Source organism: Pleurodeles waltl, chromosome 11 (assembly GCF_031143425.1).
Source record: "Pleurodeles waltl isolate 20211129_DDA chromosome 11, aPleWal1.hap1.20221129, whole genome shotgun sequence".
Classification (NCBI taxonomy): Eukaryota; Metazoa; Chordata; class Amphibia; order Caudata; family Salamandridae; genus Pleurodeles; species Pleurodeles waltl.
Genome location: NC_090450.1, coordinates 778,492,762 through 778,564,850, shown reverse-complemented (window position 1 = coordinate 778,564,850; position 72,089 = coordinate 778,492,762). Strand labels below are relative to the sequence as shown.

General features: G+C 45.3%; 1 protein-coding gene across 1 annotated transcript; it reads right to left on the bottom strand.

Annotated features, from left to right (window-relative positions):
* Nucleotides 1-33,909: 33,909 nt before the first annotated feature.
* LOC138265145 (taste receptor type 2 member 41-like) lies at nt 33,910-69,185 on the bottom strand. Its single transcript, XM_069212690.1, has 3 exons — nt 68,501-69,185; nt 34,866-34,944; nt 33,910-33,970 (listed from the first exon to the last, which is right to left on the bottom strand). The coding sequence occupies exons 1-3, from the start codon at nt 69,183-69,185 to the stop codon at nt 33,910-33,912; spliced, it is 825 nt and encodes a 274-aa protein (XP_069068791.1).
* Nucleotides 69,186-72,089: the final 2,904 nt, after the last annotated feature.

Genomic DNA, 72,089 nt, shown 5'->3' with positions numbered 1-72,089 from the left:
AGTTATATAAAAATAAACTGTATTGCATAAAACATCACTAGACCAAAACCAATATGTATCAGTAAGACCCTGCTACACAAGCACCTGTCAGATTATCACACAAGTTACTAGTACACTGCAAGAATAAGCAGCTGTCAGGTAAGCACATAGGCTGCAAATATTCTGCAACACAATCAGTAGTCAGGTAAGTATTATTAGTAAAATAAATGCCCATAGCAGGAACACATGCCTCTCTGCATATATCTTAAAACACACCCTACCAGTGCACACAAAGCAGATCCTGAGTATATTCACATTACCTAGGTGAGGCAAATATGACATATGATATTACATCAGGTCAGGAAATATAACACAAACACTGAGGCTGAAAGAACACAGTGGTGCAGCATAGAACAGAAGGTAGTCACCAACAACACCTTCTACATGAAGGCTGCAGCTCGCACCCGCGCTTCTCTCACAAGTTATACGGTAGAGGCAGCTCCACTACGGTCAGCATAGGAGTCTCTGTGCTCCTCTAAGGGTAACCATGGTGCCGAAGGTCTCAGCAGGAACAGGACCTCCATTGAGGATCCCATCCCAGCCCTGTGAGCTGTAATGCAGCTGCCCTCAATGAGATGCCACAAAAAGGAAGGGGAACTAACGCATGGTAAATAATGGAGGGGGAACCCTCCTGGGCTCCCCCCTGTGCAGAATTTCCAAGGGGGGCTTTCGGGGCAACTACAAGCTCCCCACCTTCTTGGGAGGTACAGTAAGAGTAAAGGAACCTCCTGGCTCAGGAAATAACCAGTTACCTTCCAGGAGCAGTCCCTCCACTGGAGGGATTGCCGATCTCCTTTGTACAGTCACTGCTCCTCCACAGCACCTGAGCAATGACTGCCCGGGTAGACAGAGGCGGCCGCCCGTGCCGTGGCCGGTTCCCACAAGGAGGCCTCCCTTGGTACTCCCCAGTGTCCTGCTGTGCAGCCCTGCAGGCACTCTCCTGCATCTCTGAAGGAGCCTGGTATCCTGGGTGGGGCTCACATATGGGCAGAGTGGGCCCACAGACAAGCCTGGTGGTGTGAGAGAGGCCGGTTCTGGGCTGGCGGGGCTTTGCACCTGCGGTGTAGCACTGAGGGAGAGGATGTCTCCTGCAACACTCTCACTCCCCGGGCCACCAAGAACGAAGAGGGGCTCTCAGCCCATGCTTCCTCCTGGTGATGGCCACTCAGCAACCCCTGGCTGAGTAACAACACGATATAGCCAATGACCGGACTCCCAGGTCCAACAGCTGGTTGGGGTGGGGTGGTGATCTCCTGATGAAGTCCTCGGGCAGCACACAGAAACCCCACTAGAACAGGGAGGGGGGCACGCCAACCTTCCCTAGAGGCACTGGGGAAGCACCTTGGAGATTAAGGTGAACAGTAGGTCAGCAGAGCACGTAGGCACAGGTCTAGCAGTCTAGATGGCAGTTATTTCCTGGTATTACAACAGTCCTCAGGTGCAACACATTCAGCCAGCAGCAGCTGGCTACAAAGTCCCACACAGTATCTAAAAAATGTGGGGGTACCTATACTCATTTTGCTCAGCTTCCACAAGGGTGAGGAGGGGTTTCCAATCAGCACTAAACAGTTCCAGAAATGTTTCCCATCTCCTCCAACAATGACTCCAGACATCAGTAGAGGATAATCAAGCCCTTTGTATGAGGCCAGGTCACAGCCTTTACAGGTGCATGTGTGCCCTGCCTCTGCCTCTCCCAGCACAGGGAAACCACTCAGTAGGCATATGAATTCCTAGTATATCACCACCCTCCCTGTGTGATGGCTGTCTGGAAAGTACGCACAAAGCCACACTGTCACTCTACCCCAGACATATATCGGAGTTAAGCTGCAAAAGCACCAGAGTTATAGGCTCTATCTAAAAGTGGCATTTTCACAATGGTAATAAAAAATCCACTTACAGAAGTAAGCAGTATTTCTCACCACCATTCCATCCATACCAAACATGCCTTTGCCACCCCTCATAGATCAGACAATACCACTTAGCCATTTGAAAGGGCATTTCCAAAGCAATCCTATGAGAGAGGCAGCACTCACACCAGGGAGAAACCAAATAGGCTGTTTGTCACTACCCAACACATGTCCTACCTTCTACCTACACAGTACCCTGCCCATAGGGCCACCTAGGGCTTACTGTAGGGGTAACCTACATGCAGTAAAAGGGAAATAAATGTAGATGCCAGGTTACTGATGCAGTAATCTGCGCATGCAGGCCCTGCGGTGGCAGGCCTGAGACAGGTTTGAAAGGGTATTTCTGTGGGTGGTGCAAGCAGTGCTATAGGCCCACGAGTTGCATTTAATTTACAGGCACTGTGTGTTAAGAGATACTACTGTACAAGAGAGTTACAGGTAAATTAAATAAGCCAATCAGGTGTAAGCCTATCATACCAAGTTTAGAAGGATAGGCACATGCACTTTAGTACTAACAAACAGTGATAAAGTGCCCAGAGTCCTAGAGCCAACAAAAAGAGGTCATAAAAATAGGAGGGGGAAGGCAAAAAGTTTGGGGATGACCCTGCCAAAAGGGCCGGGTCCAACAAACGTGTTAACAAAATCTGGTACCAGAGTGACGATTTTGCCCCATGAGGAGGTGTTGATTAGTGTTAAGTGTGACAAATGTGGTAGCAGAGTTGTTGTATGGCTAGTTTGAGAGGTTGATGAAATTCCAGCGTTGTGTTACAAGTGTATGGTGTGTGTTTAAGTAGAGATTTGCGTTTGCAGTTTCTTTAAATATAAATTGCGGTGAAGTGTGATTTTGTGAGGTGCTGTGGGATCGTTGTACTTGAAGGGATTGTGGTGCATTGTGCTTAAAAATGCCCATGGTTGTTGTAGATGGGTCCATCGAGGCCAAAGACCCCGGGGTAACGCAAAGTAGTTTTCTTTGAGTGAGTGTGAGTTGTTGGTTGGTATTAGGTGAATGCAGAGTGCACATGGAGGATCTGTATCAACCAGGGTGAGATTTGATGGTCAAGTTTCACTTGTGAAATTGTGGAAGCCAAAGTCGGAAGTGTAGCCCGTTCAGCTTCAAAGCGTTTGAGTCCTACCGACAGGATTTTGTTTTTTCTTCATGCTTGCTTTATTTCACATTTTGTGTGTTTGTGAGTAGTAATGTAAGAGAGAGTTGTGGTGGTTGCAGATGCTGAGTGAAGTGAGTATGACGTCAGTTGCCGAGATAGTTTGGTTGGTGAGAAAGCTGTGCACGTATTGGTGGAAAATACTGCGTTGTAATTGGTTAAGAACAATTTAAGAAAATAATTGTGGGATTGAATTTACTTCTTGGTTTCGCTGAAATTCGTATTTCTTTTTTCAATACATATTTTTAATTTTATTGTTTCAATATTAAGAACATTTATGAAACTTGAATAAACAGCAATTTCGTTGAAACTATGTTGCAAGACCATTACATACAGGTGGTATCCAAAGTTCTCGTTAAGCACCATGAGACAGCAAGACTTCTGACCTTTACAACAGTATCTCAACAACTTATCCACCATCTATTGTGTCTCCCAACCTTCACCTTCTGACCCATCTTCTAGGAGATAGTATGCCTTCCAAGGGCCCCAAATCTTGTGGAACTTTTTCAGGCAGCCCCTAGCCTTGTATGTGACTTTTTTGGCCATCATGTACAAGTCCATCCCAGTTTTCTATTCCCTAATGGTTGGTGGCTCTGGGATTCCCCAACACCTGGCCACATCCCACTAGAAGCCACAGGTTGGCTAGTAGGAGTTTAGAGCGTGGGAGGTCTACATCAGTGGGTATTCCTAGCAATACATATTTAGGGTCTAGTGGGATATGTTCTTCCAACACTGCCTCTAGCTCTTTCAGTATCTTTTCCCAAAACTCTTGAATTAGGGGGCACTCTCATAATGTGTGTATGAAGGAACCTGATGTTATCTTACATCTCAGGCAGTGGGGGGAAGAAGCCCTTCCAAACTTGGGCAGGCGGGACCTGTCATATTATATCCCATGGAGGATTTTAAATTGAATGAGTCTCAGTCTGGTTTTTATGGCCACCTCCCTGTGGTGCATCAGAGCCGCCTCCCACTCAGTGTCGGCCATTTCTTCCAGATCTCCCTCCCATCTCTCCTGTAAATGTTTTAAGAAATCAGGCATAGGCGGTCATTTTTACTTTCCCACTGGGCTGGCGGGCGACCGCCAAAAGGCCGCCCGCCCGCCCAGCGGGAAAGCCCCAGTAACGATGAAGCCGGCTCCGAATGGAGCCGGCGGAGTTGCTGGTGTGCGACGGGTGCCGTGGCACCCGTCGCGATTTTCAGTGTCTGCTTTGCAGACACTGAAAATCTTAATGGGGCCCTGTTAGGGGGCCCCTGCAGTGCCCATGCCAGTGGCATGGGCACTGCAGGGGCCACCAGGGGCCCCACGACACCCATTCCCGCCATCCTGTTCCTGGCGGTGTGGAGGATTCCCTGGGGCAGGGGAAAACCGGCGGGAAACCACTGGTTTCCCTTTTCTGACCGCGGCTTTACCCCCGCGGTCAGAATTGCCCCTGGAGCACCGCCAGCCTGTTGGCGGTGCTTGGTCTGTCCCCGGCCCTGGCGGTCCATGACCGCCAGGGTCGGAATGACCCCCATAGTCTTGTATGTTCATAAGAGTGCCTTCTCTGCAATCTCCCACATCAGTAATCCTCCCTCAAGTGGGGCATGTTCGTTCAGGAATATTCGCAGGATCAAGTTTCTCTGCTGTTCAGCCTCATATAGTTGTAGTGTTGGGTGCTCTTTAACTGGTATTCCCATTGCAGGGTTTATCAGGACTTAAGCTGTCCAGTGTCTGTCAGGTTTCCTACCTTAGAGATACCCAATTTGTCCTATGCCCTGAAGCCTCTCAGCTTCTCTAATTCCCCAAGCTGGTCCTCCTCCCAGATTTGTGTGGCACGTGTGATTTCCTTGGCCCACCCCATATGTTTCTTGGCAGCCCTCCAGGCCATTATAGTGAGTTTCGTGGCCATCAGTAATTTCTGCGCCCGTTTCCCTCCTTATAAATAGTGTAAATATGTATTGTCCTGAAATTTTCTTCTTTCTAATAAATATGTGGGGTGACCTCCCGGATCATGCCCCCAATCATTTTTCACAATGAGACCTGTTGCCCATTAAAATGCCTGGATATCTGGGAGGGCTAGCTCTCCGTTGTATTGGTTACATTGGAGTGTACGTAGTGCAATATGTGGGTGTTTCCCGTTCTAGAGTAGGTTTCAGATCTCCCCCTCAATCCTGAGAATGATGCCCTCTGGGTTCTGCACATACATGTTCTGTAGAGAGTATAAGAACTTTGGCAGAGCGACCATCTTAAACAGTGCCGCCCTGCCCATCAGCATTGAAAGAAGGATTTTCCATCCCTCCACATCCTCCCAAAAGTCCCTCAGAAGCCTACCACTGTTTCGAGTGAGGCTACGTTTTTTGCCTTGAGTTACAAAGATGTTCACATATTTGAATAGGTCTCTGGCTGTTGGTAAGTATTTTGGGAGTGTGAGTTGTACCAGGTGCCATGGTATAGACTGGATTTACTCCAGTTTATCACATAGACTCACCCTCTCCTCCCTTTCCCCCACCCTGAATCACATAACTGCCCCATTTTGTTGCACCTTACAGGTCATTGGCTCCAGCACAAGTGCGAAGAGCAATGAAGGGAGGGGGCATCCCTGCCGAGTCCCCCTTTCTAATGGGAAGTCTTCAGTTGTCACTACATTAACGTATACAGCTGCTGCGGGACTGCGGTAGAGCAAGTCTATCCATTGCATGACTTTTGGTCCAAATCTCAGAAGAACCATGTTCATGAAAGGCCAACGTATGGCTTGAAACACATTTTTGCTATCTAAGGTTAATAACATATGGGGGTCTACCCTTTATGGAATTTAACCAATTGAGTATTGAATCTTGTCGATCACTTGGGCATAAAGCCCATTTGGACCTTTTGGATCAACTAGGTTACGACTCCAATCAACCTAGTGGCAAGGATTGTGGCTAGTATTTTGATTTCAATATTAAAGAGGGAGATCGGGCGATATGAGCAACACTTCTCCCTGGGCTTGTCCATCTTAGGGAGTTCCACTTTTGTGGCCCTATGGAGGTCCAGTGGGAGGCATCCTTTATGCCTGGCCTTTGTGAACATGCATAATAGATGGGGGCTCAGGATATTTGCCAGTTTCTTAAAAAAATCAACAGTATGCCACTGGGGCCAGGTACTGCACCCGGTTAGATTTTGACTATTGCATTTCTTATCTCTATTTGAGTTATTTCTTCCTCAAGGCTATCACAATCTGTTTCTGTCAGGGTTGGAATGGTGGTTCCCACCAAGTATTCCTCTATCTGGGTTTCAGTGGCCAATGGCTTTTTTTATAGAATTCCCTATAATATCTGGCAAATTTCTTGGCTGTTTCCTGATCTGTGTCATAACATTAGTTCTTTGGGCCCTTTTTGCCTTTTATCCAATGTGCCTCCATTTCTCTCCTCCCCAACCATGCCAATAGCCTGCTCACCTTATCTCCGGCATCATACAGCTGTATTGCACGGCCTATGCCTGGGACGTTGCTGTTTTTTGTGCTAACAACAGGTATTCTTGATGTAGAGTTGCAATTGCCCGTATCACATTGGTGTCTGATGTAGCCCCTGGTTGGCATTCTAGGTCTAGGAGGTGATTTTCTATTACCTCTATCTCTCTGGTCTCTCTTTGCCTCTTGTGGGCTATTATATTCTGTACCCGGTCTCTAAGGACTGTTTTAAAGGCTTCCCATACCGTTATTGCAGATGTCATGGAGTCCCGATTTTCTTTAAAATAGATCTCTGTTTCCCCCCGTAGCTCCCAGTGATTTTTTCATCCTTTAGTTCCCAAGCATTTAATTTCCAATCCGATCTTGCACCCTATATCCTAGTCCCCACCTTGAGCCAGAAAGGGGAGCGATCAAACAGGACTCTGGCCAAGTATTCCACCTTCACAACTGCAGCCACTTCCCCGCTGGGGCGAACACATAATCTAAGCATGAAAACACCCTATATGCTCCTGAGAAAAATTAGTATTGGCAATTATTGGGATATTATGGGGCCCCTTGTGTCCATGAACCTTGCCAGGGGAGTCTCCCTCAAGGACAGCTTGGGGTATCCTGTTCTACTTTTGTCAGGTTGGAGGACATCATTGAAGTCACCAACTATGAGATGCAGAGAGGAAGAAGTTTCCAGTATTATCTCTACCACTCTATCTAGGGTGTGTTGTTGTAATTTCGGTGGTGTAATTTCGGTGGTGCATAAATGCTTGCAAAGTTACGTCTGTCCTTCCCTATGTTGCCTTAACCACCACATATGTGCCATATGTGTCTATTCATGTTTTTATAACCCAGAATGGGGTAGTCTTTCTTACTAGAATTGCCACGCCCCGTAACCTCATGGTATAGCCTGCATGTGCCAGTTTGCAATGGGTAACTCTCAAGTGTGTCTCTTTCAGGAAAACAATGTCTGGTTTGCACCATTTTATGTATGTAGCTACAAGGTCCATTTAATTTTGTTGCCCAACACATTTACGTTCCAAGTCAGGATGGAATGTTGGGTGCTTCTGCTGTAATTACTATCCTCCATTTCCTCCCCTTTAGTGAAGACTGGTCAGCTGAGTATATGACTGTGTGTCGGCTGTCTAGATCTCCCTGTATGTTTTCCTTGTCTTGTCTAACTAACGACAACTCCCCTGGAAATAAAACAGTGCTTCCCAACAGCCTCCCCTGGTCTCCTGTGAGTGTCCTGCAGTAAAAACATCACTGCAACTACTCAACAGAAGTTCCTGAGAGGTCTGTATCCCCCAAAGTTGCAAGAATTTAACAATTAATTCTGAGTAATTGAGGATTGTCACCAGGTGTCTGGCAGCCACTGAGTTCTCTTGTGTTTGGGGTACACTCTTGAATTCGAGCCCCCTTCCACCTGGGATGCGGTGGTGGAACATGGTGCCCCAGCACTGTCTATGCTCTCTGTGACATCTGTTCGACCACTACTTCTGGAGCCTGCTTTATTGAGGAGGAGGCTGCTGTTGTTGTCGGCTCTCTTTCAAGTTGTAGGATGGCTCTGCCAATGGGTGTGGTTCATCCAAATCTGTTGCAGGGTCCCGTTCAAACACTATGTTACTTGACGTCTCTTTGTGTTTCACCAACTTCTGCTCTTTGGAGGCTGTGTGCCTCTGTCCCTTGGAGTCTGAAATGTGGGCATTCTGTCATTGTCTGTTTATTTGACGCCATGGTGATGACAATCCCCTCTTCCGAATCTGCTGATCTTTTCTCTTGTATCTCCCTAAAGAGCATTGCTCATGGTCGTTACTGTTAGGGGTGCCTGTCCCCCTATTTCCAGTACCTTTCTGCTGAGGTCTTTTCTCCAGCCAGGCCCGCCTCTTCCAGGGTTTGAAAAAAGAATGCCTTGTCCTGAAATATTACTTTCAATTTTGCGGGAAATAGGAGCATGTATTGTATCTGAAGATTGTGCGTCTTTGGCGTTGGACCTCTCTTGTGTAATCCAGGTATATTTGTATCTTAGAGTTTTCGTAGCGGGTTTCGCCCTATTTCTGCACTTCAGTGATGATCCTGTCTCTGTCCTGGTAATTTAAAAATCGAACAATAACCGTTCTTGGAGGAGCCCCAGGTGGTGGTTTGCTGCCTAATGATCTGCATGCTCATTCAACCTCGACCACTTCTCCAAAAACGCTTGCATGTTTGACCCCTCCACACCCTCGGGGAATCCAACGAATCTTAGGTTGTTTCTTTTGGCTCGATTCTCTGCATCTTCCATCCACCACATTATGACCCTCATTATGATTTTGACGGTTAGCTGACTGCCACGCAAGCGATGGCGGTAGTACTGCCGCCAGGCCGGTGGTGAAGACCACCTTATTAGGACCACAGCAGTGATCCCTACCATGTACAGGCAATGCACCACCTGAACCGCCAGTTCGGACCGGCCACCGACCATTGGGGATGCCATCTTGAGCCCCGAGGAACACCATTTACCACCTACCACATTATAACATGGCAGACCGCCAGGATTTCCAGGGCAGGACCACAGCCATGAAAAGCCTGGCGGAAACAACCCATATAAAAGTAGACACTCACCTCCAGGGACACAGAGTCCAAGGCCACCATGGAACCCGAAATGGAAGTCTTGCTGATGCTCTACCACGTGATGGGAGTCCAGAAGCAGCGACGCCGATGACGACGGTGAGTAGATCTGCCTAGCACACAAGGGAGGGAGGGGAGAGTGACACTCCCATACGCACAACACACACCATACAGACATACAACACACATGGAGAACAATCACCTGAAAAGTACAACACTAATGTAAGCCAGAAAAAAAGAAAGCCAGGACAAATACCTGTGATTCAACCACAGTATTTTGGTGGGAATACCGACCACAAAATAAAACAGGAACTATATACAAAGGGCCATTGGCCAGCCCAATTGTCTATGGCAACCCACAGGGCAATGAAATAGGCCCAACTTGACTCCTGACAGCCCAAGTGACTCCACTGGGCAGGGACATCAATGTTGAAGGCAGGGGCCAGGGGGGCAAGTTGGGTTTCTTTGTGGAAGGTGGCCCTTTGGACTTTGGTTTGGGAAGGGGTGGGATTTTGGTACTCTGTTTAGGGGATGGGGGAGTGGGTCTGGAGCATGGGGTGGGAGTGGCTGCCCTGTGCTCTGTAGTGGGAGGTTTTTTATCGGGTAAGGACATTGGAAACACTAGGTGGACCATGAGAAGACTGAGAGCTAGATGGACTGGTCTGGTGAGCTGCACCGTACGTTTTGGGACAACACAGGGTGGGTCAGGAGAAGAGAAGAGGTCAATGCAGGAAAGGAAAGGTTTTTTAGGTACAGTGGGGTGGACTCTGAGAGGAGGTTTGAAGTGGAGGAAGAGGGAGTTGTAGGAGGTGTAGGTGTGCTGGACTGGGTTGTAGGTGCATGAAAAATGTTTGTGTGTGAGGTGGATGGCTGTTGAGTGTCTAAGTGGGAGTGTTTATGTGTTTTGAGAGGAGGGGGCCAGAGAGGGAAGGAGAGGACAAACAGGTAGTGTGCATGTATGCTGGGGTGGTGTCTGCAAGTGAAGTGGGTGTGCTGCATGTGGTTGTTGTGGTTCTGGTGGTGACTGTGCATGTAATGAATAGGGTGCTAGTCTGTGTGTCTGCTGTTGTGGTGACTGTGGGCAAGGCTGAACAGGGGGCAGGATCTGGGACTGAGGATGCAGTGCTTGCCAGTGCGAGTGCTGATGTGACTGTGAGGTAGGAGGTACAGGGGGAGACAGTGGAGGCTGTGGCTGTTGTGTGTGCTTCTGTGTGTTGGCTGTGGGTATGCTTGTGGTGTGATCTGTGGTGCTTGTGTATGTTTTTGCAAGTCCTTGCTGTTGTCTTGAGCGCATGCTCGTCTGATTGTGTGCTTGGGATGGGTGGTGGGAGAGGGCTCTGGGACTTGGTACAAGTAGTTGGAGGGGGGACGGAACAACTAGGGACACTGGCTTCCATCAAAGAGGAGGCTAGAGCCTGAAACGGTCTCTGTGTGGCAGCCAAGCCACCGTGAATGCTATCCAGGTAGGCATTGCACTGCTGCATCTGGGATTGACTGCCCTATAGAGATGGATCTCAGGAGGCCAATAGACTCCTCAATGAGGGCAGCAGGGCAGACTGGGGCAGGGGCTGAGGTACCTGCGGCAAAGGAGACTCCCACCCTCCTGGGTGAGTGGGCACAGGCAACTGGGTGGAGGGCTACTGGGAGGGCGGTGCTGGAACAGGGGGTGGCAGAAGATGCTGGGGTGATCCCAGAGGGGTCGGCCACCACCAGGGAACTCCCATCGGAGGAGGGATGTAAAAAAATAAAAATGTAAATTAGCACTTGTATAGCGCACTACTCACCCGTTAGGGTCTCAAGGCGCTGTACTCATACTGCTATGGAACCCCTCCTGGCTTTTCCCTGTGAGGTGCCCACTCCTGAGCACCCCCAGGGTGAAGCCAGGCATCCAAGCGCTGTTGTGGCTGTTGTGGAGATTAAGCAAGCTATTGCCCAGAGTTGCAGAGTGGGGCCCATGAATTAGATTAGGCACTGAGGCGAGAATTATCTGGTCAAGGGGAATTGAGCCCAAGACCTGCCGAAGCGGGACTTGAACCCTGGTCTTGAGCCAGATCTCTGCTCTAACCATTGAGCCACACTTCTGTGATCAGAGGGATCAGAGTCAGTTGTTGTAGCTCCTGTCACCCCCATGGTCTCCCCTCACCCTCCAACCCACTGGTCCCCTCGGTGTCGTTGGACACTGCCTACTGGATCCTATGGGCTGCAGCTCCCCCACTCGCCAGTGCACCTGCTCCTTCCCCAGATGATGCTAATGCACACAAGGACAGGAGAAGAAAAGGAGGGCGGTGGGGGAGAAAGAAAGGGAGCACAGGGTCAATTACAGAAATTACACCACATATTGCATTCATATCACAACCACTCGCTGGTAAGTACACTATGCAGTAACAACCACAATACCACACCATTGCCTGGGAACAACAGCTGAAATTAACTCTGCAGACACAACCATCTGCACACCTACTGAGACTCACAAATCCATATCTGCCTGTTGACATTAAACCCAGATCTGTGACTGGGGCTGAATGTTTTATTTGTTCTGCATTCTGTCCATCATCTGTTGTTTTTGCATTTGTCGCCCCAAGTGGAAGGGTATGCCCAGACATGGGTCCCGTGCTTGCTATGCCACCAGATTCAAGCTAGCCTGGCTGATGAAGGGTGATACCCTGAAACCGGTCCTAGGATGCTTGTTTCTGGTCCAGGGAAGACCTGGCCTGGCAGTTCAGGCTGGACTGTTCCCCTGGGGAATAGGCTCAAGACTGATTTGCATATGGCTGGGTCCAAAACTGGAATGGCATGGCAAGCAAAAACAATTATGGATTAAACCCAGATCTGTGACTGGGGTGAATGTTTGATTTGTTCTGCATTCCGTCCATCATCTGTTGTTTTTGCCTGTTGACATAGGCACAGCTACACTACTCCAACAAAGTGTTGCACAACATGCAATTGCCAGGTCACACGACGTAGGCTGTGGACATCAGAGCATCACTCCAAAACTGGTGTGTCAGGATGTAGGCCCTTACTGAAGCTGGAATACCAGCAAATGACCAATACCAATTGTACATACCACTGACCATAGCTGTGCAGAACTTGACAACATAACCTACAGGGGCATACTCAGGCATACACTGACATTATCATGCATCCAATGACAATGCCAGGCATCAGGAAAGATATTAACACAGTGTGTACTCATCCCCTTGTGGCTGCTGTGCTGCTCTTAAGCACCCATCCAACTCTGGGTTGGCCACCGCCAGTATGCGGGCCATTAGGGCGTCAGGGTCCGATGGGCACCCTCCCTTGTTGGGAGGGCGTCCTCAGCTGGCCCTCTGCGGTCTTCTGGGTCCAGCATCTTAGGTCCTCCCACCTCTTTCTGCAGTGGGTGCTCTGCCGGCTATGGACCCCCAGGGTCCGCACGTCGTTGGCGATGGCACGCCATAACCCTTTCTTCTGATGGGCACTGACCTGCACAGGAGACAGACAGAAGGACACCATCAACTAAACACTACATTCTGGCATAACAATGGACTACATACTGCATTGATCCCACATTCATCTTACACATCATTTGTACCTCTGTGTACATATTGCATGCAGCAAACAACACTCCCTAAAAGACACACTGCATGCACACACATTCATCTACATACAGCCATGTTGCATCCAAAATACCTAAAAGGTGCTCACCTGTTGATCTGGAGGCCCATACAACTGTCCATACAAGGGTAGGACCCCATCCACACACTTCTCCAGTTCTTCGGATGTGAAGGCTGGGGCCCTATCCCCTGTAGCACGGGCCATTGTGGGTTCCAGACACAGGACACAGAGCCCACGCAGTGGAGGTCTTGATAGGGTGAAAGTCAGGAGACAAGTGACATGGGCATCTGACAATGGCGGTCACGTCCGCACCGGTAATCACCGTCACTGACAGCGGTGATCATCATTGGCCCCTGTGCCCCATAGACTGCAATGTTAACCAATGAGGAGTTGTACTGCGGTTCGGACCACGTTCTGCCATGAAGACAAACGCTGGCGGAGTGAGGTCACTTCCACCTGTCCTCTGCATGCAGGGCAGGCGGGTGCCATTTCCTGATGATAGTACTCATGGTAGTCAATTAAATGTGCATCGTAGGTACAAATGGTACACACCAAGGCAATTCCAACGCGTCTAGGTTCCAGGTTTGGTGGGAGAATCTGGTTCTTTAATGAGAGCTCATACCAGTGCACTGCTTACAGTGGAGTAGTTGACAAAACATGTGAAATCTGATGATACAAATCACGTCTCACGCCTTCAACTACATCTGTGAGGCAGTATGGCAAATTACTTTGAATGTATGGTTTCAGAAGTCCATTTACACGTAGAGTACACCAGTGTAGATTTCAATCATTGGTGGACTGAAATGTATGCAACAGCTCTATTTACTGTGATGTTGTGTGTCTATCCTTCCTCCTGTCACACACTTGTGCTGTTTGGTTTGTTTAGATACCAACCACTGCGGAGGAGGAGGAGGAATGCACCTATGTACAGACACCGGGTCAACTTGGGTACACTGGAGGAATGCCATATTATTCTCACCTATCGTCTGGACAGGGCCACAATCATTTAACTGTGTGCAAAATTGGAGCCAGTTCTCATTCCTGCTCTTCGTAGTCCTACTGCAATACATCCTACAGTACAGGTGCTGTCAGTGCTCCACTTCCTGGCCAGTGGATCATTTCAGGTTACTGTGGGCTTGGCTGCAGATATGTCACAGCTAATGTTTTCTAATGTGCTGAGTAGAGTTTTGACTGCCTTGCTGAAACACATGAACAGCCATATCTCATTCCCCCAAAGTAATGATTTGCACTGCTTTCTACACAATGGGACACATTCCACATGTGATTGGGGCCATTGACGGGACCCATAGTGCTTTGGTCTGTCCCAGGATAAAATAGCACGTCTTCTGAAATAGGAAGAATTACCATTCTATAAATGTACAGCTGGTGTGCCTTGCTGAGCAGTATATTTCACATGTTACTGCCAAGTTTCCAGGATCTGTGCATGAGGCCTACGTAATGAGGAACATGATGGCACAACTACAGAGAAAGAGAGGCTGGCTAATTGGTGAGCAGATGTTACACCCAATGTATGTTACTGTATGTCACCTGGACATTGTCCCCTGTTACCCAAACCTATCCTGGCTGTTGACACCAGTGAGGACTCTGAGGACAGGGGCAGAGAATTGATAAAATGAGGCACATGAACGGACCAGAAGAGTCATCAAAAGAACATTTGGGCAACTGAAAGCCAGGTTCCGGTGCCTCCATATTTCAGGTGGATCCATACTCTACTCCCCTGGAAAGGTCTGGAAAGGTGGTGACCTGCTGCATGCTTCACAGTTTGGCCCTCAGATGGCATGTACCATTCCTGCAGGAGGAGGGGGGAGACAATGCACCTGTGGCAACTGAGGATGATGATGAAGATGGGGAGGAGGAAGATGTGCACAACAGGACACATCTGATACACCAGTACTTCCAATGACACACAGGTAAGATTCACACCACCATTTCAATGAAGAGCTGTGTGGCAGCTATGATGTACCAAGCACAAATGTGCTTGGTACACTGTTCATCTGTGGTCAGTCGTGCAGTGGTATGATAAATGGCAAAAAGCTTATTCTGCCTATGCAATATACACACTGTTTTGCAGTTTGAAATACATGTCCATGTGAAACTGTGTCCTCATTCAATGCAGTACTTTGCATTTGTTGCTTGGAATGTTATGTGAGTTAAAATGTGGTTACACAACCGCTCTGTGACTTCATTGTCCCTGACAGTTTGGCCTGGACTAGGTGGTCCAGAGGAGGGATTGGCATACTAACAAAATGGCGTAGCTAAAACTTCTCTGATGCCCTACATAAGTTGTTCCTCTTCCCTTTTGGTGTTTGGAGTTTATGGCAGTGCAAAGCTTTGAGTGGATGTGAGCAGATGAATGTAGGCTGTTATGTTTCAGGGGCTCATGTTGCTTTACGTCCTTTACCTTCTCATTTGAATGCCACTAATGGTGTTCCTTTTTACAGATGTTGGTGTGGTCACTACTGTGAACTCATGTAATGCCTTCAGACTGTTTTCACACAGTTTGATGGATGGTGACTTCTAGCATCCTCTTACACTAGTAATGTGTACCCTAAGCTGACTGTATGTTGGATGGATTCACACTTTACAATACAATTGCACAGGACGATAAAGGTCAAATCATTGCATGTTGTGTTTAAGTGTGTTTATTGAAATGACCAAAAGGAAGGGATAGTACAATAGAGTGGGGTGATGGTGGACGATATCAGTGTAGTGGCCCAGTTGGTTTGCAGCACAGGTCCAGTATCCATGGGGCCATAATAAAAAGGAGCAATGGCAGTCCATAGTAAACAAGGTGTCTCAGTGGCACACAAGGGAGACATGTAGGAGAGGCTCACTTCCTGGCAGTGGTTTGGGTCTTGGCTACAGTCTCTGGTGGATATCTGGGTCACAGGAAACATTTGTGGGGTGGTTCTTCTGCTGCAGAGAGAGGTTTGCTGGTGGTCTGTGAGTCCTGTGGAAGGTCCTCCCGTCTACTAGCTGCAGCAGATATGGAGAGCTGGTCAGTACACTGGCTAGTGAAAAGGGCCCGCTGGTGTGTTGTGTATTCACGCCTGATGGTAGCCATATCACTGAGTACCCCTGCAATGGAGACCATGGTGGCATTGAAGGCATGCAACTGCTGCATGACCTCCTGGTGGTGTTCCCCCAGCAGCCTCTGGTTCTCCTGCAAGATGGTAAGTACCTGGCCCATCCTGTCCTGGGATTTCTAGTATGTTCCCAGGACATGTGACAGTGCATCCTGGGCAGTCGGTTCCCTGGGTTGGCCCACCCCTTGATGCACAGATATCCTCCCACTAGCCCTGGCCCCCTGTGCCTGTGTCCCCTGAACTGTATGCCAACTCCCACTGACACCAGGACCTTCTTCCTCTTTCTTGTGAGGTGTTGACTCGGGTCCCTGTACAGATGGGCACACTGTTGATTGATGTGTCCTGGGGACTGAGGTTTGGAAACGTTGGGTGGCTTCTGTGGTAGTGGAGTCTGCTGTAGGGTGCTCTGGGGTGGAGTGGGTATTGCCTGTGGTGTCTGACTGATCAGTGGTACCGATGGGACAGGGAGATCTTCCAGATCCAGGCATCCTGAGTTTCTGTCATCACTGGGGCCTTATTCTGGTGGATGACTGGGTTGACGTATCACATGCTGCTGGCTGACATTGGCTGGGATACCTGTGGACATGTATATTTGTTAATTTAATTCTCAAAAACATATTCAGCATTAATTGGTTTCCCTACAGGATGTGTGTGTTTTTTCACCTTTGGTTTGTGTATGGTGATACTTTGTGGGATTGGTAGGGCTTAATGCTGACCATACATTACTAATGTGTGTGAATTAGGACCTTGGAGAGCTGTGCTCGAAGTGGGTAGGGCATGCAGGGGAAAATTGTTGAGGGTGGTTATGGGGGTGGTTCTCAGTTTGGGATGGAGTGGGTTGAAGGGAGATAGGGTGATGGGGAGACATGCCATGCAGGTGCTCGGGGTGGTGGAGAAGTAATAGTGACTTACCAGTGTCCAGCCCTCCAGTGATTCCAGTGAGGCCCTTGGGATGCAGGATAGCTAAGACTTTCTCCTCCCATGTTGTCAACTGTGGGGGAGGAGGTGGGGGTCCACCGTCGGTCTTCATTATGGTAATGTGCTCCCTGGATGGCATTGCACGCACCTTCCCATGTAGGTGGTTCCTCCTCTTTCTAATGTCTTCCCTTGTACAAGGAAAGGTTTCCACAGAGTTCACCTTGTCCACCATTCTCCGCCATAGCTCCATCTTCCTGGCAATGGATAGCTGCTGGACCTGTGCATCTACCATGACCCGCAACTCCTCATCAGTGAAACGGTGGTTCTTCTGTGGGGACATGACAATTGTGTAGTGGGTATAGTGTGCATGTTGTGCAGTGGGTGGAATGTTTGGTGGGAGTGCAGGTTGTATGACTATGTGGGATGCTGTGAAGTGGTAATTTTGTGCAGTGTTGTTGTGTGTGTTTGGTGTAGGGGTATGATATGTGGTGTGTGATGTGTGAAGGGTGTATAAGTGACTGTGGTTTGTGTGTGCAATTCTGGAGATGTGTGTGCTGGCAACGTGTAGCAGAATATTTGAATTTGCAAATAAGTGTTTCAGGTGGGGGTTTTTCAATCTGGCCAATGTTGTCTTCTGTTGTTGAGGAGTCTTAAAATTGAAGGCCGAGGTCTGCACTGCCTATGGGTAACCGCCATTGAGTGACTGCTGTGGTGATTCGTGGGTCATGATTTGGAGGGCGGTTTGTTGTAGTCGTGCCTGAGGGTGGTGGGACTGACTCTATCCTACCTTCATTTTCTCTGACGGCTTTCTGGCAGTTTTATGTTTGTGACTCATGATATGGTGAGCAGATTGCTGCCTCCGTGGCAGTCATTTGGCGGCCGTCACCATGGCGGTCTTCGGTAAAGGTCGCCAAAGTCATAATGAGGGCCTGTGTCTGTTGTGATGGTGTGACCTTCCGTTACCTCCTTACGCAAGGTCTGGACTGCATCTTTGAGTTCAGGGATCCTGTTCTCCGCCATGGACACTCTGTCTGCCATGTATCTCAGGTCCTGAAGAAGGAGGAAAACTTCCAACCGAACCTGTCTCATCTTCCCCTCTAGTATTTCACGCAATGCCGGGAATGCCTGCAGGATCGCTGTATTGACCGGGGCCTGAGGGGTGTCCTGTTCTGTCCTCCCAGCCGCAGAGGGCACCAACCTGGGGTATCTGTCAAGCTTCCCCTGTCTCGGGGTCCAGGGCTCTTTGTTACAGGTCATAGTCATCTCCAAAGTCTGTTGCTTCCTTAATATGGAAGGGGGATGGACTCGCTTCAGGTGTTCTCTCCCTGCGTGCCTCTGGCCCCGGCCCCCCTCCCAGCAGTGTCTCAGATCGTCCCTTATTGCAGCCTATCAGCTTCCAGTAGTCTCTGCTGAGAGTGTTATGTTTTTACCAGTGGTACATCTCCATATCCGCTTGTGCAGGGGTTTGGAAAAGGTCCCCGGGCCCGATGGCCTTTCATGGGGGCTACTACAGCACCCATCACCCCAGTCTCTCCTCTAAGTGCGAGGGACTTGTGAAGCCCCCACTGTCTATTGCGCTCTCCAGACGGGGACCCCAGCGCCCCCATTGGTTCCTGTACCCGGTGCCTTGTCCCGTCCTGTCCCTTCCTGCTGAGTGGGTGGGGGCGGGGGAAGTAGGCCCCCACCCATCCCAGGCAATCTTTTACTCATACCTGCGGGCCAGCTTCTATCAGCTGCCCGCCCGCAAGCAGGCCTCCTGTCTCTCCACCAACTCTTACTGGGGCCCCTCCTTCGGACTACCTTCATCTTCTCTCCTCGGGCCCTTCACCTGCTGAGTCTTATACGCTTTTGATTCCATCTCCATGAGGACCTCCTTTGGAGCCACAACCCCTCCATCTCTATAGCCCAGCGGCTCCACCTTCTTCTCCCCTTGTCTCTCCACTGGGTGGTTTGTATCTCAGCCCAGCATGGCTATAGCCGCTGGTGCTCCCGGAGTGGATCTGTTTCCATCACCCTGCCAGGTCGCTGGGCCTCTCCTCTGCCCTCCTCTTCTCCCCTCCACATGCGTCTTCACGAGGGGGATGCCTGCGTGGTCTTCTCTGCTGATGCCTCGTCTCTCCCCCTCACTTATCACTCTCTGACTCCCTGAACAGACAGTCGTCTGCCCCTCTTCTTTGGTGTGAGAATGTGATCTCAAATAGGGAATTTAATGGATGTATGTGGATTTTTTAAGGGGTCTAGGCGAGGAGCTCTTTAACGAGCGTCCGCCCTCGTCACCATCTTGGCTTCCCTACCAGAATTTTTTTTATTATTGATTGAAATTTTGTGGAAAAAATAAAATTTTCAAAGCTTTAAAAGGTGTGCTGAGAAAAGATGTGTTTATTCTAGTGAGGCAGGGTGAACAGACAGAACCTGAGGGAAGACCATCATATGAAGTGGCAAAGGCAAGAGGAGTTTCAGCATGCATATGGGTAAAACAGTGGTGTAAGATCACCAAGAAAGAAGGTTCATTGGCTTTTCATGGTACGGAACCTTTAATTTGAGGATTTTAGAAAATTTGAGGAGAATATTATGCAAATTAAATCCTCCCCCAAGACCCGCACAATTTGAAGCTCTAGCTATTTGGAAACTGGTTGCTAGGCAAAAAAGAAACAGCATAATTTGAGAATAGAATGAGGAGAGCAGATAATACACTAGTAGAAGTGAAATGGGATGAAGAACAGAAAAGGAAGAGAACAGAAATATTAAATGAGGTGGGAATGTTTCCTCTAATAACAGGCAAATGTGATGTACCAAACCTAAAATGAAAAAGAAGCAACAGAAAAGAAAGAGAAGACAGCAGGTGAGAGTAAAAAGACAGCTACACATAAGAGTGACTCAGAAGACGACTTAGTAAATCAGCTTTTACTGAATCGCCGCCCGCCATATCATTCAGTTGAGAGAGCAGTTCAGAATGTAGTGTGCCGATAGCTCCAATTTCACAAATTATGATTCAGTTACCCCCATGTACACCTGTCAGTTCATTGATACAGGTGCCCGTAATTTATCCACCAGTTCCTTTTGTTAGTACAACACAGCACTTTACAAGCCCAGCTGTGAATCAGGTAGTGCTAAGTAGAAAAATGATTCAGATGGAATCTACACCTAATATGACAGCACCCATGCAAAGTTTAATCAGAACCAGACCATGCCCATGAATACTCCAGTGCAGACAACCCCAAGTATCACCCTGAATCAATCAGGATAAACGTTTGGTACAGTATTAACAGGTCAAAGTGCTGGGACGTCAATTCCTCAGAGTCAGAAATATTTCATAGCACCTGATGTCCTGACGGTCCCTGTAACCAAAGGTCCAGTTGTTCCTCTTTATGCTTTAGGTAATTCTAGAAGTAACCTCCAGACTCTAAATACTGTACTTGCAGGGGTGTCACTGTGTGATATGCAGAAATTGGTATACTCAACCAATTTAGAAATGGAAAGATTATCTTCATTCATTCCAACTTTAACCCATAAACAAATGAAAATTCTAACCAGATGTTAAATCAAGCAGGACTGATAGTAGATGTGAGATGTCCACAGGGAACTCCAATTCCACACATGCCCACAACAGTTCAGATTTCCAGTATGTAGTGTAATACCCCACAAACTATGACACAGAGGAGTAATATTAGTTTGCAGGGATTTGCAGCACAACAGTTAAAAGAGTGGTTGGGCAGTCTGAATCAGAGAAGAGCAACAGGTACAGTAAACGGCAGTGTCAGGACAGAAGAGACCCTAGAAAGAGACAGGACAGTGAAAGGGCTCAGAATAAAATTAGATCTAAATTAATTAATGGAGGAAACACTTGACCAGAAACAATTGGATACATACAATGAAGACGAAGTGCGCTTCATGCGCAAAGTTGTTCCACACCATGCAGGATTGACATGATAAATTAGCAGAATTTGCTGAAAAATACAATGTGGATTTAGAAAAATCAAAGCCCTTACAAAAGAGTTACAGAATATAATTTAGTTCAAAAGACATTGATATCACCCGACATGAGAAGGCACCTTAAAGAATTAAATATGAACATTCAAGCATAGGGAGAATTAGATAAAGGGGAAGGAGGATGGGCAAAGAAAGGAGATCTTAAGAAAGCAAAGCAGGATTTGCCACCGGCTGGAGCAAACCAAGCTGATGACAGTGTCAAAATGTTGCCAATGAGAGAGATTCAGGTGGAAGTTATATACATGTCTGTGGAGCAGAAGTGACATTTTGTCATTCACAAATGATTACCTGAGATTGAGAGAGAAATCAGTGGAGTGGTATAAACAAACAGCGAGACAGAGAGGTTTCTGAAAATGACTGTGTGGAGATTTGAATACATTATTTGCATTGTGGTTCCAGTCGATTTATGGTTCGAGTGCAAGCGGAGTGTTGATTGGCAAGAGATCCAGTAACAGGTGTGCCGTCTGAAGATGGGATGAAAGGGTATTGCAAAGTGGTTGAGTTTCTGAAAAACAAAATTTCCCTAAAAGATTTTGATTGATAAAAGATAGACAGGACAGCACATGAAACAAAGGAATCGATTCATACTTATTATGAAAGATTGCTGCAAGCTTTCAAACAGCATAGCGGGTCTGAAAATATTGAGCCAAAAGACATGAGACATTTTGTGTTCAGATTTGTGTAAGGATTGAAACTGGAGATTAGCAACATGATGCAGCAGCACGTACTTTGTTGACAGAATAAACGGATTGAAGTTGAATTGCAGTATACTAGATACTGTAGTGATAAAATTGAAGTGAAATAGAAATATTTGAAGGAGGAATTGATGGTGATTGAAATTAAATCTGTCCAGGCAGGAACACAGAGTTCAACAAATGATGGTGAACACTAGTGGAATGCAAGGTGTGCAACAGCAGGTTAACAGCGTGCCTCAGTTTAGAGGTATAGGACATGGTGTTCAAATAGATCAGAGTGTTAATGTGGTTGATGTCATGCATGTAGCAGTTTTGGGCACTGGAAGCAGGAGTGTCCGTACAGTTTGGTGAATAATTTGGTGCAAAATGGTGGTGTTGCTCAGACTGTGGGCAACAGTCAAGTTAAAATGCAAAGAATCTAAAGACCCCGATTTCAAACTGTGACTGTTGTTACAGGATTACAACAGATGCAGGTCCCCTAACAAATTCAAGTCCTTCAGAAAATGCAGTGTCTTCAAGCCCCAGTGCAACAGTAGCAAGTGCTGGTTCCTCAGCAAAGCATGAATCAGAGAGTCAAACACAAATGTAAATCACTTGGTAACACAATACCCATTAATTGATTTTAGTGATGAGGAAGTTTCAGAAACATATAAAAGTAACAGGTCTGTTAAGGAGAAGGAATGCATGTTAGCTGCATCTTTAGAGGTGGATCAATGTGGCCCCTATGTAAATGGCAACATTATGGGACACAATATTTCATTCCTGGTCGACACTGGAGCAACGCGTTTCACTGTCAGAACCGCAGAAGTACCAAATGTGCCCATGTCAGGAAGAAAGGTTCAGGTTGTAGGAGTAGCAAATCAGCAGCTAACTAATCCCATTACAGAACATATCCTAGTCAAAATAGGGTCATTTGAGGACCAGCACCAATTTGAGGTTTGCCATTCAATCCTGTGAGCTTGTTAGGACATGATTTATTGTGCAAGCTAAACTGCTCCATTAGCTGAACCCACAAGGGAATAGCATTCTAGACCAATAGTAACGATGAGACATTCAGCACAATTGATGAAAAGTACCCTCTCATTTCCTTGTTCCCTATGATTTCAGGTACGAATTTGCCTTAGGAGTTGCAAGAGACAGTTATGGTAAACATTTGGGGTTTTCATAAGAAGGCTTGATCCAGGTAAAATCACGGTAAAGCCAAATACAGAGTTTCCAAGGATGCCGCCTTATGATATGGCTCCAGAAATAATTGCTGGAATTACACCCATAATTGAGAATTTTGTTGAATAAGTTGTCCTGAACAAGATCATGGGAAGTGCCTGTAATTCACCTATTCTGGGACCGCTGAAGCCCAAAGGAAAATACAGCATAGACCAGGATTTGAGAAAGGTGAACAAGATTGATGTTCCATGTTGTCCAGTGGTACTGAATCCTGCAGTGATTTTGTTCCAGATTTCTTGTGAGGCTGACTGGTTTTCTGTCATTGACCTGTGTCAAGCATTGTTTTCCATTCCACTTCATGAGGCTAGCCAATTCCTTTTCGCTTTTAAATTTGAAAGCCATGTTTATTCATTCTGTTGTACACCAGAAGGGTATGCGAAGTCACCATCCATTTTTAATCAGATCTTGAAAAATAATTTAGAGTCCCTGAACATGACATTTCATTCAGTCCTAGTTCAGTACATTGATGATTTGATGGTAGCACAAAACTCACGTGAAGCCAGTAGAAAAGATACCATTGCCCTGTTAAACCACCTATGAGAAAATGGTCATAAAGTGTTCTCTGCAAAATGACAGTATTGTCAAAGAGAGGTGAAATACTTAGGTCACCTCATAGAGAAAGGTGCAAGAAAGGTGCCTCAAGAGAGAATCTCAACAATCATGCAAATTAATCCACCTGTAACACAAAGAGATGGCAAAATGTTCCTGGGAGTGGTCAGCTACTGCTGCCAGTGAATTCAAAAATGTTCATTGTTGTCCAAACCTTTGTTGAAATTGAAACACAAGAAGGTGTCTGATCCGGTACCATTTCATGACACATGCATGAAAGCCTGAGAGAAAGCCTGTGCTAAGCCCCAGCTTTGGGAATGGTTGACTACAATAAAAAAAATAGTTTGCTTGATTGTGAAATAGATGGTTGTGCACTTTCTGTTTTTAAGCAATTACATGGAGGGGTCAACAGACAAGTGGCTATTTTCTGTCACACAGGACCCTGTAGCTGCTGCTTTACCCTTCCATTTAAAGTCAGTTGCAGCCGCCAGTGTCAGCATCGGGCAGTGTGAAAGCATTGTCACGGGCCACACCCTGAATGTTTTAGCAACCCATTCAGTTGACGTCCTTTTGACTGCAATGAAGATACAGCACCTTACCAATGTCAGTTTGACCTGTTATGAGCAGTTAATTCTAGGCTCATCAAATGTGAATATTGACCCATTATGTGCAGTTGATTCAAGGCTCAACAACTGTTTGTTGAATCCTGCAAGGTTTATGCCCAGTAATGTTGAAAATGTTAATGACATAGATGGAGTGGAACTTGATTGTTTCAATGTGACTGAACTTTGCACCAAACCAAGACCTGATATTCAAGATACTCCCTTATGCAGTTTGCACAATCTCAGGAGTGATAGAAGCTTCATGGCTTCAAGGATTCTTTTCTGCCCACGTAGCCGAATTGGTGGCTCTTACTAAAACATGCTGTGTTTCTGAACAGCTTAAAGTGATTATTTTCACAGATAGTCAATATGGGTTTGGTGTCATTCATGACTTCGGACAGTTAAGGTCTGTTAGAAATGGGATCTCTGGTTGGTAGTCAGTTTGCACTCTGTCCAAGCAGGGACCCTCACGCTAGTCAGGGCAAGGGAGATACTCACTTAAGATACTCACTTAAGATCACCTCTGCTCACCCCCTTAATAGCTTGGCACAAGCAGTCAGGCTTATATCAAAGGCAATGTTTAAAGTATTTGTACAAACACACACAGCAATATAGTGAAAACACTATAAAATGGACACCACACGAGTTTAGAAATATAGCCAATATTTATCTAAATCAAACAAGACCAAAACAGCAAAAATCCAACATACACAAGTAAAGGTATACTTTTTTAAGATAATAGAATCGTACGCCATAGAAAATAATGGAAATGTTGTTGTTACACAAATTTGTCAAGAAAATCCCCACTTTCTAAACGTGGCATTTTCAAACTTACAATCTAAAAATCAACTTTACCAAAAGGTGTATTTTTAAATTGGGAGTTCAGAGACTCCAAACACCAACTCTCAATCTGAACCCGAAGGGAAACTGCACTTAGAAGATATTTAAAGGCAGCCCTAATGTTAATATAAGAGAGAGATAGGCCTTGCAACAGTGAAAAACAAATTTGGCAGTATTTCACTGTCAGGGCATGAAAAACACATCAGTACACTGCACCCTGCCCATGGGGCTACCTAGGGCCTACCTTAGGGGTGCCTTACATGTACACAAAGGGAAGGTTTGGGCCTGGCAAGTGGTCACACTTGCCAGGTCAAATTTGCAGTTTAAAACTGCACACACAGACACTGCAGTGGCAGGCTTGAGCCATGTTTACAGGGCTACTCGTGTGGGTGGCACAACCAGTGCTACATTCCCACTAATAGCATTTGATTTACAGGCCCTGGGCACCTTTAGTGCACTTTACCAGGGACTTACTAGTAAATCAGATATGCCAATCATAGAAACACCAATTACACACACAATTTACATTGGCACTTTAGCACTGGTCAGCAGTGGTAAAGTGTCCAGAGTAACAAAACCAGCAAAAACTAAGTCCAGCACACAGTCAAAACATAGGAAGTAGAGGCAAAAAAGACAGGGGAGACCACGCCAAGGATGCCAGGTCTAACAAGGTACCAGAGGTTTTATGACCTCTTATGGATCACCTATCCAAAATGGTGAGAGTTTACCAATTGTTGAAAGCAATACAGTAGCCTGTGAAAATTGCAGTTGTGAAATGTGCAGCACATCAAAAGTGAAGTGATTACATCCCATTAGGCAGTACCCACACTGACGAAGTGGCCAGAGTCTGTGCATTCGATAGTACATCCTTTAATGAGGAATGGAGCGATGGAAGTAGCACCAGTGAAACAACCCAAAGCTTCTTGGTCACAGCAATTGATACCTGGGAAGAGGTTAAGAGATTGCAGGAAGAAGTAACTGAAGAGGAACGCAGAGGTTTGAGTAGAGCAGGCTGTGTTCAGAGAGATGAAGACAATGTTTGGGTTTCCAGTGAAGGAAAAGCAGTGTTGCCAAATAGTTTGTTGCTGTCATTGTCAAGGTATTACCATGGACAGGCACACAGCAGCAGAGATGCCATGATCAGATCTTTCAGACAAACATCGTACACTTCTAGATTCAGAGTGGTTGCGGATGCTATGTGTCACAGATGTGTAACATGGCAAGAGATGAATGTAGGGAAACACACTGTGATTAATCTGAGCCACATAGGCAGATCACGAGGTCCTTTCAACCGAATATAATTTGATTTTATTAAGATGCCTGTGTGCAATGGATTGAGATATGTGTTGGTGTGCATTTTCTTACATTGGGTTGGGGCTTACCCAACTTGCAGGAATGATAGCCTCATTGTTGCAAAGTTGCTTCCAAGGGAATTAATACCAAGAGTTGGATTCCTGGCTTCCTTGGAATCAAACCAAGAATCTAATTTTAATAATGGCATCATAAAATTGTTGTGCGCGGCACTACAAACTGAACATAGATTGAACTGCAGTTGCAAACTAGAAGCCTCTGGATTGGTCGAGCAAATTAATGACATTTTAAACTCTCTACAGGCTAAAGTGTGTGAATTTACAAGGTTGAAATGGTTGGATGCATTGCCACTTGTTCTGATGAGCATGCGTAGCATTTCCAACAGCATGATAGGACTGTCCCCTCATGAAATCCTTATGGTGCGTGCAAATGCACTTGTGAATATTTCAGATGATTTAGTGCTGGATTATTGCAAAGGACTAGCTGATGTCGTTCGCTCTTTGTCTCTCCAGGTTTAAGAAGCAACTGTTCAGCCAGCAAAGAACAGTGTCACAACTTGAGTACAGGAAATTGAGTTCTGGTGAAGAAGCATGTAAGAAAGTCATACTTATTGCAAGGGACTAGCTGATGTGGTTTGCTGTTTGTCTCTCCAGGTTTAAGAAGCAACTGTTCAGCCAGCAAAGAACAGTGTCACAACTTGAGTCCAGGAAATTGGGTTCTGGTGAAGAAGCATGTAAGAAAGTCATACTTAGAGCTGTGCTGGAAAAGACCATTGTGAAGTGTGCTGATCTTCCGATTTGGGTTAATGCGAGCCATACACAGAAAGTTCTAAGCCCTCTCGAAGATACAGTGTGTGTTCCTCTAGGGTCAGAATTAGTGAATGCAGGGTTCCAGGTTGGCCAAACTGTGAGGAATGGACAAGTGGTGAAAATCCAAGCGTGTCTAAAGCAATCGCAGGTACAGGAGTGTCAAGTCAGAATCATTTGACTCTTGCTAGCTCAGTGAATTTTGAAAATCCACTTGTGCCTGAAACAATAACTGTGAGAGGAATCCAGTGGAATCCAGTGGCCCACAAAACACAGACCCAATGACAGATGTGCTTTCAACTTTTGCTGAAGTAACTGAAGAACCTGATCAAAGTGATAGTGAAAATTCTGCAGCAAGAAGATCGAAAAGAAAAAGAGTGCCAGGTCGCAGGTACTCAGCACCTGAATGGTTTTACTTTGCTGCTAATGAATGGGAGAAGGAGTTGATTGCATTTTGTGTAGACAGTTCGATACAACTGAATATTTTAGAACTTGAAATTGCTCTAGAACTGAACTTTGAAAAGTCATTGTCGCTTGATGAACAGAGACATTGTATGCTGGAAGATTACCAGATGGTTTATTACTAGAGACATTTGAACTTTTAGTAGTGATTTTGAATATTTGCAAGTAGAGAAAACTTGCTGAACTTTCTAGAAGATCAGGAATAAGTGCAAAACAACTCAGTGAAAAAGAGATTTTTGCTTGTGTTTTTGCTTTACTCATTTAGAATGGAAAAAAATAAAAGCCGTTTTACATTTCTGATTTTGCATTTTTCAATTTTATATCTTGGTCTGACTCTAGACAAGCCATGAGTTTGGATCAAGGTAAACAGAGGAAATGTAAGTATGTGTGTGTAGGATTTGCAATATAGTGTATGTGATTTTGAGTATTTACTGATTGCTGGTTTGTGTGTGTGTGTGTCACATGGGCAGGCAAACGGATACATAGACAGATAAATGAAGTACTCTACGCCTTGTTTGGTTACTTATGGGTCTCTTTATTTTCTCTATGTAAGGCTCATGCTTCGCTCCTCTGTGGTTTGGTTTGTAATGGTCCTCTCTGTTCTTTCTCTCCCTTCTAGTCTTGACTGGACTGGACCACCGTGGTTGTCATGCCCCTCGGACAGAAGAGAAAAGAACCAAAGTAAGTGTATACTCTTTAATTTTGTCTTATTTTTATTGGGGTTGGTGTGAGGGAGATAATCAACATTTTCCCTAGCCTCTCATCATGTTGTCAAACTTGTTTCTTTTACTTGAAAACATAATATGCAAGGCTCATTTCTAACTTCCAAATAAGAAGAGGAGCCTGTCTCTCCAATGGGTGTCTCCTCCTCACAACTACCCGTTTTCCACCATCCCACTCGTCCTGGCAGACTCCCACTTACCTGGGTTAACCACGCTCCTCCAGGAGCATGGCGGGGTGACATCAGGGGATGGTGGCCTCCTGGCTTACTCCACTAACTCTCATCTGGTTCCTTGGAAGTTTCCAACAGAGTGCTGGAGCCTCCCGAGTCGTCCTGTGCCGGTCAGTCTGGTCCCACAGAGTCTCCGTTTGGTGCTCCTGTCTCTCTTGTCGACACTCCTTCCTTCCAGGTTCGTCATCCTTCCGATTTCCGGCCACCATTCATCAAGGGCTGATAAGAGTCACACTCAAGGCCACGCCCCTCCTCAGGTTTCTTGGTAAATGTCTTAAAGAAATAGACGTCCCATGTAGTCTGTAAGAAAAAGACAGGCGCATCTCAAGTTGCGGAAGGAGAAGGGAAGGGCCAAGTTAAAATCTCATCTAAGATGATATAATCCTCATCACAGTGTGTCGGTGAAAGACAAGGTTGAGAGCACAATTACATCAGTGCTGGAAGAGCCGCATGCAAAACAAGATCCCCTGTATGAAGATGAGAGATTACCTCATCCGGACGACTCAAAAGAAGATTTTTCTTTCAATGTATACTACAGGTTACGGTATGTATACATTGAAACTATGGATGTGCATGATTGTTATGTTTGCACACAGATCCCTTCATCGGTGCAAGAAGGAATCAAATATCACAGCTTACCACTAAGGTATGGTATAGCTTGCAGTCTTTTACGAACTTGATTGCATAGCCAAGAGTATTTACAATATTTCTACTCTTATGTATTTTGTGTTTTCCTTGGTGCCTATTAACCAGCATTTGAGTAATACTGCTAAAGTGAAAAACATTGACATTGTGGGAGGTTTGTTTGAACAGACCCTAGCTTTTGGAACTGCATAGGCACACAAAAATAATGTAACCTGCATTCTCACATCAGTTGGTAAGAGTTCATTAATCACATAGATGAAAATAAGAAGGCAAGGAAGACCAAAATAGAAAAAGGAGTGGTTTTACAGGATTGGTAAAAGGATGCTATTTATCTTTCAGGTGGTGATACACAAGGCTGCTTAGATTTAGATTGGCAACATGTAGGGTAGCTAAGTATATACAGGCCACAGTCAAAGACTGAAACAATATTTGTTGGGACTAGTGAATGTAGACATATGATTTTTTTTAGAAGTGATTGAGTTGTTATGTTAAATGGACAGGACCCTGCCATACCACATGTTTGTTTAATTTGTGGAGAAATGCCTATTGTAAGCTCCCAAAAGGCTGGTATGGTACATGTTACTTAGGAGAAGTTTTACCAAAAATCTACCATGTGGACAATTTTGACAGCACAGTCTTGAAGGAGAGACCAATATCCAGAGCAAAGAGAGGAGCTAGTATGGCAGAGATTACAGGTGATTTATTGGTGCCATTATTCCAACAGTTGATATTATCTTGAATTATATCAAGATTAGAAAGTTGTCAACAATTGTGGACAAAATGTCTACTGAGCATGTTGGAACAATGTTGCTCATGGATATGGAGATGGTTGCAGTGAGTTCAATGGTTTTGTAAAATTTTCTTGCGTTAGACATAATATTGGCAAAGGAAGGCGGAGTCTGTAAAAATTTACATGTGCACCAATGTTGGACATATATACCGGGCACTAGTAAGGAGATAAGTTTATTTTTAACATGGCAAATCTGAAAAATGACCTGAAAGACTTAAAGGAGACAAATGCCTGGGAGGCAATAGGTAAAGGATTTGCAAACATCGGATCATGGTTTGGAGACTTGGGAAAGGGAATAGAGAGGATGATCCTAAGGCCTTTGTTGATTGTGACTTTGTGTGCTATAGTCACACTTGAAGCTGTTCCAATTTTGGAAGATACAAAGAGCTAAGAGTAAACAGAGGAGGGAAGAGGTTGAAGCGGAGAAAATGAGGAGTACTTATTACAAGAACCTGAAGAGAATTGAGAGTTTCAGTAGACCAAGGCCTATACATTATCAGACCACAAGACTTTGAGTTGTCTCATTGAAATGAGTGTCCTTCTTGTGACGACTTAGATTACCGTCAGTGGAGGGACTGTTGGAGGGTAAAATTTAGTAATGCTTTTAGTGGCCCAGACGTCAGCATTAGGTGACATTTATAGTCACATTTTAAAAGCCTAACATAGAGAAAGCTGCACTGACACATATTTTAAAAGTGCTCACATTTTATTTTTGTGATGAACATTGTGCCTCCCAGAATTGACAACATGTCAACAAGAATAAAATAATGTTGAAGTATATTTTTAAACCTTAGAGCAACTGCTAGTGGTGAAATGCATTTGATTTATAATGATCAATGTGATTTATTAGTATAAAGTCATGTTCAGAAATATAAAAGCACTTCTCTGTCATATCTAATGCGATGCTTTAACAAAGACTGCAATTATTAATGGAATGTTTTTACATATTCAAATGAGATATTATTAATGTTGAATTTATATGTTTGCATATTTTGTGGGGTTTATTAATACAAATATTAATGCATTTTATTTCTTGTGCTAGCATAATTGAGCCTGAAGACTTCATATTTTCAGTCAAGTGATTAATTATTTTCCTCTAACATGGAATTTTCCATTAGGTTGTTTCTCATGAATAGCAAAGGGCCCCATTGTTCAATGTGTAAGGTTTGTTTCCCAATGACCTTGATTCTGGTACAGTGAGACCTGAAGGCTGAAAGCTAAAGCAGTTGCTACTGTTCAATGAACTTTCTCATGTGAAATGTGGAAATCATCTTGCACCAGGAGAAAGCATGTGGACCGCAACAAGTGATGTACAAAACTTTTATAGTCAATTGGATTCACACAGAAAGAAGAGATGACTTTGCACCAAACCTGAGAATTTTCTGTCATGTTGCAAATTTGATTTGTGCTCAAATTCTAATTGGACATTGCCCCTTTTGCATGATATGGACTCATCAAACTTACCAATCAAACTGTTTGGAGCAGTTGTAATTAGGAGTAAACTTTGTAAGTTTCAGTCAGTCCCCTTTAGAATCTTGTTCTGTGTACTTGTCTGAGATAGATGATTTTTTAAACAAAAATGTGCTATCTTTTTGACTTTTGCATGTATGTGCCCATTCCGATATATACTTGTCCTAATTTGGTTAGCAGTAGAGATTAAGGGCCCGATTTGGAAAAGTAAACTCATGCCAAAAGTCTACGTTTAGACCTAAAGTCTAACTTTACTCATAGTAAAGTTAGGCTTTTGGTCTAAGTTTAGACTTTTGGTCTAAACTTTAGCCAAAAGTCTAAACTTACACCAAAAGTCTAACTTTATTACGAGTAAAGTTAGACTTTAGGTCTAACCATCGATATTTGGTTTAAGTTTACCTTTGTGACTCAGGCCCAACATGTACAAACCTGATTTATGAATCTTTGTAATCTAATTTGACTAATGCATTCACAGTCTGATTTAAATAATGTTTCTGCATCTCACACTGTTATGTTATGTTATGTTATAGAGGTTTATATAGCGCCTAACTGCCAACGGCCTCGTAGCGCTTATACAGCCATAATGATGACATACTGCTTAAAAAATTATTCAGGGGATTTAAGTTTTAAATAGCCAGGTCTTCAATTCTTTTCTGAACAACAACTCTTGAGAATTAGCTCTCAGCTTGAGAGGAAGGTTATTCCAAAGTAAAGCGCCTTGGTAAGCTACCGATCTTCCTCCCCATCTGGCTTTCCTCATGATTGGAACTTTAGCCAGATTAGCTGAGGAGGATCTAAGAGGTCTGGCTGGAATATAGGCCTGAACAAGAGTTTTCAACATTTCAGGTCCCTTATCAAATATAGATCTGTGAACGTAGCACAAGGTCTTGAACTGAATCCTTTCTGCTACCGGGAGCCAGTGTAAAGAAACAATTCCTGGCCGTATTGAGTGATGTTTAGGGATGTTTAGTACCAGACGAGCCGCTGCATTTTGTACTCTTTGCAGTCTCTGAATTACATATTTCGGGGAGCCAATGAACAACGCATTTCCATAGTCAATCCGGGCACCAATCAGTGCCTGGACAACCATTCTCCGCGCTGTGAAAGGTAGAATAGTTAACACCTTCCTCAAGGTCCTTAGTAGAGCAAAGGCGGTTCCTGCTACTCTAGTTGCATGTTGGGCCATAGAGAGAAGGGGATCAATCCATACCCTGAGGCTTTTAATCAGGCCTTTAGGAGGGGGGAGGGTTGATATTCCTCTCAGTATGCTGGAGTTAAAAGGGGGAATTTTATTTCCAAAAAACATAACCTGCGTTTTATCATCGTTGAGCTTTAGTTTACTATCAGTCATCCAGGTTGCAACTGCCTTCATACAAGGACCTAAGGCTAGGCCCATATCCGGATGGGAGTTGGAGAAGCTGCGTATCATCGGCATAAGAAACTATGTTCAGTCCGAAGGGCTCAACTATGCCTGCTAATGGCCTCATGTAGATGTTAAAAAGTAATGGACTCAAGGCCGAGCCCTGTGGAACACCACAGCTGCTAAAAGTGCTCCTAGAGATACATTCTCTGTCAAGTACCTGAAAAGACCTTCCATATAAGAAGGAGCAAATCCAGTCTAACGCAGACCCGGCAATTCCACATCCTTGTACCCTTTCTATAAGGATTTTTAAATCAACTGTATCAAAAGCAGCACTTAGGTCAAGGAGGATAATCGCGGTTTCCATACCTGAGTCCATCCTCTTCCTTGCCTCTTCTGTTATGGCAATCAAGGCAGTTTCGGTGCCATGTTTAGGTCTGAAACCCATCTGGGTCGGATGTATAAAATTATTTTCTTCCAGGAATGAGGATAATTGAGAGTGTACATGTTTCTCCGCCAGTTTGGCGATTAAGGGCAGCAATGAGATTGGTCTATAGTTACTCAGTATCTTGGGGTCCAAGCTGGTTTTCTTCAGGAGTGGCTTGACAATGGCTTGTTTCCAGTGATCAGGTACTATGCCATCACTCAGAGAATTATTAATAAGATTCTTTATTATCGGCCCTACTACTGAGATTCCGAAGGATAAAACCGGGGGAGGGGCCGGGTCAAGTGGAGAGCCCGATTTTGTTAATCTCATTAGATTGATAACTCAGTCCAGACTGATAGGAGTGAAATTTGTAAAAGTGATTACCTCCCCGGCCTCATAGTTTATTCTCTCCTGTCCTATATTAGGGGTGTTAGGGAATGCAAGGTAGATATTCTGGATTTTGTCCAGGAAAAAACCAGCCAGCTCTTCTGCAAGTTGTTGGGGGGAATCCCTACTTTCTGCTTCCTCTCTTGGATGGATGAGATCTTTTAAGGCATTAAAGATCTCCTTAGGCGAGTTGGCAGCCGCTTCGATTTTTCCTGCATAATAGATCGCCTGAGCTTTTTTAATTTCCATGTGATAATCTCGGATCAAATTTTTATAATCCTTTTTCATGGATTCATTTTTGGTGCATCGCCATCTCCTCTCAAATTTCCTACACTCTCTTTTTTTCTCCAGTAAATCGGCATTGTACCACGGGGGTGACTTCTTACGCTGTGTCACTATTAAAACTTATTATTATTCTTGAATGTCTAATGGTTTTGATGCTGAGTAGATTAAACTTGTTTCATACATTTTATCAGCCTATGGTGTTTGTTTACATTCATAATTTGATTTTGCCCACTGTTTATGTGACTTTGGATTTGTGATTATAAAATAATGTTGCAAAACTTTTTATTTATTGGAGTTTTCTTCTGTGGCTACATGGATCATGGTGCTTAAAGTGATTGTTGAGTTTGAATTGATTGCTTATGGTTAACCACACTTTTCACTGGGTCCAAAGATCCCATCAACCACAGGGAAGTATTTTCGAATCCTGTGAAGGATGAGAAAAATGCATCAACAGTCATCATGCTGCCCCTACCCTCCTCTTGCCTGCCCTCTATTTATTGTGCATGCCCCTGCTCTCTCCCACCTGGCCTTTGTGGTCAGCTGACGGCCCCTGTCCCTCTCTCCGTCCTCTGTTATCCATTTACATGCTCCTGCCCCTTCCCTCTTGCCCTCTTTTGTCAGCTGTGTTGCCACTGCCCCTACCAACTGCTTGCTCTCCTTTTAGCTTTATGGAGAACTAACCATAATTTCTACTGCAAAGAACCCCCACATTTTCTTCATTTCTGAAAGAAATGCATTAGGTTTCACAGTTTAAATGCAACACGTTTGCCATAAATGCAAATGTTACTGCTCTAGTTGCTCATTAGCACATTGGGGAGTTAATTGACCTACTGCTTCTTGTGTTGAAAGAACAGTATTGAAAATACATTTCAGTATGCATATCAGAATATTTCACTGGCACGGATGACAAATACATTTGAGAACTTATAGAATATATGCCCTTATTTTAGCTTGCTAGAGCACTAACCATATTTTTTAGGACAACATAAACCACCTGTTCATTTCTAAAGAAAATTAGTTAAGGCTTACAAGGTTTGAATCTATCAAGGGTTTTATCACGGCTGCCACACTTCTGTCATAAATACAGAATGTTAGCACTCTGGTCATTCATTAGAACACCGTAGGAAGCTGGGGTGCAATACTGAAGATTTACCTAACAGTCTGTTGCAGGAAGTACATAATTTACTCATAATATTGGACATCCTACTTACACGACTGAAGAAGATAATGTGAACTTATAGAAAATGTGCTCTCATTTTAGCTTCTGGAGTACCTTTCATAATCTATTAAAAAATTGCAAGAGAAAACATTTTTCTCACAAACGTGGTTCATAAAATCCCAGCAGAAGTCCATAATTTCTCAACACAAAACAATTCACCTTAAAGCACACCAGAGTTCCTAAAATAAGAATAAATTACACCCAAAAATGATTTAGAGTATGGCTAACGTCTAATATCACAATTTATGTGAACTTATTGTTGTGACCTGGCATTCATTACATTGCATTTCAATGAGGATCATGTCCCTGTTGACGTGCAGCCCATGTTGGGTATGCTCAGCCTTTATCTTGTTGAATAGTGAGTAGTACTTGTACCCCAAACTTTAGTGATTTGTTAATGGTTCACCACATAACTTTCAACATACAAAAACATATTTGCCTCCAGGGCTTTCACTTTTTGTCTGCTATGGACCCACACATATGCACTCAGTAACTCCATGCTGAATGTGGCCAATGTGGTATAAGTGACATCACCACTGATGTCACTTGAGATGTCATCAGAAATGTCATCAATGATGCAATTTAATATGCCATTAATGATGTACTATGTGAGGTCATAAGCACTGCATGGCTGTTGAGCAAGTTATAGTTAGCTCAATGCTCTTTTTGTTTTTAAACATTAGTTTTTACCTTATTTCAACACCTATCCATAATGTCACATTGATCTTTTTTCAGTGAATTTCTAGTGTTTTTTTTAACATAAAGCAAGAATCGTGCCACCTTATCTAACTATAATGTCACTTTAACCTTTGGCTTTTTCATTAACTTTCAGCAGCTTTTTGATCACATACACTCAATTTTTCCACTGGTCCAGCTTATTTTCATGTGTGGCAAGGGGTTGAACGCAGGCCCACACCTAATTCCCTGAGGGTGGCTAAACACCCCACCATGTGCAGTGGTGAATTGGCCCTGTGCCCAACCCCCTTCAGCCACCCAACCTCATGTGTAGAAAAGATGGATACTATTTTTGTGTGTGTTGTTACGTTGTTTTCATATTCGTGTTACAGTTTTGGTCTACTGCTTTTGTAAATTTTGTTTATATTATTCTAATCTTTGTTTCTCACATTTTTTATAGCTTTTAAATACTGGCTTTGTAATTTGTTTTATAATGTTTTAAGTATTTTAATATGCTTTATTCCTTTCTTTACACAACTCATTCTGGTCTATTTGCAGATGCTGTTCCATGGCTCTTCTATAAATTATTTTGTTCACTTCACCACAGGTCACAGGTTGATGGCAGTTATCTGAAATATATGCAAAAACAATGTATGTCTTCATCATTTACTTCCTCGTCTTGTTCCAGCACTTCCTCTGCACCAGTTAGTTCTTTTTCGACTGCTAGCTTCTTCTGCATCTCTGTATGTGCTGTTGGGTGAATAGCCTTCTAGAGTGTTCACATTCCAGTTGTTCCCATTTAAAACTGTCAACTCTTTCCTCTATGCAGCACCTTCTAACACAAAGAGCAGAGAACCTTCAGTGTACATTTTCTCACCAGCAAAAACTGCCACATCAGTGATTTATTCTCTTGAGATGGTGTACCTTACATAGGCCTAGTGGTTGATGAACTTGGTGTTTGCTGGTCTCTACTTTTTGTGAGGCTATAATGGCTTTGGATTGCATTTACTGCTAATGGTCCCTGCTAAATCCCAATCCAGTAATGAAGGTTAGCAAAATCATTTTAAGTTGTTCTGCTCCCGAGACTCCGTCTACACCTGCACCTCCTACTATCGTCTAAGTTCTGCCTTCTTGTTGTGTCACCATCCACCCTTGCTCTTTACTCCAGACACTCCTCCTGTATACTTACCATCCTCTCTGCAGTCATCATTCATGTGAACTCAGACTTTACTATTCTTCTCCACCATCATAGCCTTCACCTTTACCATCACCTCCACGCACCTCATGCTGAGCCCAGGATTCAAACTCTGGTTGGCTGGTTGGAGGTCAGGAACTTGCCCACTGGAGAATATGGGCTTCCATGTCAACACCTTGGGCCTTTGGTGTCACAAGCACTTACAGTACAAGGGTTAAAATTCTCTAAAGGTGATGTGCTTTTTTTAGTAGCGTCTCCTGAGTGGGCAGTCAAGTTGATGATTTCCTTTGTATTTATTTATTCAATAAGGTACCATGTTATTCCCTCAGGACCAGGGCTGGTTTTTGGATGGTGCGAGCGGTGTGACCGCACCGGGCGCTGACCTCAGGGGGGGCTGTGTTTAGCAATTACCTACAAAACTTGTGATTTAAAAGCACCTGCTGAAAAGGTCATGGTGTGTTTAGCCTTGAAGGAACAATTAAAATGTCAAGATACCTCTTGTGATTAATGATCCTGCTACAAAGAGAGATGGGAGTTTTGCCTAGTGGCAGCTTTGACTCAACATAAAGTAGCAGAGAGGGTTAATATGCCTGCTGCAAAAAACAGAACTATGGGGCACACAGTGCTCTTCCACTTTTCTTAAGCCCCTTAGCGCCCCCCCGATGCCACCATGTGTGTGTCATATTTCAAATATGGTGCACCATGGCGGTACTAATAACACTAGCGTCAGACTTTTATATGATAGTCTGGCACTTTGCAGGATTAGCATCAAAAATGTTGACGCTAATCCTGCAAAGCACCCAGAGGCCCATTGTAACAAATGGAAGCCTCCTTTTAATGCCTGCTCTGAGCAGGGGTTAAAAGTGCTGGAAAAAATGGCGCAAAGAAATCTATCAGATTTCTTTGCGCCATTTTTTTGCCACCCCCAGGGAGATGCCCCCTTTGCATACATTATGCCTGGTGCCACTTTGTAAATATGACGCAGTGTTTTTGGCCATCTAACGCCGCATTCGTTTTTCAAAAATTACACTGATGTGGAGTTAGAATGGCACTCAGGGCTCTTAAATATGCCCCTATGGGGAATGTTTAAAAAAAGTGGTGCTGCACACAGTGCTGCACCACTTTTCTTGCGTCCCTTAGTGCTCCCCTAATGCCACCATGTATATGCTGCATTTAAAATACGGCGCAACGTGGCAGTAGTTGGGGGACTAGTGTCAGAATTTTTTACACTAGTCCGGCGCTTTGCAGGATTATTGTAAAAAATGTTGATGCTAATCCTGCAAAGCACCCAGAGGCCCATTGTAACCAACATACCCCTCCTTTTAACGCCTGCTCTGAGCAGGAGCAAGCATAATGTAGCACAAAGTGATACAAAGTGGTGCAATGCATGCATTGCGCCACTTTGTAAATATGGCATGGTGCTTTCGGTCTTATAACTCCACATTAGCATTAAAAAAATGACGCTAATGTAGCGTTAAAATTGCACTAGGGGCTCTTAAATATGCCCCTATATTTTATGTGGCTAGCTGAGTGGATTAATAATTAATGGCACACGTGTAACATTATAATATCCATGAACTAGTACATAGATGTATCAAACAACATAGTAAACCATTAATTATAATGATATCATATGTATAAAGTCCTTCCTTGCGTTTCAAATAGCGTTTATTCAAAATTAATTTCAACAATCCAAACTCAATAGTTTGTCCAGAGTTTCACAAAAACACTTGGAAATCTTCACATTCCAATGGCTTATCCAACATTCACATCTACATATCCAAAAAAACAAAACCTTCAACTTGCTTGTCCGTCAACACGTGTTTCATCCGGGGAGTGCCCCTAGGATTTCTTCAGGACTTCCTTTATATTTTCAATATTGCTCGCTTCTTCATTATCTTGAAACCTCGTTCTTTTTTTGGAAAATTACAATATATCTATTTCGACATGATTATTTCATATATCACATATATCTTGTATCCACGACTTTGCCTCCTGTGGTATCTGTGTGAAGTTATGACCTCTCGGAGAGTACGCCACCATCTCACAATCATATTCAATGTTATAGCTGAGTGGATTAGTAAAGCCAGCCTTTACAAGGACTTTTAAACACATGAATGTAGGTAAAAGGGGAGCGATGGAGAGATGAGGGGCACATTTGCCAGGCGGTAGTGAGAGAAACCGAGGAGGAGGTCATGTGGTGCTGGGTGCCACAATAAACTGTCACGCAGGGCGCCATCAGTCCTAAAGCCAGCCCTGCTCAGAACTCATAACATCAAGGAGAGGATCTTGATGCAATGGGCCCCAATGGAGTACTTCAAGACCCAGAATGCCTAAAAAAAGTTGGGTTCAGTATGAAGGGGTTGTAGCTTTATATAAAATTTATTTGAACCCAGATATTTCCTCACAGTCCCAAATACGAAGGTTTTAGTGACATTTCTGTGTTTTTATGTATTAGTTGCCACAGTACCTGTACCTGAGACACACCATCTCATTGACTGATGTCATTAGTTTGATGGATAGACCGGAAGTCCACCCTCTGACATTTATTATGGAGTGGCAGTTCACACTACCTACACCCTGTGCAGTGTCTTTCACCTTTTTTTTCTTTTTGGGCATTTTTTTTGGGAGTTCAACCAAAAGAAAATGGTATTGCCATCTAAAGAACAAACATATCTTAGGCAATGAGGAGCAGTGTTGTTTTGAATGAAGTACAAACAGGGCATGGCGAAGGCACAAGTTACTGTTATGTTGGGGCACAAGTTATAGTTAGGAAAAACTACAACAGGTGATTTTAGCGGTTTTGTTAGTAAACATGCTATGTTTTAACTGACATATTCACCTTACTATAACCTCCCTTTAGCCTTTGTTTTTTTATTGAGTTTCTAATGCTTTTTAATGTAAAGTAGCTTTGTATTACAATTCCTAATTGTAACATCACATAAACCTTTGTTTTTTTCAGTGAAGTTCTATTTTTTTTACATAAATTAAAATGTCCATTGCCATGCGCCTGTGGCAAGGCCCTGCGTCTATTATCTCCCAGTGCCCGGCCATGCACAACCAACTTTATGTAGCAATATAACTGGTGACATTTCAAGTAAGGCAGGTCTACTGACTTTGTCAATGGGTCAGCACACCATAATATGAAAAACTGACCTGTTGACTTTATCAGTTGGTCAACACATCAACATATATACAACTGAATTTTTGGCTTTGTCAATAAACAAACACAGTATTAACAACTATAATTCAATGGTATATTATGTGTGTGTGTATATATATATATATATATATATTGTTAGAAATGGGGTTTTTGGTTGGCAGTTAGGTTGCCCTCTGTCCAAGCAAGAACCCTCACTCTAGTCAGGGTAAGTCACACACAATCCAAAATCAGCCTGTGCTCACCCTCCGGTAGCTTGGCACGAGCAGTCAGGCTTAACTTAGGAGGCAATGTGTAAAGCATTTGTGCAATAAATCATACAACACCATGGCATAACACCACAAAACTACACCACACAGTATTTAGAAAAATATATAATATTTATCTGGGTATCTTCAGGTCAAAACGATCAAAGTTGCAATATGAATTTGTAAAGATATCACTGAAAAGTGATATAAAGTGTCTTAAGTCTTTAGAACGTAAACAGAGTCTCTTTCAAACACAAAGTACCTGGTTTCTGGTGGAAAATCTCCTCAGAGGGCCACAAAGGAAGAGATGCGTGGAAAAAGGGTGTGTGCGTCGATTTCTCTCCCGCACACATGGACTTGCGTCGTTATTTTCCACGCGGGGAAGTCGGGTGTCGTTTTCCGGTGCGCGGACAGTCTCTTTCTGTGGGTCGCGGGGATTACCAGATGTCCCGGGTCTGTGCGTGGATTTTCCTGCTTGTTTTCCGGCTGCGCGTCGTTCTGCGGGGCTGCGCGTCGAAGTTTCGATCTCACGGCAGGCGTCGCGTCGATTTCTCCTGCGGAGTCGGGCGGCGTTGTCCTTGCGAGGCCGTGCGTCAAAGTTTTGATCTCACGGCAGGCGTCGCGTCGATTTCTCCTGCGGAGTCGGGCGGCGTTGTCCTTGCGAGGCCGTGCGTCAAAGTTTTGATCTCACGGCAGGCGTCGCGTCGATTTCTCCTGCGGAGTCGGGCGGCGTTGTCCTTGCGAGGCCGTGCGTCAAAGTTTCGGTCGTCCCGAAGGCGTCGCGTTGATCAGCGTCGGTGTGCGGCGTTTTTCTTGCCGCGGAACAAGCTGTGCGTCGAAAAGTTCGGCGCACGGAGCGTCCAAAAGGAAGAGTGAAGTCTTTTTGGTCCTGAGACTTCAGGGAACAGGAGGCAAGCTCTATCCAAGCCCTTGGAGAGCACTTTTACAGCCAGGCAAGAGTTCAGCAAGGCAGCAGGCCAACAGCAAGGCAGCAGTCCTTTGTAGAAAAGCAGACAGGTGAGTCCTTTGAGCAGCCAGGCAGTTCTTCTTGGCAGGATGTAGTTTCTGGTTCAGGTTTCTTCTCCAGCAAGTGTCTGATGAGGTAGGGCAGAGGCCCTGTTTTATACTAAGTTGTGCCTTTGAAGTGGGGGTGACTTCAAAGAGTCTCTAAGAAATGCACCAAGTTCCCTTTCAGCTCAATCCTGTCTGCCAGAGTCCCAGTAGGGGGTGTGGCAGTCCTTTGTGTGAGGGCAGGCCCTCCACCCTCCCAGCCCAGGAAGACCCATTCAAAATGCAGATGTATGCAAGTGAGGCTGAGTACCCTGTGTTTGTGGTGTGTCTGAGTGAATGCACAAGGAGCTGTCAACTAAACCTAGCCAGACGTGGATTGAAGGGCACAACAAGATTTTAGTGCAAAGAAATGCTCACTTTCTAAAAGTGGCATTTCTAGAATAGTAATATTAAATCCGACTTCACCAGTCAGCAGGATTTTGTATTACCATTCTGGCCATACTAAATATGACCTTCCTGCTCCTTTCAGATCAGCAGCTGCCACTTCAACAGTGTATGAGGGCAGCCCCAATGTTAGCCTATGAAAGGAGCAGGCCTCACAGTAGTGTAAAAACGAATTTAGGAGTTTCACACTACCAGGACATATAACTACACAGGTACATGTCCTGCCTTTTACCTACACAGCACCCTGCTCTAGGGGTTACCTAGGGCACACATTAGGGATGACTTATATGTAGTAAAAGGGGAGTTCTAGGCTTGGCAAGTACTTTTAAATGCCAAGTCGAAGTGGCAGTGAAACTGCACACACAGGCCTTGCAATGGCAGGCCTGAGACAGGGTTAAGGGGCTACTGAGGTGGGTGGCACAACCAGTGCTGCAGGCCCACTAGTAGCATTTAATCTACCTGCCCTAGGCACCTGTAGTGCACTCTACCAGGGACTTACAAGTAAATTAAATAGTCAATCATGGATAAACCAATCAGTAGTACAATTTACCCAGAGAGCATATGCACTTTAGCACTGCTTAGCAGTGGTAAAGTGCCCAGAGGTCAAAAGCCAACAACAACAGGTCAGAAAAAATAGGAGGAAGGAGGCAAAAGGTTTGGGGATGTCCCTGTCAAAAAGCCAGGTCCAACATGACCCCCTACCAGCCTAAAGCCAGGGGAGAACAATCACTATCCTGATGTACTTCCCTGTTTGAGGCGACAGAACAAGGACCCAGGCCCACAACAGCAGGGGCATGCTCCAGTTCTTCGCCTTCCTGACTCCAATTGGATCACTCTGTCCATACTCTCAGGGCCCACTAAGCCAACCCATGGGGAACCTTTCTCCTTACCTGCGGATCCCATCTGTGCAGCACCTAACCTTACTTTGCTCACAGATGTATCCCAGGAGCAGGATAGTACCACCATGACCAACACAGTGGTGTTGCCCACTCTACCCCTGGGGTGTGACCCTTGTCCCCTCCCCAGGGATAACTCTGTCCACCCGGACAGCAAGCCACAGTGATTACTGACAGCTGCCAGGGATGAGAGCCAGGCCCCAGGCCTCTCAAAGCTCTCCAACCACTGTGGCTGTGGAGAGTGGGGGCGGTAGCCCCAGGTGCTGGGCACCCTTTAACCACTCTCCCTTCCACCAGGTCAGGGATGACAGCCTGAACCTGGTCCTCCCCTCTGGGGCTTTGTACCCTCCCTCCTGGAGCGGTACCCCCAGAGTCCAACATGGTCAGGGTGCTTACAGAAGTCACCCTGTACCATTCCTCCACCAGTGCAGGGCTGTTAACCTGCAACCGGCCCTCCAACCTGGGGCCTGTACCTTCAGGTTGGACTAGGGCCTGGGGTGAGGCTTCCCTCCCCCTGCCCTCCCTTCTGGGGTCCAGCACCCTCCAACTAGGAGTGGCCTCCTCAGAAGGCAACATGGTAGGGGCACTGATATCAGTAGCCCCTCCCTCCAGGTCCGGGGGGACACCCTGAACCTGGTCTTCCAGTCCAGGGTCTGTACCCTCAGACTGGATCACTGCCTGGCAATCCAGGACTTCCTGGGGGGCACACCTACCCCCCACTAGGTCAGAGTTTAACCTCTGCACCTGACCATTCAACTCAGAGTCACCACCCTGAAGTTGAACAATTGTCTGGCATGCCAGGACGTCCTGGAGGGCACACTGACCCTCCACCAGGTCAGAGTTTAACCTCTGCACCTGACCATTCAACTCAGAGTCACCACCCTGAAGTTGAACAATTGCCTGGCACGCCAGGACTTCCTGGAGGGCACACTGACCCTCCACCAGGTCAAAGTTTAACCTCTGAACTTGGCCATTCAACTCAGAGTCACCACCCTGAAGTTGAACAATTGCCTGGCACGCCAGGACTTCCTGGAGGGCACACTGACCCTCCACCAGGTCAGAGTTTAACCTCTGAACTGGGCCACTCAACTCAGAGTCACCCCCCTGAAGTTGAATAATTGCCTGGCGCACCAGGACTTTCTGGGAGGCACACCTACCTCCCACCAGGTCAGAGTTTAACCTCTGAGCCTGGTTCCCCAACCCAGGGTCACCACCCTGAGGTTGGGCAATTGCCTGGCACGCCAGGACTTTCGGGGGGGCACACCTACCCCCCACCAGGTCAGAGTTTAACCTCTGAACTTGGTCATCCAACCCAGAGTCAACACCCTGAGGTTGGACAATTGCCTGGCACAGCAGGGCTTCTTGGGAGGCACACCTACCTCCCACCAGGTCAGAGTTTAACCTCTGAACCTGGGTATCCAACCCAGAGTCACCACCCTGAGGTTGAACAATTGCCTGGCACGCCAGGACTTTCTGGGGGGCACACCTACCCCCCACCAGGTCAGAGTTTAACCTCTGAACCCGGTTATCCAACCCAGAGTCAGCACTCTGAGGTTGAACAATTGCCTGGCATGCCAGGACTTTCTGGGGGGCACACCTACCCCCCACCAGGTCAGAGTTTAACCTCTGAACCCGGTTATCCAACCCAGAGTCAGCACTCTGAGGTTGGACCACTGCCTGGTACACCAGGACTTTCTGGGGGGCACGCCTACCCCCCAACAGGTCAGAGCTTATCCCCTGAACCTGGTTAGCCAACCCAGAGTCACCACCCTGAGGTTGAACCATTGCCTGGCAGGCCAGGACTTCCAGGGAGGCACACCTAACTCCCACCAGGTCAGAGTTTAACCTCTGAGCCTGGTTCCCCAACCCAGGGTCACCACCCTGAGGTTGGGCAATTGCCTGGCACGCCAGGACTTTCTGGGGGGCACACCTACCCCCCACCAGGTCAGAGTTTAACCTCTGAACCTGGTCATCCAACCCAGAGTCAACACCCTGAGGTTGGACAATTGCCTGGCACAGCAGGACTTCTTTGGAGGCACATCTACCTCCCACCAGGTCAGAGTTTAACCTCTGAACCTGGGTATCCAACCCAGAGTCACCACCCTGAGGTTGAATCTTTGCCTGGCATGCCAGGACTTCCTGGGGGGCACTCTCACCCCCCACAAGGGACACACCGTCCCCAAGGGCCACACAAGAGTCTGGTTGGCGCAGGTCTCCCGACCTCTGCCCATCCGGCAGAGTCTGGGTTTCCCCCAAACCAGAAACGGTTTCACCTGGGTCATTCCTGGGGGGCTCTGCTCTCAGAGCTGTCCCCTGACTCTCAAGGTCCTCCACTGGGGTCTGCAACCCCCTCTCAACCCTATGTCTGGACTTCTGCACCCCCTCACTAGGAGGGGTACTGCCAGACACCAGAACTGTTGGGATGCTGGCTACAGTCACCCCCCCAAGTTCTTCTGACACTGCGGGGCTTCCCTCAAAAGGTGGCCCTACGGTACAGGCTAGGCTTCCCTCCTGGTGTTCCCTCATGGAACCCTCTAGGACCTGGGACCTACCTGGGACACTACAATCCTTTCCCACCACACTCGGTTGGGAACCACCTAGACCACTCCCTTCAGGAGCACCCCCAAATGCCTCTTCAGACTCTCTGGTACTCACCCAGAAGTCTGCCTCCATTGTAAGTTCCCTGGGGTCAGAGAACTCACACTCCACCTGGTGTTGGCGTAGCTCTGGAAAATAAGGACCAGACATATGCTCTCCAGCAATTACATCACTCTGCCCTTCACATGTATTAACCACAGTACCCTTTACCCAACCACCCAGTAACTCAACCTTGGAAAAGCACTCTACTTCACCCTCCTGAGACTGGTGAGACAGTATCTGTCTGTCCCTGACACTCAACCCAAACTCTTCTGGGATGTCTCTACACTCTATATCCAGGACGTCCACCAGGGGGGAACCCTTTTCTCTGTCACTCTCTGCTAGAGTCAGTAAAGTGTCCCTCCCCCCAGTAGGAATATGACTCCCTGTGCCAGTTCCCCAATCCTTCTCAGGGACCCTGTGCATAACGGGAACTACCTCATACCCTTGAACCGCCTGGGGTGTGTCAACTGACTTCTTCAAGTTGGGCACCAGATCTCTGGGCTTGTGCCCTTCTTCAGCAGTACTAGATGCAAGATTTTTGCTGCCACCATCTGAACTGGACTCAGCCCTTCCGGCCTCCAGTTTCAGCTCTTTACAGCTCAGCTCTTGAGCTGCTATCTTTTCTTCTTCCAGGGCTAAGAGTCTTTTTGCCTCAACCTCTGCAAGATACTCCTCTAATTGTTGCTCCTGTCGCCTTTGACCTCGGAGCCATTCATCTATTTCTGGGTCACTGTCCAACTCGGAGTAGTCTTCCTCCTCATGTGAGAAGTCTTCCTCCTCCTGTGCGTAGTCCTCCTCCTCATCTGAGGGGTACTTAGTCATTTGGTTTCTTGCTGCCTCTCTCTCCACCCATCTTTCCTCCCCCCAGACTATGTAGTGATGGAGCATCTCCGCCTTAGTAGATCTCCTTGCTACAGGAAGGCCCCATTTTCTGCAAAGCTTCCTTAGGTCAGCCTTAGTGAGGTGGTCAGTACGAACAAAGAATGAGTAGGTACACAATCCCATTTTGATAAGATCTTATCAGCAAAAACCAAAATCCAAAGTCCAAAATATCAATAGTATATCCAGGAGGACATCAGAGAACCAAGAGCCAAAAAAGATGAAAAATCAAGTTGACCTTCAACTATGGGTAGGTAGTGAAATACTTAGCTACTGTATGTCACTGCACAAACACAAGTCCTATCCTCACCGCTGATCACCAATGTTAGAAATGGGGTTTTTGGTTGGCAGTTAGGTTGCCCTCTGTCCAAGCAAGAACCCTCACTCTAGTCAGGGTAAGTCACACACAATCCAAAATCAGCCTGTGCTCACCCTCCGGTAGCTTGGCACGAGCAGTCAGGCTTAACTTAGGAGGCAATGTGTAAAGCATTTGTGCAATAAATCATACAACACCATAGCATAACACCACAAAACTACACCACACAGTATTTAGAAAAATATATAATATTTATCTGGGTATCTTCAGGTCAAAACGATCAAAGTTGCAATATGAATTTGTAAAGATATCACTGAAAAGTGATATAAAGTGTCTTAAGTCTTTAGAACGTAAACAGAGTCTCTTTCAAACACAAAGTACCTGGTTTCTGGTGGAAAATCTCCTCAGAGGGCCACAAAGGAAGAGATGCGTGGAAAAAGGGTGTGTGCGTCGATTTCTCTCCCGCACACACGGACTTGCGTCGTTATTTTCCACGCGGGGAAGTCGGGCGTCGTTTTCCGGTGCGCGGACAGTCTCTTTCTGTGGGTCGCGGGGATTACCAGATGTCCCGGGTCTGTGCGTGGATTTTCCTGCTTGTTTTCCGACTGCGCGTCGTTCTGCGGGGCTGCGCGTCGAAGTTTCGATCTCACGGCAGGCGTCGCGTCGATTTCTCCTGCGGAGTCGGGCGGCGTTGTCCTTGCGAGGCCGTGCGTCAAAGTTTTGATCTCACGGCAGGCGTCGCGTCGATTTCTCCTGCGGAGTCGGGCGGCGTTGTCCTTGCGAGGCCGTGCGTCAAAGTTTTGATCTCACGGCAGGCGTCACGTCGATTTCTCCTGCGGAGTCGGGCGGCGTTGTCCTTGCGAGGCCGTGCGTCAAAGTTTCGGTCGTCCCGAAGGCGTCGCGTTGATCAGCGTCGGTGTGCGGCGTTTTTCTTGCCGCGGAACAAGCTGTGCGTCTAAAAGTTCGGCGCACGGAGCGTCCAAGAGGAAGAGTGAAGTCTTTTTGGTCCTGAGACTTCAGGGAACAGGATGCAAGCTCTATCCAAGCCCTTGGAGAGCACTTTTACAGCCAGGCAAGAGTTCAGCAAGGCAGCAGGCCAACAGCAAGGCAGCAGTCCTTTGTAGAAAAGCAGACAGGTGAGTCCTTTGAGCAGCCAGGCAGTTCTTCTTGGCAGGATGTAGTTTCTGGTTCAGGTTTCTTCTCCAGCAAGTGTCTGATGAGGTAGGGCAGAGGCCCTGTTTTATACTAAGTTGTGCCTTTGAAGTGGGGGTGACTTCAAAGAGTCTCTAAGAAATGCACCAAGTTCCCTTTCAGCTCAATCCTGTCTGCCAGAGTCCCAGTAGGGGGTGTGGCAGTCCTTTGTGTGAGGGCAGGCCCTCCACCCTCCCAGCCCAGGAAGACCCATTCAAAATGCAGATGTATGCAAGTGAGGCTGAGTACCCTGTGTTTGTGGTGTGTCTGAGTGAATGCACAAGGAGCTGTCAACTAAACCTAGCCAGACGTGGATTGAAGGGCACAACAAGATTTTAGTGCAAAGAAATGCTCACTTTCTAAAAGTGGCATTTCTAGAATAGTAATATTAAATCCGACTTCACCAGTCAGCAGGATTTTGTATTACCATTCTGGCCATACTAAATATGACCTTCCTGCTCCTTTCAGATCAGCAGCTGCCACTTCAACAGTGTATGAGGGCAGCCCCAATGTTAGCCTATGAAAGGAGCAGGCCTCACAGTAGTGTAAAAACGAATTTAGGAGTTTCACACTACCAGGACATATAACTACACAGGTACATGTCCTGCCTTTTACCTACACAGCACCCTGCTCTAGGGGTTACCTAGGGCACACATTAGGGATGACTTATATGTAGTAAAAGGGGAGTTCTAGGCTTGGCAAGTACTTTTAAATGCCAAGTCGAAGTGGCAGTGAAACTGCACACACAGGCCTTGCAATGGCAGGCCTGAGACAGGGTTAAGGGGCTACTGAGGTGGGTGGCACAACCAGTGCTGCAGGCCCACTAGTAGCATTTAATCTACCTGCCCTAGGCACCTGTAGTGCACTCTACCAGGGACTTACAAGTAAATTAAATAGTCAATCATGGATAAACCAATCAGTAGTACAATTTACCCAGAGAGCATATGCACTTTAGCACTGCTTAGCAGTGGTAAAGTGCCCAGAGGTCAAAAGCCAACAACAACAGGTCAGAAAAAATAGGAGGAAGGAGGCAAAAGGTTTGGGGATGTCCCTGTCAAAAAGCCAGGTCCAACATATATATATATATATATATATATATATATATATATATATATATATATATATATATATATATATATATATATATATATATATCAATGATTAAGTGTGTGGGTTCCCCCAGAGGAGACCAAGAAATTAACCAAAATATAGCTACTATAGGTTTTCCTACAGAAAGTAACAGTTAAAATAATATTGAAATTGAGGTGAAAAGAAGTGCCAATTCTGTCCACGTTTTCTTCTATAACTTTTTCCAGTTATAGCAGATTTTAGAAAGCAATAAACTGTTACGTCTGATGGACATTTCTGGTTGTGTGTATATATAAGACTTGTAGGTTCATCAAGAAACCTAGGTACCTAGGGCCAATAAAGGAGCTGCACCATGCAATGGGTTTTCTTTGTATACTGTGTAAACAGCAATTCATTTGGTGACATATAAAGAGTGAAAAAATAGGTATCAAGGAAACATTTTTATTTCCAAAATGGGAACAAGGTAAGGTATTGAGAAGCAGTGTTATTTGTACATCTTTGAATTCCCATACTAGCATGTGAATTACAGGCCATTGCTCAAATATACATCTTTTTTACACACTGTCTTACATTTGGAAGAAAAAATGTAGAGAAAGACAAGGGGCAATAACACCTGTTCTTCTATTCTGTTTTCCCCTAAGTCTCGCATAAAAATGGTATCTCACTTGTGTGGGTAGGCCTAATGACCACAACAGGAAACGCAACATGGACACATCAGATTTTTACATTGAAATCTGACGTGTTTTTTGGAAAGTGCCTAGCAGTGGATTTTAGCCTATATCTCAGCCGGCACCTAGGGAAACTTACCAAACCTGTGCATTTTTTTAAACCAGACACCTAGGAGAATCCAGGATGGGGTGACTTGTGGGGCTCTCACCAGGTTCTGTTACTCAGAATCCTTTGCAAACCTCAAAGTTTGGCAAAGAAAACACTTTTTCCTCAAATTTTGGTGATAGAAAGTCCTGGAATCTGAGAGGAGCCACAAATTTCCTTCCACCCAGCATTCCCCCAAAGCTCCTGATAAAAATGGTACCTCACTAGTGGTGGTAGGCCTAGTGCCCGCAATAGGAAACGCCCCAAAACGCAACATGGACACATCAAATTTTTACATTGTCAACTGATGTGTTTTTTGGAAAGTGCCTAGCTGTGTATTTTAGCCTCTAGCTCAGCCGGCACCAAGAGAAACCTACCAAACCTGTGCATTTTTTAAAACCAGACACCTAGGGGAATCCAGGATGGGGTGATTTGTGGGCCTCTCACCAGGTTCTGTTACCGAGAATCCTTTGCAAACTTCAAAATTTGGCAAACAAAACACTTTTTCCTCATATTTCGGTAGTAGAAAGTTCTATCATCTGAGAGGAGCCACAAATTTCCTTCCACTCAGCCTTTCCCCCAAGTCTGGCACAAATTCCCTACCACCCAATGTTCCCCTCAGTCTCCTGATAAAAATGATACCTCACTTGTGTAGGGCCAAGTGCCTGTCACAGGGAAGAGCCAAAACATGTCAAAATTGAGGTGGGAACCAAAGCTGACAACTGGGGCAGAATTGTTATCGGTATAGATGCAACAGTGCTCGGTGGTAGGAATATTGTGGATTCCTGCAGATTCCGGAAGGTTCCATCACACAAATGTAGGAAAAATGTGTGATGTCAAGCAAAGTTGGAAATTTGCAGGGCATTGTCGATAAGAAAATGGTGTGGGTGCAGGTGAATCACACCACCCTGGACTCACATGGTTGTTTAGTTTTCAGCTGTATCTCGGTCTCGTTGATTTTTCTGCAGGACAGCATCTGAAAGTCCAAAAAGTGCAGACCTCACCTTTCGAAGCGGAACGATTTTGAGAGTTAGACAAGCTCTCATGGCCCAAATGTAAAACCAAAATGCAAAATAATTAAATGTCCTCTTGCTTGCTGTTGAGATAAGATCTTTTAGTGTGCAGGGGGAGAGCTGCAAGACTGTTACCCCCTTCAGTTGGGGTGGGGGCATAACCATGGCCATACTTGTTGGTAGCCACCACCCAACTATTTTTTTATTTTCTTCTTAATTCCCTGCCCTCCCCCCGCAGGGGAGTAGATCGGTGGTAATAGCCCCATTTGCACATCGGTGGGCAGAAAAACTTTGTCCCCATTTATTTGGGGTGAGGGTATGGCAGTACCCCCACTCTCCTTTTTTAGAGAAAAAAAAAATCCCTGGTGTCTGGTGTGTCTGGTGGGCTTTCTGCCCCCCCTTGGGGGCAGATGGGCCTTACAAAAATAGGCCAATCTGCCCCCAAGTATTGTGACTTTTGACCGTAAAAAAAAAAAAGATCCCTGGTCTTAGAAAAGACAGGAGTCATGTCCACCACTCCAATGGCCAGCACAGGGGACCAGGGTCCCTTGGACATGGCGCTTACACCCAGTGTCATGTGGGGGGACCCATTTCAGGGCCCTCCAGTGGCACTTTAGAAAACAAAATACTTACCTGTACGTAACTATACTTACCTGGGATGGGGCTCCCCATCCTCCGCTGTCCCTCTGATGTGGGTGGGGGTGTCCCTGGAGCCTGGGAAGGGCATCTGTGGGCTTATTCCATGGTGTTCACCATTATTTGACCCCTCCCCCCATGTGTGATTCTAGCATGGGGGATAAATATGGCACTAAGGGCATAGAGCCATTTTTTGCACGGGAACATCTACTTTGCATCTCATTGACGCAAAGTAGGTTTCCACGTCCAAGAAGTGACTTTAACTCCATAACTTTGACACTAGATGAGTCTAGAGCCAAAGTGTAAATATGGAGTTAGTTTTGCACCAAATTTGCGTAAAAAAATTATACAAAGTCAGCACAAAAAAAGTATAAATATACCCCTAAGTGCTACCTTTAATTTGTGACTAGATAGAGATATGCTGGCTTCTCTCAAATGAATTATAATTTAAAATCCTCTTTAATGACAAAGTCAGATTGTAAATTACTTTTATAATAATGCCTCATTTAGAATATTCCATAGTAAAAAGAAGAGCTGGAGGCTTTCCCCATATCTCTATGTGTCCTAGGCAACCAACAGACACATAAAACAAATGGTACCCTTAGTGACAAAAGTTTAAATCTCTTGGAAAGTCAACAGTGAAACCATAAATAATCACTGGATCATAAATTTAATTCAACCATAAACTCTTAATCCATTTTGAGCACCTGCACATATGCACACTTACAAGAGATGTCCTTCAACAAACAAAATGCACCCTATCAGTGGGTACCACGCTTGCCTACTTCCACCCCAGCAAAACAAAACAAGCTATCAGTAGATGCCAGCCCTAAAGGCCTGGGAGCAGTCCTGTCCCAGAGGTATCAGTGCAGAGAGTAGCTCCCATTGCCTATGCCAACATGCTAAGACCCCCACTGATCAGAGGTGCACCCATATCGAAAAAGAGGCTATCTAAATTTGTTGGGGCTGCAGACATTACATGTATGGGCAGACGTTCACAGTCAGCACCAACCACAAGCCTCTGATACCACTATTAAAGGCTAAGCCACAAACCCCTGCCATATATAGAAAAATGACAGGAGTATCACTTCCCTATGGAGTAACCTACAACGTGGCAGACTACGATCACATGGCCAGCTCACCACATCTAAGGAAGAGCAACAGGAAGAAGATGCTGAAGAGTACTTGAGAGTCATTACGGAATGGTCATGCCCTCTCCCCATCTTGCTGACCAACATCACTGAAGTTACCTAAGCGACGACTGTCTCCAACAGGCCATGGCAGTCACAAGGTCAAGAAGGTGGGACACCATCATAATGACCCTTCCCTAAAAGAAAACGGACGCCCAGAGCATGCTAAGATACCTACATCAAATACGAGAAGAACTCAGCTTCTTAAAAGATGGACACCTCCTCAGAGGACCTTTGCTTGTCATTTGTCATGCCAGCCAGTCTGACTCCACGAATGGTGGACCTTGCACATTGCCTAGACCAAGGAGTCGTCAAAACAAAGAATAGACTGAGAAGTAATCTTGGTTTTCCAGCCTTGGTGAGAAAGTCAAACAGACTGTCCCACAATGTGACCTTTGTCGAGCCAACTGTCATCGATCACCTGATGTCCCTTGCACCATGCCAGTGCAGACTTTAGTAGCCTGCCAGAGGGCACACATCTCTTGGTGGATATTGTTGATTATTAAAAATACCCAGTGGTCGAGATTGTGAAGACCACCTCTGCGAAACAGTCAATTCATAAGCCGGGAAAAATCATAGCCACCCATGGCTTTATAAAGGCACTCTGCATGGATAGCAGCCCACCTTTTAATGCCCACATCCGGCTAACTCCCTGACATCCAGAGGAACCAATCATCACAGGTTTAACCCCGTTGGCCTCAAGGCAACTGTGAGGTCGGACGATTTACAAAAACTATTTGCATAGCAAAGGCAGAGTAGTGTGTACAGAATGCCATCTACACGTCCATAAAACATTACACACTGACTCCACACTCTACCACAGGATTGGCACCCAGAGCCCTCTGTTTTGGGTGGAGGGTCGCGGACATCATCCCAAACCGTTCAGCCTGGGAGCAAAAACCTCTGCTGACCACTCATGATCAGTCTTGTTGGAAAGAGCAAAACCACCAGGAATCCCAACAACGAAGAGCTAGTGACCCGAGACTCTCTTAGGGGACTGAGTACTAGTAAGAGACCAGTATCTTGGAAGCAAATTCTTGCTCCCATTTGACCGGCGGACAATGCTAACAGCCTCCAGAGGCTGCAAGACAATCATGTGGAGTGTCTCGCATTTCAGGCTGTTCAAGGGGACTCTCAGAAGCCCACCAGACTCTTCAGAAGCACACACACAGGAAAATGCAGTTGACCAGGAAATAGCCAATCCATCACCAACCCACCATAAATGTCCCACCATGAGGGTTTGCTTTCGCTGCAACCTTCCCAAGCGGCACCTGAACTTACTGGGCTGTCAACCCTGCAGGGAGAATTGGGCACATAGAGACCCAGCACCAAACTAATTGGTCATGATCAGGGTCTCCTGAAGTACATACTCCAAAGGCATCTGACACCTACAGTATCAGTACTATGTTATGGACTGGACAAGGCAGAGACAGCTTGCTGAATTAGTCCTGGCCACATACAACCTGTATTATATAATCTAAATGGCTTTCATGTGCGTTGTGTAAGTTCCTCATGGGAGATGTTTGTGTGACTCAGTTTGTTTTCCTCCCACTTGGTTCTTTATGGTTTTACTTTCTTCATTTGTTTCATTACCATAAAGGAGGAATGTAATGTTGCAGGCTGAGGGGTGTTAGCTAGCTGCTCAACTTTTTCTACATTATAGCGCACGTTATACCACATAACCCAAGTCCACAATAGTTAGTTTATAAGCTATGCCAGGATGCGTTGACTGTGTTGAGATTTAAACCACTTGTTATGGACAGATCTCTAAAGCAAGCACCCAACTCACAGAGATAGCTGACCGGCATATCCGTAAATAAACTGGCTGTACTTGATTGCACTAAGATTTTTGGGAATATTTCCATTGTCTTTCCACAAAACACTTACATGATATAGGGGGTCATTACGAACTTTTCGCCAGACCGCAGAGGTACCGCCGTGCTAAAGACCGGCCAGTGGTGTCGGCCTTCCGCGCCGCGTATTATGACCGCTGGCAGGCCGCCGTCATTTTTCGTACGGAAAGCCGCCAGCAGCCATACTGGCGGACAGCGGGAAAGTGGAGGTTGCTCAACCTCCACCGCCACGTCAACAGAACACCGCCCACTGAATCACGTCCTATGATTCAGTGTGGCGGTGTTCTGGTGACGGTGTTCTGCTGGCGGAGCTGCCCCCATAGATCCCGTCCCCTCCTGGAGGATCAACGGACAAGGTAAGTTGATCGTCCGTTAGGGAAGGGGGCGAGTGGTGTTGTGTGTTCTGTGCGTGCATGGGGGTGTGCATGTGAGAGTGTAGAGGGGGTGAGTGAGTGTATGTGTGCAGGGGGTAGCTGTGTGTATGGGAAATGTGTGCGGTCAGACGGTGTGCATGTCTGTTTGTATGTGTGCGAGTATGTGTTGTTGGGGTGTACTTGTGCATGTAGGGGTGTGTATATGTGCATGTTGGGGGTGTGTGCGTGTAGGGGTGTGTATATGTGCATGTTCGGGGTCGGGGTGGGGAGGGGGGTTGTGCCACCTTTGGGGGGTGTTGGGGGAGGATTTGTGGGGGGTATCGGGGGTGGGGGAGACCCTTATCAGTGCCAGGGAAGGAATTCCCTGGCACTGATAGTGCCTACCACCATGGATCTCATGGCGGTTCCCAACCACCCGAGATCCATGGCGGTATGCAGGGTCCTGATACCGTCGGCGGTCTAGTGACGACTGCCGGGCTGGAGACCACAATATCCAGCCCAGCGGTCTTCACCGCCATGGCGGTCGGAATGGTGAAGTGGCGGATAACCGCGGCGGTAACCACCGCGGTCATAATTCCATTTTTTTGCCCGCCGGACTGTTTGAGGTCTTACCGCCGCTTTACCACCAGCCGCCAAGTTCGTAATGAGGGCCATAGTATTGCTATATTTGCCTCATTTTCTATATTCATTTATATTATTTACATATTTATATTATATATACTATTTACATTTTTATATTCATTTTATTTATATGTATTTATTTAATGTTGTTGGTTGGTTCCTCATCTCCCCTCATAATTAATATAATGAATAGACACACACGTATATATGGATTGGTCTACAATCCTTATTTGCTTGTCTCACTTCCAGTAAATTAGTTTCACTCAATTAGTCCAATAATGTCTCTGCTCTCATCACCAGTTAACTAGTGCCTCCTGCTATCTGTACACACTCCGTATTGCCCCATTCTGTTAGGATGACAAGACGATGTGCAACATGAGGTGGGGCCGCGCTCAGTTGTGATCGGCGGCATTGAGGTGCTAGAGCCATTGGAGCGGCAGAAGCCTGAGTGGATTGTGGGCAAAGGCTGATCAGCGGCAGGACAGGACAAGAGGTTGAGAAGCACCCAGATCTTGTGGGGCTCTGCCCCTAGTCACTGTGCCAGCGGCCCGAAAGCCTATGAAGCCTGTGAAGAGGGAAAATGCGGAAAGGGAAAGCTCCCAGAAACTTTGGCCTGGCATGTGGCGGCAAGCAGGGAGCCACCTTAACCTGCGGTAATTGCAGACCTGAAGTAATGGTGGTGGGAGCTGTAGGAAGCTGCATGTGCCTTGTGGAGCATGGAGGCAGCTGGCATTAGGCCAGTGTGGCTTGTGCCTGCCGAGGTGCCTGTTCTCTCACTAACAAGTTACATCCAGTGGGCCAGAAGAGGATTTGGAGAGGGCCTGCAACTGGGCAGCTCGATGGTTGAAGGTTTATGACGCCTGAGGAGGCCTGAAGATTCCAAAGTGACCTAGAAGGGGTAAGAGCTCTCTTTTCTCCCCCTTCCATGCTCAATTCCACCCAGCACCTTGGCTGTCTTAACGAGAAGCAGATATTTCCAGATTCATTTTGACTCTGCACTGACTATTGCCCCCTTACCATCGCAGAGGCTGGAGGTTGAAGATGGCAAACCAGGAAACAGCTTAGGAAAGCACAGCAAAGTAGGTAACTCAGAAAGTAAGCAGCGGTCAGCCACCTTCACGAAGGTGAGATAAGCAGCCAAAGAGGCATCCAGGGTTCAGACAAGAGCATATCAGGAGCTTTTAGGCGATCAGACAGCCCTTGTGCTCCACATTGCAACTGATCTGCTATGGAGTAACTACAGCAGATTTTAACTACCCTATGTACCATCATTACTCTGCCTCCCACCCCTACAACTAGCCTCATCCTCATTGTACCCAAGCTCTCCTGCAGCTACCTTTGAGTGTGGGAAGAACCAGGTAATGCCTCTGTGAGTAGCGTGCTCGTACCTTCCTGTCATCTCTATCAGAGCCCTGAAGGGCAGTTTGCTGATCGGGAGGTAAGGCAACACTGTCAGTTTGTCCACCTACAAAGTTCAGTTAAAGTTTAATGCCAAGGATGCTGCAATCAAGCATCTAATCAAAGCATCAGCGCCATGCACAAAAGGAAAGTACATCCCCGGAAAAATGCTAATGAATTTACAGAGGACTTCTCCACTCCAACTCTGGTACTCCCTTCTCAGGAAACTGACTTTGAGTTTGGCTTCAGCTCACCTAATAAGGAGCTGAGCCTTAGCTCACCTAATAAGTCATGTGAACAAGGGATAGAGGAGCACAGCCAAGAAGGCGCACACATGGCCCTATCAGCATCTCTAAAGACGTCTTAGGGGCTGTCCAGTGTGTGCCTCAAGAGGAATCTGGCCCTAGGAGCACAAACACCAACACAATGATTGATCAATGAATACTTCCCTAAAGTCCCTATAGGGACCTCATTCATCAATATCAATGAGCTCTTGGGAGTTGAACAAGCCCTCAGCCTCTATGCTCCAACCAATGCCATTGGAAATTGAGCAATTAAAACACATATCAGAAGTAATTTCCACTCTATCACCCACAGAAAAATATATGAGGGAAAGTATATGTGACCAAGGACTGGGAAATCTATCAGATTGCTTCCTTACAACAGTGGAAGCTCAGATTGAACCCCAAACTGAAGCTTCACTGGCACAAACTACAGTATTTAGAAATTAGCACAATCGTAGAGGCATCAATACTATACAATTATGCGCATCAGTCTCTCCCTAAAAAGGGCCCCCGCTCCTCCTTGGCCTATCTGTCCTCCATCAGTATTCAGCAAGACAGAATTGCAAGGGCTGTCTTATGGCAAACGCAAAAGATGGAGCTTCAGATAGACCTAATTCAGTCAATTGCCCCAACCTTAGTGGATTTGGGTCTTAGATTAAGCTCACTAGAAAATGGTCTTTGTGTGTGGGGGTGGACCATTCCTGCTTGTGCTCTCCATTGATTGACAAACGTATACAACATCTCCTTGCATTGACCTAATCAACAGTTGATTTCCTATTAAAGGCCCTTCTGCCCTTACAAGCAGCAGCCAAGACACTCACTGGCCCCATGGCAGTATGCCAAGCACCCTAGCTCAAGTAAGCACATGACATGGGCTAAACAATAATATGGAACAGTTCTATTCAACCGGTGAACCTATTACATACCCAAGGACAGCAGAGAGAAAGACAATCAGCCACAATCAACATCAAGACCAACTGACCAACAATTGGTGGCAAAGTGGGATGTCAATTGGTCATAAACAACGGCAAAGCCAACTGTCTAGTAACTGGAGGCAAAATGGCCCAACAAGCAAGATATCTCCTGACCACTCAAGCCACCCTCTAGAGGCATTCAGGCCTTTCCCTGTACAATTCCAAGAGACCCTGGAACCTCAACCTACTAGACTGAGAGAAGCCACACAAGTAGATGTCTCGGATCAGTTTGAACTTACATTTATTCCACAACACACCCCAAAGGATGCCCATGATATATTAAATAGAGGAATCCTCTTACGCTTGTTCTAACACATTACAACACTAAAGGAACTAACCTTGAATGAATTGACTTCTGTAAAGTTCGCCAAGATCTAAGGAAAAGGAACCTCGGATGCCTAGAAAGGAAATGGAGGAAATTCTATGATACCCCATCAAAGGAAGAGTATAGGGCAGTCATCAGAAGGTTTCATGAGGAAATTAGAATAGCCCAAAGCGCCTACTACGCTGCCAAAAATAGAACAGTCAGCCAATTCCCCCAAATAAATTTTCTGTATATTAAAATAAATTGTATGTCCCCAGGTGCAAGTCGAAGAAGTAGTCACCTCTGCAGACACAGTTATGAGCTAGGCTCATTTTTCCCAAAAAAATAGCAGACATCTATTCAGCCTTTCCTGCACAACCTTCCAACCCGCAGGAGGTTAGCCAGGAAAGGGCTGGGGAGACAGCGAACTTGGGAAGTTTTCCCCTCTCCCTCCAGCAATAACACTATCGTTAATGAGAACGCTCAAATCTGGATTACCTTTAGATCCGGGGCCCCCATCCATTCTGGTCTAAGGAGCGCCAACAATAGTCCCTATTGTGACCGAACTTCTTAATCAGTCACTGACCAGCAGTTCCTTTCCCCCATAGTGGAAGCATGCAATTATACAGCCTCTGCTTAAGAAATCCAATCTGGATCCATTCATATTAACCAACTACAGACTCATTTCAATGTTGCCAACCTTGACTAAGATTCTTGAAAAATATGTCAGTAATCATCTTTCCACCTTTTTGGAAGACAATCACATTCTTCACCCCTCTCAGATGGGATTTAGACCTGCCCACAGTACAGAGTCAGCCCTGATTCCACAGAAGAAATAAGGAAGAGACTAGACAAAGGAACGGTCTCTGCAATTGTGCTCCTCGATCTTAGCGCCGCTTTCGACACAGTAGACCACAGTATCTTACTCTGTAGAATGAGTTAAATCGGAGTGACAGAGCAGGCCTTAAAGTGGTTCACAGAGTTTTTAGACGCAAGATCCTTCCAGGTGCTAGGTCAGGCCTTCTATTCAGATTCCTTTAAAAGCCTCTGGGGAGTACCCCAGGGCTCATCTTTAAGCCCTACGCTTTTCAACATCTACATGCTACCACTGGCGAAGATAGCAGAACCATTCGGCCTCTCGTTGATATCTTATGCAGACGACACCCAGTTGGTAGTCTCCTTCTCCACCTCAGGTAACTCGGTCGACTCCGGGCTGGGCCCCTGCCTGCAGGCAGTCTCCAATTGGATGACGGAATGCAAACTTAAGTTGAATGGGGACAAAACAGAGGTTATTGTTATGGGCCCCCACTCCCATCCGCATGTATCGATACCCATTCTGCATACATTAAAAGACCATCCTCAGCACAAGAATCACATCAAGAGCCTAGGCGAATGGTTAGATCCAGGTCTTACCATGGACCATCAGGCAAAGAAAATCTCCTCCACCTGTGTCGGGATATTGAGGCTCCTTAGGAAAGTCCTTAAAATACTCCCTTTCATTGCTAAGAGGCTCATTGTACAAGCGCTAATCATTTCACGCCTGGACTACAGGAACACTCTTTTCCTAGGCTCTCCAAATAATGTAAAAAAGCAGGTTGTCCAAAACACGGCCACCTGACTTCTCTTCAAACTGCCCAGGCACCATTCAGCCAAACTGACGCTGCTGGTCTTACATTGGCTCCCCGTGGAACAGCGAGTGAAGTTCAAAGCCCTTTGCTGTAGCCACAGAGCCCTCCACGCTGAGGGTCTCCTGCTTCTGCGGACCCTAGCCATCTTCCATAAGCCTGTGAGACTCCTTAGGTCATCTTCAGCTACATAGGTAGTGATCCCCCAATAAAAAAAAGCTTAAATGGGGGAGAAAGATCCTTGGCCTACCTCTGAGCCAAACTTTGGAACTCTTTGCCTATCTCCCTTCGGCAAACCAGCCACACTTTTCGGCGGCTGTTAAACACTTGGCTGCACTAGTATCTGTTGCCAATGCTTAGTAGTTGATGGATTTCCGGATAGCGCTAGTAGGCCTTAGGGTAGCTATGCACTCTACAAATCCTTATAACATAACATAACAACATGGCAAAGAGCTGAACTCAAAGATGCTATACTGAGCGAATCAAGGATATTTGATGATTGGGGCATTGGATTGTTAAAGCTACATCCACCAAAACACCCCCATGTGCTACTGCCACAAGAGCCATCTAGGCTGCATAGGAGCATCCTGAGAGGGGCAAGTGGCACTACGTATGACTGACTTCCAAGTGCATCCAAAGCTGCAAACTCCCTAGAAATATCATGTGCTCATAATTGAAGAATTGTAACATGCATGACAAGATGTAACTACAACAATGACCGAAGAAAGTTGGGCAGTTTTTACTGTGGGATCTGTGAGGACTATTCCACCATCGATCTGACTGCTCGCAATTTCTGAAATTTGCAATGGAGTACAAGTTCACAATTACAATCTTGGAATGTGGCAGGTCTGAGGACAGTCTTCACAAGTAAATTAATTGTGGCATTCTTGTATAGAAATGACATTATTTGCGTACAGGAAAAGTGGGAACCTACTCCTACAGTTGTACATGGTTTCTAAGAGCTCTTCAAGAGAGAAAAATGCATTTGCTTATTTGGATAGCCATCAGGAGGCCCCTTAATCTTATTAAGCAAACTAGCAAGATTGAAGTTGTGCCCCTTATACAAAACTCCCTGGCTTTGCAAGTGGCAACAGTTTCAGGGCTACCTATTTGTGTATAGAAAAGATTCCCCTGGTCCTGATAAACTGCTATCACAACACGCAGAAATGACTAAAACTGTGTGCAACAGATGACCTTTGCAACTGCCTGGAAGTAATTCTTCTGGAGTATGCCTCAAACATGAAGTCCAGTTGACAGGAGATTTTAACATCAAGGAACTGGGAAGTGCTGGTACAGGCACCCGAAAAACCAAGGAACCGGAAAAAATGAACGATCTCCTGAGCACCTTCAAACTAATCCCTGGCGAACAAGCATTTAAGGCTCTAGTCCCCGATCATCAGCTCCCCTTTACTTTTAAAAGGAATTTCAACAATCAACTATATATTCCATCTGAATCTCTAGCAAACTGTTTTATTAAATTTGAGATGCATAACATGTTCGAAAGCGATCACAACCCCTTGACTCTAACTGTGAACTTAGGAGTACCCATGGTGGCCAAACTTCGGCCAATGAGGTCCTCCATGCACGCCAAAGCAACAAAGTTAGTCAGGAGGATCAAATGGAGGACCACACACACTCCAATGGTGACTACGGCCCTCATTTTAGGTACGGCAGTAAAAACCATCTACAGCCGCGGTGACGGCCGCCAAAAGACCGTCGCCGTGGCTACCAGCCATCTGCCATATTATGACCACAGCCGGATTGCTGTGGCCATACTAGCTGATGGCGGTAAGGTGGCACTGCTACCACAAGCAGCGCCACGCCAGTAGACCGCTGCCAGCCGTATCATGACACATGATACGGCCTGGTGGTGTTCTGCTGGTGGATGCTGCTGGCGGTAGCAGCGCCCTGTACCGTCTCCTGCTGGAGGACCCCCTGGATTCAGGTAAGTCGGGTCTTCGACAGGGGAGGGGCATGGGGGGTGTTGTGTGTGGGGGGTGAATGTATGTGTGTGCATGAATGTGGGTGTGTCTTGAGTGTTGAATGCGTGTGTGCATATACGTACGTGTGAGTGCGTGTATGTTGTGAAATGTGAATGCGTGTCTGCGTGTATGTTTGGAAGTGTGTGCGGATGTGTCTGTGATTGGATGTATGCATGCATGTATGTATGTGTGAATGAGTGAGTGTATGCGTGTGTGTGTGTGTGAAGGGGGCGTCGATGTAGTGGGGTGGGGGTATCTGGAGAGGTAGGGGGACCCTGTCACTGATATGGCCTACCGCCATGGTTTTTGTGACGTTACGAATGCCACAAAAACCATGGCGGTAGGCAGGGTCATAATCCTGCAGGCAGCTCAATGGCACCCGCCAGGCTGAAGATGGAAATCTCCAGCCTGGCGGCTGTTACTGCCGTGGTGGTCAGAGTGGTACATTGGCGGGTTGGCAAGCCAACCCCCAATGTCACAATGTGGCGATAAGTACCGCCAGCCTGTTGGCGGTACTACTGCCACATTATCGCCAACCGCCGGGGTCATAATGACCCGCTAAGTTGCTACACAAGGTGATCATGGACCCCAACATCGCTTGGGGTGACATGCTCATTACATGGGGCAGACTGACAATGGAGCTTATGGACTTTCAATTAGCAACTGGGGCCCGCAAGCAATCTTCAATGGCAACAAGGAAGGAGCAGTTCAATCGGCAGCACAACAAGGATATTCTTACCACAAGGAGTATGCTAAGAAGGTCCCTGCAAAATCACAAGTCTAACCCAACAGTAAACACTGCAACAGACCTCATTAAATCGCGCAAGGAACATAAAAAATTAGTGTGGGAAATGAAGAAAGCCACAAAAGATAAGGAATGGTTAAAGATACAGGAAAGAAGCTTAGCTCGTTTCTGGAACTGCATCTTTACACTAAAAGCCCCATATTCCACTGGGGAACATGGAGTCCCAGAAGGAGTCTGGGTAGCCTACGTAGCAGCACAATACTCTAGTCACCCAGCTGCTCTTGCGCATGTAGATAAAGGGGTTTTTGCAGACCAGTAAACCTGGAACCAGCAGATCTTACCACTTTGGCCCAGGTTTGCAAAATCATCAAGGCAATTCAAAATAATGGGGTGCTGGGACCCAACGGCCTTCCTGCTAGAATCTTCAAATGCGCCACAGAGGACTGGGCAAAGCTCTTAACTCCTCTCTTCAATCAAACCTTCCTCTATGCCCAAATCCAAGATGGAGGGGCTCCATTCTTTTTCTCATTTTTAAGAAAGGGGATCCAACAAAGCCATTTAATTATTGATTGATAGCCCTGTTAGATCTAGAGGCTAAAGCTTGTGCTCAATTACTACTTAAACAGATAGAGGCCTGGGCTCTGGACAATGCTGTACTTCCCTTCTTTTAGAGAGGCTTCCAGACAGCAGCGTCAGCGATAGATAATGTCACTACACTTGCTGTGTAGCGACATCAAGCAGCCCAAAGAAAACAGCTTCCACTCTTCTGCTGTTTTATTGATTATAGTACTACCTTTGACAGAGTAGACCGTCCCACGGTATGGAGGAAACTAACTATGTGGGGCATTCCATCAAACCTCTTAGAGGTGGTAATCTCTCTCTATTCAGACACATGGGTCCACGTCAAAACTGCGCCACATACTGTTACCCCCCAAAATCACTACCCAGGGTGGTTTAAAGGAAGGCTGCATCCTTGCACCGCTGCTCTTCAATCTATACACAGCAGACCTGGGCAAAGCTTTGATGAACAGCTGCCTGTCCCCCACCCCCACGACTAGACTACTTGACGCTACACACTCTTCAATATGCAGACAACATTGTTGTAATCGATCACACTAAAACAGGTGTACAGCGAACAAAAGAATTACCTTACGATAAATCAGGATAAGACCAAAGTCATAATTGTTGACCCTTACAAGAATAAGAAATCTCTTTCAGGGTGTATGGAGGCAAAGACTATCAAAACATCAGTGAAATATAATTTCTTGTGAGTTTGGTTCACTTAGACCTCCAAACTCTCAGCCCCCACAGGCTCACTAAAAAAGAAAGCTGTGGCCATTATGTATAGTCTCGCCTGCCTTAAAAAGAAACTAAAAAGTGCAATCTTCAAATTTATTAAGGCTTCTCTCGTCCCAAAATTACACAAGGGCACCAACTGTTCTCAGGCGCCTGTGCTCTCAGTTTGTAGCACACTCAGACCTTAGGTTACAAGATGGTATTTTAGCTGCCCAGATATCTTCATAGATCCAGAATCTGCCTGAAATTGAGCTTGTCAGGTGAAATGTTAACCTGCGAGTCTAACATCCTGAAATTCTTTATATGCATTGGCAACTACAGAAGGCAATTCAGTCGCTCCAAATAGAAGCATCATCTCCAGCACTTAGGCCCATATTTATACTTTTTTAGCGCTTTATTTATCCCATTTTGCGTCAAAAAGCAGCGCAAATGCGGCGCTAAAAAAGTATAAATATGGGCCTGAATACCATCACTTTTCCGACACAGAAAAAGGTAATCAACAAACAGCTGCTTTTAGCATCATTTCAGCAAGACATTGCTTCTTTGAAGTCCCCAGACATTCTACATCCTCTGAATACCTCATATCTGACAGGGATACCCCATTCATACCCTCCAGATATGATGAACAGTGAAACATGAAAAGACATTATGTACATGCAATTGCTAGGCCTACCAGTGCTAGACTTTAAGTCTGCATGGGTCACTCCAGGGAAGGAGTATGTGTGCAGACTATGTAATTTCAAGAACGTATCTTGGTTTCCAGTCACGGCTTGTGGTTGTCAAAAGGGGTGGGGCAGTGCACCCAGGGGAGGGGGGAGCAGGGTGGGTGGTAGGGGGAGAAAATATTAATAACTTTTTTCAAAAATAAAATAAACTTACCTGAACGCCGCACCGTGCTCCTATGCTGGCTGCCGGCAGGCACAGGCTCCCAGCCTGCCCTGAGCCAATCCTGATGCTGCTCAATGCAGAGTCAGGATTGGCCGGGAGTACCTATCCAGGGCGCTCTCAGGCAGACTGTGAGCCTGTGCAGGCTCTCTCCAGCCGGCAACTGTGCTGCTGGGCTGGAGAGAGATCTGTGCGCATGTGTGATTGGCCACTCTCCCTCACAATAATCACCCCCATGGCCCAGCCCCTTTACAAGGAAACAGTAATAAACACTGTTTATTATTGTTTGCTTGTAAAGGTTTTGCAGCTGAAGCTGCTGGCGGGGGGGCGACACTACTCTGCCCTAATGGAGGAGCCCCCCCCTGTTGGTTTCCCCTCCTGTGCTGCTGCACCTCTTTGGATGCTGCCAGGAGGTCCTTACTGAAACCAATTGCACGTCAGGAGTCCTCCTCGAAGTGTTCTTCCCAATCTGTTGTAATATCTCTAATAAGGTACAGCAAATATCTCAACAAACTTATCTTCGACTTCGAACTACCCTCCCAGCCGATTAAGTATATATAAAAGCTTATTATTTATTATGGCACTTAGACACTAGGAATGCTTAGCTTGCAGGGTCCACGGGGCATTAATCATATGTAGCGCTTTTCAACATTTTGGCACAAAACTATTATCCATTATAAATACATCTTAATCATTTAGTTTCCGGGGCGTATTTTGTTAAATTCAAAGCTTAGGGCTTTAAAAGATTTTACTATGACTAATTTTAAACCTCAGGGTGCCTGCTGTGCATTCTGAGTCTTAGAAATATTTTTATTGGTAGCATGATTATGTTTCCTGTTTGTAAGAGCTTGTTTTGGATGGACTTGTCGCCCATAATGATCTGCACATAAACTTTGTTATGGTTTTTTATTAACTAAACAATAAATATTGACAATGACATCTAGTGCCCTGTATACATTCCCAATGCACCCATGCCCCAATAAATATGCAAAGCACAAAAACATTTTCCTTAGTCAGATCAACATTCCAGTCACAAACGCACTGAAGACCTTTCACTTCTTTAATTGAGTGTGTATAGTAGAAAGCAATTTTAAAATAATAGTGTAAAACATTTTAAAAAAACATTGCAACTAGGGTAACATTTCCTTGTTTGAAACGAAACAAATATGCAAATACAACAATACAGCATTTTAATAAACAGTACAAAATATGCTTTTGAATTAAGGATTACATTAAAAGTTCGTAGTTCTGCTGACATCATTAAACCATTCAACTTTTCTTTTATAGTCGTAGAATATTATTAAAAACATTCCATCTTGGTTATTCTTTGAAATTCACAGCAGCACACCATTCGCCACATCTTTGATTATATTTCATGATTGTCTTTACTGGACTTTTCTTAATTACAATTAAAAAGCTAACACCGGCATAAATATGAACAACATAAAAAACAAAAATAAGAATCAAAGCAAATTATGTTAAGTGTAGTCCTATTATCACAGGTTGTTCCTTTTCACCCATGCGAGACAGCACATGCTTGGCCGGCTTTAGTGATGTTGGCGCCCTGTTACAATTTTTGTTGCCCCCCCACAAAGACCTCCTTCTGCACCGATTCCCTCATTAACACCCACCACTAGGGTCCCTCATCTCTCCATAGGCACTCTCTCACATGTATTTCATTTATTTTATAGTGCTACTCATACCAATGTAGGGGGTCAGAGAACTTTAGAGACAAAGAAACATACTTGAGTAAATCAGTGTACAGGAAATATTACAATGACAATGATAATTACAAGGTGTAGGGATTACGTCATCTATACTAGTAGGTATTATATGTTAAAATTTCTGGGTCTATCTGAAAAAGCGTAGGCTCAGTATTTAGAAGGTAGCACCTTGGTTGGGACTGGCTTTCCTAATAATTTATTTCTACCCAAACCTTTTTCAGTAACTTTAGGGAAATGAAAGACTGGGGAAACACATAATGCTCTAGCCTATAACTTGCAGTTTGCATGTAACCCTTCCATGACACTTCAAACTTCACTGTGCTATTAGGATCAGAGCATATTAACTGCACGCAACAAAAGGATCTCTGTGACATAAGCCGTAGCCCACGTAGCTAGCTACATAAAATATAATTCTGTCATCTGCAAGGTACAGTGTTGCACTACTTTATTATGAGTCAACACTGCCACTACAAATAAATTGATCTCACTCCATCAAATACATTACTGACCAGAGTTATCTTGACTTTGTTCTGTTGCCTGAACATTTTTTGACATACAAGAAACTCTCCACAGGTGCTTCCAGTCCCATAAATTATTTCATGACTCAGTCTACCGAAGCTCTGCACCTGGTGTTGTGACACCTGTCGCACCACCCAAAAGCCAGCTCTGAACATGTTTCTTACCATATACAGGTATTCTGGAATGTTCTCTAATGGCTTGGTTGCTAGTGGAGATTATAAGGTAAAAATATATTTTTGGTTATGGTGTTTAATGTTGAAAATCTCCCCGTGGCTGAGGATCAGAATCAGACATGTTTGGGTCAATGCTGACCATCTTTTCTTTTAACTTCTGAAAGGTTTTCATTTAACCTGGACATACTTCTTCCTAAGTATCCTCATCTAGTTGTCCTTTATGAGACAGTGAGATGTAAAAAAACCTCCATAACTGCTCTGTGAAATATACTGGTAAGGATAATATGTAAATTAACTGCCAACGATACTACGCAAAATATCCACAAGAAAGGTGAAAATAAATTTCCATCGCATTTTTCCCATCTACACTCTCTAATTATTTGAACAGTCAGTCTTTTCACTTCGAAGTTCTCTAATAGCAATACTGCTCTTCTTGTAAGTGACAAACACCCCTTCAATCCAGATGTTCAAATGTCATTCGGTTACAAGATGAAGCCAGGAGAGGAATGTGGAAGCTGCTGGGTGGTGTTGGTTATTTTGCTACCACTCGATGATCACATGAAAAGGATTTCTCTTTATTAAGAGCCTCATTGGGTGTAGAACCCCTGATGCACCTGCTAGAAGCTGACATCGCCATCATTGACTTGCAGGAGATCACTGAAGGATGGAGGGAAAACCACTGATTGTTTCTGGTGTGTTTTGAAAACTCAGAAGCTCCCATGAAAGGGCTATCTCTTTTTTTAGAGTCTCAAATAATGCAAGTATCCCTCGCAGCCACTCTTCTTTTTCAGCCCTGACTATCTCTGGGTGGCAGCAGACATCAGGGAGGGCGAGATGGGGAAATGGAAGTGTGTTACTGTGGTCTTTACTTGAGGCATCTGTGAGGTGGATTTGCAGAGCGCTGCTTGGCACCAGTGAGGGTTACCAGGCTTTCTGACTCTGTTTTCTTTTTTGGGAGCATTGCAGGGACTGCAATACCCAAGCACTTCCATTTGTCTTCCTGCTTTCTGTCTGTGAATTTTTTACAGCCACAACAGGTCCTAGAGGATGGAAGGAAAGCTGGGTCTTCATTGGCAAGACTCAGACTTTCTTTCTCAAGTTGGCAAGCCAAATTGGCTAAGGGAAAACGTGTGCCAGCACCTGAACTTGTGTTGATTTGGGACCATTACAATCTCCAGACCACATACCTTACCAGATAAAAGAACTTGCTGCAGCCCTCTTTTTTAGCATTGAACATGAAATTGTTTTAAGATGGTGACATTTCCACATTTCTTCCAGCCCAAAGTTTGTAAAACTGAGTCCTTTGATTCAAACAAAACGGATAAACAATATTAGGTCACTTGAGAGCTGAACATCCTGCATCATGAAGGAATTCATCTTGCAGGCTGTTGAGCTTTCTTGTCATTAAATAATTTGCACCAGTGGTGGCATAGAATTGTCAGGGCAGCTGCCTTAAATTTGGGATTACCTGTGAGAAGTATTAATGCGTGTACCAGTGGGTATAGAACAAACATATTTTTATATATATAGAACATAACACTCTCTCTGTAACCAGATTTATCAGCTAAAGTTAGAATCAAACCTATGTAGAAGCAGATATACAGAAGTAGCAGGGACAGGATCGTCTTAGCTGCCCCCTTATGAGCCTCCATTCTTGGCCTGCTGAAGCTTGTCGAGTTCTCTTGTATTCTCTGGGTGTGTCTGTAAAGCGAGGCAAGAATCATCACGGCTGAGGTTATTATTATTGACAAAGGCAAAGAAAATCCCAGGATACACATGAAGATCACAAAAAAAGAGCTGTATGAGTATAGTGTGCCATCCATGCTTGGAGCCAATGAAGTAGAATTTTTAGGACGCAGTTCTACAAGATGCCAAGTTACTGAGACACTGACAGCGAACGCTGCCACCAGAGTGCCCAGGATAAGCCAGGGCACCGAGCCAGAGATCTTCATCTTCAGGCGCAGGAAAATGGGGTGGCTGAATGTGGCAATCTTGAGGCAGTAGAAGACACAGAGCCAGGCAGTGATCCAAAAACTAGAGAACATTATAAAGGAGTAAAGCTCAAACAGGAGTTTCTGAAATACTTCAAGAATGTACATTTCTCTCCAGACGATCCGGAACAGATATTCCGCCGATGCAAAAGTCTGGATGGCAATATTGAGGAGTGCCGCAGAGAGTAGAATGAGATCGGATGGGGGCAGTCTTCGACTTTGGGACCAGTCCTTAGAGATCACAGAGACCAAAAATATGTTTATGGTGGTCCCCATCAATAGCTCAAATCCGAAAAGGAACAGGAAAAAAATATGAAATGGAACCATGTCCTTTAAGGGTGACCTTTGTCTACTCCACACTGTGGTCTTCACACACTGAGCAACTATTACATGTATTCATTCCTCCATCTCTGATTACTCAATCAAGAGATTTGCTTATTTCTTCTATGGGCGCTAATAAGTAAGCTCATCTCTGAATCTAAGTGTTATATGTTTAAAGGAATTGTTAGCTGATATTTTTTTTTATGGAAATCTCTAAAATGTGAATAAAACCAACTATTGTTCCTTAAGGGTTGACCGACGAATAAAATAAAATTGCAGATGATCTGGTAAATCAGCAAAGTCGCTTAATGAAAACGTGTGAATTTCGTGCTTCTGGTGTATTTTGTATGTCAGTTGGAGGCAGTCTCGAGCTGTGCGGCTGCAGTGACCTCTGACTTGTTTCCGGGAGGACTATGCCCCCATGGCAGAGTATAAAGTGAGCTTTTCTTCAAAAAGCACCAGGAAGATTCTCCTCAGATTGCTATCGCCCCGTTTTTCCACTTAGCTTCATTTGCTGCCATGGTATTCTGCACGTGTTTCATCTGCTCAGTCGGCTTTTTACTCTCACCTCCAGTTCCTTTTCTATTTACCCTCATTTGCCTTCCTTTTTATTAACATCAGTTCCCATGACGCATCTCGCCCCCTCCCAACCCTTGTTTTTCCTCTGTAGTCCCTCCTTCCATACAATTACTTCTCATGTTTCTTCCCCTTTGCTAAATCGCTGGAAGCTGCATTATCTCAGAAAGAAAAGAAGGGTCATCGAATGAAATTCTGGATGGAAGTCAGTGGTGTGTAAAGTATACAAATGTGTTCTAGCGCGTGAAGAATGAAAGTTTGGGAACGCGCATATAAGATGAAAAACTACCGCAATGAAATATCTCTCTCTCTCACTATATATATATATATATATATATATATATATATATGAATATTATTATTAAACAGTTTAATAAAAAAATGCAGCACACTTTTGGTTATTACTCGATCATGTTATTAACCTGTGAACTTCCATTGTTACTTTAACATTTTCTATCCCTGACATTATGGTTTAGAGGTTTCTGCGTTTTACTATTTTTACAAAGTCTCCATCATATGTTCAACGTTTCAAGTGCAGTTCAATGAATGCCTGTACACTAGCATCCCCTTGTAATACTTGGGAGACTCATATCCCTCTATAAATGCCAGTCTCATTTCTTTAGTACAGGCGACCTCTGACGTCTCTAGTCGCCATGACATAGGTGTTTAACTGTAATACGTTTTAGAGTTGAGTTGGAACTTCATAATGCCTGCTGCCAGAGCCAGCAGGCAGCTCGGTGCAAGGCAGGTCTCACAGCATCACTGTGCTGCAGTTTAAACTAAACAGTGAAACGAAAACTGGCATATTGATATTTAAATGTGAACTACATTCTGCTTTTATTATTCATGTCTGAAACTATACCAGCGCGTTCACATGAAAGAGCATGAGAACAAGGATTTAAGTGGTATCAGGGATGGGCGATGAAGAAACAACGTAGTATAAACAATACAATTGAGTCTGCCATACATTATAAGAAATTTGCAAGACATCTCGGAGCACTATTGCCTTATAAAGGAAATCTTCAGTGTCACAAAACTCCCAAGTAATTATCAAAAGTGTTATGATGTAGGCAGGGGGTAGTTTGTCTTATATATTTCACTATTGCTCCAATCCATTGTACTTTTGCGATTCCAGATCTTCTTTGTGTTAAAAAAACCAGGACAAAGACATACTAAACTAGCATTTGCAATGCAATAGGGTCTCGCATTTCTCCGAGTTACAGCTATTAGCAGTTGTAAACTCCCAACTGGATTTTTCTTGCCACATTGAATGGGAAAAAAAACCAGCGCAATAGCGCTGCTACAGTTCACTCGTAGTGAAACCTATCGGCAAAAGTGCAATTATCTACGTAACCGGCAAAAGTGCAATTAACTAACTAACAGGGTCAATGTTATGCAAGGCGCTCGACTTCTGCCAAGCGAGATCGCACTGCAAACAAAAGATAAAAAGTAGTCCACAAAGCTGACGGGAAACAGCGAGCCTCGCATGTTTTCAGTACTTGGTCCCTGCGCTCGAGGAGGGCTAACCACCGGAAAAGGCATGACGTAGGCGTGCCATCCACGAATGAAAGCAAGCAGATTTTAACAGGCAAGCCCACAAACCAATGAAAGACACTGACGTGAGATGGACGGGGCACCGAGCCCTTTTCTAACTCCTAAAGCATCTCACAAGCGAAACGTATGCGCAAGCGCATGCGACTCAGACTCGACCCTAAAAATCGTCTAAAATAGGTGGGCTGTTAATGGTGAAGCGTGAGGTGAATTTATGTCTCTCTTCGGAGGTTTCAGTCCACCTCCAGGGAAGCCTTTCTTCAGCAGAAGACCATTACGTCAAATCCACTATGCCCAATGCGGTCTGAAAAGCACAAGAATGTTATCAAATTGTTCGAAAACCTGGACAGACATTAACTTTGCCATTGGTTTAATACATATCATTTAATTTGTGACTTTCCATTGTCATTTTCAAAAACTCCCCAAGCTGCCTCTCCTGAACACTCTTTGTGCACATCTTTTGATATTTTTTTCTTCCTCAACTTCAATAACTTTGGTTGTGAATCCCCAATATTTATGCCATTACATCAAACGATAATCCGTTGTTCATTCAGCATCTCCTCCATTATTACATTGCCACACAAATATAATTTCAGCCTTGCAGTTGATCATCCATGAAGTTTTCCACCAGAATATAATTGGCGGAATATCAGGGCCGAAATAGACTACAAAAATATCATAATATGTTTGCCTTCACCATGTCTTGGAAGTCAATTTTAAGGCCACAATATT

Excerpts from the sequence above, each read along its gene's own strand:
- LOC138265145 (XM_069212690.1), bottom strand. The coding sequence starts at position 69,185 with ATGGGGACCACCATAAACATATTTTTGGTCTCTGTGATCTCTAAGGAC. Across the intron at positions 34,945-68,500 it reads GTATATCTGCTTCTACATAG|GAACTCTGGTGTGCTTTAAG; the intron begins GTTTGATTCTAA and ends TTCTTATTTTAG. Across the intron at positions 33,971-34,865 it reads GGATTTTATGAACCACGTTT|GATTCGAAAATACTTCCCTG; the intron begins GTGAGAAAAATG and ends CATCCTTCACAG.